Source organism: Pholcus phalangioides, unplaced genomic scaffold (genome assembly GCF_987345545.1).
Source record: "Pholcus phalangioides strain wild (caught in Gottingen) unplaced genomic scaffold, Ppha-v1.0 ptg000024l_1, whole genome shotgun sequence".
Classification (NCBI taxonomy): Eukaryota; Metazoa; Arthropoda; class Arachnida; order Araneae; family Pholcidae; genus Pholcus; species Pholcus phalangioides.
The window spans coordinates 26,341,627-26,413,715 of record NW_028301616.1 but is presented as its reverse complement, the minus strand read 5'-3'; the positions used below and the strand labels follow the sequence as shown (position 1 = coordinate 26,413,715).

At 39.6% G+C, this 72,089-nt stretch overlaps 3 protein-coding genes across 3 annotated transcripts; all 3 read right to left on the bottom strand.

Annotated features, from left to right (window-relative positions):
• Nucleotides 1-7,760: 7,760 nt before the first annotated feature.
• LOC149069102 (uncharacterized) lies at nucleotides 7,761-19,617 on the bottom strand. The gene is made up of 5 exons (XM_089251152.1): nucleotides 19,551-19,617; nucleotides 13,659-13,770; nucleotides 12,479-12,679; nucleotides 10,721-10,849; nucleotides 7,761-8,619 (listed from the first exon to the last, which is right to left on the bottom strand). Exons 1-5 carry the CDS (start codon nucleotides 19,574-19,576, stop codon nucleotides 8,509-8,511), a joined length of 579 nt encoding a protein of 192 aa, XP_089107278.1. The 5' UTR covers nucleotides 19,577-19,617; the 3' UTR covers nucleotides 7,761-8,508.
• Nucleotides 15,214-19,564, bottom strand: LOC149069103 (DNA repair protein RAD50.L-like). Its single transcript, XM_089251151.1, has one exon. It carries the CDS (start codon nucleotides 19,283-19,285, stop codon nucleotides 15,344-15,346), a length of 3,942 nt encoding a protein of 1,313 aa, XP_089107277.1. The 5' UTR covers nucleotides 19,286-19,564; the 3' UTR covers nucleotides 15,214-15,343.
• Nucleotides 19,618-40,203: 20,586 nt separating the features above from the next.
• Nucleotides 40,204-71,855, bottom strand: LOC149069101 (MARVEL domain-containing protein 1-like). The gene is made up of 4 exons (XM_089251016.1): nucleotides 71,503-71,855; nucleotides 43,447-43,608; nucleotides 43,163-43,297; nucleotides 40,204-40,814 (listed from the first exon to the last, which is right to left on the bottom strand). Exons 1-4 carry the CDS (start codon nucleotides 71,674-71,676, stop codon nucleotides 40,698-40,700), a joined length of 588 nt encoding a protein of 195 aa, XP_089107142.1. The 5' UTR covers nucleotides 71,677-71,855; the 3' UTR covers nucleotides 40,204-40,697.
• Nucleotides 71,856-72,089: the final 234 nt, after the last annotated feature.

Here is a 72,089-nt window from a genome sequence, read left to right as displayed (position 1 = left end):
CTGTTTTAGCACATATTTTTTTCTCCCCCTCCCAAAAAAAAAAAGCCCAACACAAATTTATAAATCCACTTGTGTCCCATATTACGGGACATTCCTGTAATTTTGTTTGTTCACATTCGTCTTGTTTTTCCAGATTATTTAAATATTTGATGTCTATCAAAGTTGAGTGTGAAACAAAAGTATATCATTTCAGATGTCTGTCAAGTTCAGCGTTTTTGATCACAATTGCGATTTATTTTACCGTATAAGATCCCAGTTTACCATATTTTTCCTCAATGAAATGTGGTAATCTGAACATTTGAATGTTTGTTCACAAACATTTCTTTTTACTGGGATATCTTCAGGAGTAGGAACACTGCAGCATATATATGCTATATGCTTGTGTTGCTCAGCAACACCAATATCATTCAAATATAGCTCATTCCCCTTCCTCAGTTCAGGAGATTTACCAAAAACGGGACGTTTTTGTTGAATGTGTGATGTATGGTCTTCATACATATCCAGTGAACATTATGTTCATTACTCGAGCAATACCAAACATTTTTTACTTCTGGCATCCCTGTTCAGGAGGAATGGTGGCAAGTGGATCCAGTTCGATGTGTTGGAGAAGCAACTTATTATATAGGATTTGGAAGGCTGGGGGAACATGATGTCTGTTCATATGCATGCATATTTACATTAGATCAGCAGTTCTCAACCTTTTTTGACTCGCAGAGCCCTTTTTAGACATATAATTTCTATGGCAGAGCCCCGTAGACCTATTTTTTACTTATTCAGCAAAATTACTGATTTATTTTAATTTTAAAGTAATTATAATTATTTTCTTCAAATTACTGTTTTTTATTTTATTTTCCTCAAGCGGCCGCAGAGCCCCTGTGGAGCGCCCAAGGGCTCCGCGGTGCACCGGTTAAGAACCGCTGCATTAGATCATTCGGTTCCATCATTGATGCTGGGGATTTCTCCCATGGTCTCCTCCCTATCTTTGCCCATGGCAGGTGCATCGGACCATCACATATTTCATGGGACAGACAATTTTCCCTGTATATTCAGCTCTTGGTAGGGAGTGATGGTCCCCCACAGGATCTGCGCTTGGGGATCCTGCATCACAATTAATGCAGTAGCGTTCAAGTTTTTCCTGCCATTTTATAAAAAATGTGACACTACAATCACACCTCTTCACTCATTGTCAGTCTGGCAGCTTCTACAGTCAAGGAAAAAAATTCACGTATGGGGACTATTTGCTGCCAAATAAGGAAGGCACGGTCGTGTCTCCAGTGGTGTGGGTGGTACCATGCTTGCCTGGTATGCAAGATGGCCTGGGTTTGAGTCCCGGCAAAGACTAGATGACTTTTCTTGCTGAGTTCACCTTGACAGAATACAGTCGCCCCCCCGTATTCACGGGGGTTACCGCCAATATGGGAAATCTGCGAATAACCGAAACCATGGTATTCTTCTTGCATATCTCGTTTATTTAATATTATGGGAAAGAGTATGGCGATTGTTGGCGATGTTTTCTGAAAGAACATTGTGATTTCTGTTTGTCGTGTCTTCTTCATATCATCAAGTATGTTGTAATATGATGACAAGGACCTCTACCAATTTTTCTAAATGTGAAGAGCGTACCATATGGGGATCTATGCCATGAAAACAATCCATTGCTGATTTGAACGTGCGAAGCCTTTCCACTATGTTTTACTCATGGTGAACCTGTCTTCTACTTCTTTATATTGATCTTCATCTGGTACCGCTTCAGTTTCAGGAGCAGTCAACCTGCATTAATTCCTCCTCGGTCAACACCTCTGAATTGCTATTAATTTAGCTGTTCGACTTCCTCTATATCAATATCATTGAACCCTTCTCCACCCACCTGTTTCGCTAACGTGACAATGTCTTTTATAGTCTCTTCAGTTGGCTCTGTAGAAGTGGTTGTGCACATTGTGGTAAAAGGTTAATCCAATCCAAGAGGGCTGTTTCTCTCTTGGGGGCTGCCACGGCTCTGGTGATGACAGTAATGTCATTAGCGAGCCATTCTAAATATGCACAACTCAAATTTTGTAAACAAAACACATGAATGACGATTTCTGAGTGTTGAAAAAAAAACCACGAATACGGGGGACTGACTGTATCCAGAATATGTGTTTCCTTGACATCTTGGGCCGAGAAAAGAGCTGTCTGTTTATCCCCATGTATGCATTATCGTTTTTGCTCTATTACATAACAATGAATAGTTTCTTTTCAGCATCATTTATTCATCAAGATATACGAGAAAACAAATGTTATATTGTCAAAACAATACAAGAATTCTCAATCAATAAACATAACACACACATCTCTATTCGTTTATATATATATATACAGCTCTAAGTGCAAGGATATAGTTTTTTAAGTGATAAATCGTTACCAGTGCTCACTTTATATTATCACATGATGTTCAGAATGAACGTAACGGAGTCTTGATTGCCCAAATATAATCCATAATCGAGAGTCAATTTCACAAGTTTCAATAACGAGCAATTTATTACAGTCACCCAATCGTTGGATCACAATTTTTTGCAAAAATGCAGAATTCTATATCGAGACTGAAAAATAATTTTGTACTTGGAGATAAGTTTGTAAGAATATATTCGGCATAACATGATTGTTAAAGCATCATCAAAAGACATTTGCCAGTGTATGACACAACTCCCCATTGAAAACAATCAAATAAATGGAAACCTGCGGCCAGTTAATTTCATTTTCGTGAGTGAGAGACCTGGTCATACATGGAAAATAAATGAGGAAAAATGAAGCCGTGGATCACTCGCACTGGACTGCGGCCCAGCGGTTGAGAAGCACCAGTCTACATCATATGTACTCAAATGTAGCACACGGCCCCAAACCTAATTTTGTAAAAATTAACAGGCAGCACATATGCAAATAATTGAGTGACCTGGCACAGTTCCATATCATTTGAGCAGCTAGCGGTGCAGTTTCAATGCGTGGGTCACATTATAATTAGATTTGGTGCTGTTTTTCGAAAGAAAACTTTCTTTCAAACCAAGCACAACTTGGGTTCCAGCACAAGAAAGCATAGAAATTCATAAGCAGGTACTTTCAGCTGATCGGGGACCCAAGAATATCACTTTGCATGGGGGAGGGGGGCATGGTGCTAAGATGGCCCTGCTCGTAGCACAGTTCTACATCACTCAAGAGGCCCATGCCACAATTCTACATGCCTTAAGTGGTCTGCAGCACATTCCCAAATCATTTAAGTGGCTCACAACACATGTACAGATGACTTATGAAAGTAGTGATTACACATCACTTAAGTGACCAGTGGCATCTTAAGAGCATCCTAGACAAAGTGATTTTTCTGAAGCCCCCATTTGGTGAGGCATGCCTACTTTCGAAATTTTTTAACCAGATCTTATTTTCACAAGGTGCCTGGGTGGGCTCATGGGTTAAGATGGTACTGCCTGTGGCACAATTCTACATCACTCAAGCGGCCCACACCCCCCATTTCCACATGACTTAAGAGGCATGCTGCACATTCTCAGATCATGTAAGTGACCCGTGGCATATTCACAGATCACTTCCGTGGCCCACTCTCTCAAAGGTTGAGCACCCTTGGCATACATTATGTGCACTATGCATATGTTGTCTTTGAGCGATTCAAGGAACTTTTGATTGATGTATGTGGAATGCCTTCAGAGAGAGACGCAGCATACATCAAACAAACTGGAGGAAAAGATTGCAGGTATATATACATATTTTTGCTCGGTACATCAAAGATACCCAAGGGATAGGCATATACCCATACAATTATATTAACAAATACTGTATTTGGAGTATTTCAAACTAACATCACATATTGCATGCCGATTCAAAAAAAGTTTCAATTCACATATAATTCTAAAAATAAATCGGCTTTGCCTCTCTTCACAGTTGCGTCTTATTACAATTTTCTGTAGAAACTTGATTATCCTTCCATAAAATATCTTGAATAATATGATGAAACCATTATCGCTTCTGGCTACATTTTAGGATTCAAACATGCAAGGCAATAATTAATTCTTATGTACAATGTGCACAGTTTGTGCTCTGCAAGTGCATATCAGGAAGCACATGGAATAGCGAAATATTAAACACTGCACGCTACACGTGAAATCTATCAAAAGACTTCTGTCATTATTTAAGTACAGCGAAACCTGTCTATAAGATGGACACTGTATGAGACTGAAACCTGTCTTGACCTGAAACCCAAAATACAGGGTGTCCTGTAAGTGCTGATGTGGCCTTTATCTCATCAACCGTTTGTCGTGAAGTTATAGTTTCAATTAAAAGAAATGTTCCAAAGGCGTTCAAATGCAACCCTGTACCAGTTTAAAGAGTGAGAATACAGCGTGTAACAAAATAAAAAAATATATAAATTTTTATACAGTCCCATTGTCCTCTAATGTTGCCCTGTATCTCCAGAGGCCAACGGAAAAAATTGTATGTTTCTAAGCGCAATATTTGCTAAGTTATTTTAATTCAAAAATCGGAGAAAAGATAGGAAAGGACAGCATAAATGAGGGTGTCTATTAACTTTCATGGTCTTTTTCCCAACTTTTATCTGATTTTTAAAATTGAATATCTCAGCGAATATTGCAGTTAAAAACATGGGATTTCTTTTTTTGTTGGGCATGGCAACAACTTTCTAATTGGAAGTTAGAGGGCGGGGGGGGGGGGGACCGTATAAAAGTTCAGATTTTTTATTTTGTTACACACTGTATTTTCACTCTCAGCACATAGTAATTTTTGAACGCCTTTTGAGTATTTTTACATTGGACTCATACGACAGGTGGTTGATAAGATAAAGGCTGCATTAGAACTTACAGGAACTTACACTGTATAGTCTGTCCAATGGTTAGTGCTCTTATTTGCACCTTTATTAAACGGAAATCTGTCTAAAACAGAATATTATTTCAGTCTATTGACGATCCGTTTCATAAAGGTTTCACTGTAATTGTAGATGAATAAATAATTGTTAACAGATCAAGAATTCATAAATATTATCCGTGACATATTTAAATTCTCTACAAATATACCATGATGACTACAAATATACCTACACTTGCGCCTATTAATCAATATGTCATCCCGTTATGCTGAATAAGACTGTTCGTATGAATTCAATATACAATCTCACCTGGGATAAAAGAAGTGTTTGAGAAGTGTTTACATCAACCAAAGAGATTTTCTGGATATTAGTAATGAGATCAACTTCTGAAAGAAAAGTTATTTGTCTCCACTGCGAATCAAACCAGATTCCTCTTGCATATCGGTTAAGTGTGGCCCCTATACACCGGAGACACACAATTCTTATCGATTACAAGCACATAGTTACGTGATGTGCTGAGTGGGGCCTTCCTTTATCTTTAGCAAATAAGCAACAGATGGCGACAATAGAAAAAGATGTTATTTTTCCAGCTTACGACACATGCCAAAAAGAGGTTTTCCTTTCTTTGATATGTCGTAGGCTGGAAAAATATCACATTCGGGTAGAGGCGTACGCAGGATTGAGCTTTAGCGGGAAAAGCGCAATAATTTTCTTCCCGAGAATTCTGTTATAAATTGACAGAAAATGGTTTAAGATAGTGCATAAATGTATTTTCTTTTTTAATGTTTTAAGAATTTTACAAAGACATTCGAAAACATTTGAAATTTTTGATCATCTTGGAAAGGAGCACCTTCCCACGTATGCCTCTGCATCTGGAGTGTATTTGCTTTAGTTAAAAAGAGGCTGCAATGCCTCCATCCAGCGCATCATGCTACTATTCGTGTTTACTCAATAAGTAAAGTTGCCTTGTTGGTGGGAGAGGAGTGGGGCAATCAAGGATTCATAAATTATCACAGAATATTCTGGAATGTTGAAAGATATCTTCTTACCAATGTACAATTTAGAATTAATGAGAGTAAAAATCCGAGAATTGATAAAGATTCTAGAATCAAATTAGCTGACTCAAGACACCTTGTTTAGGCTATTACGAAAAAATTTACTTTTGATTTCTCAGCCACCTCGTTGGGCATTTTGCCTGTTGTGGCATTGTATTTGTATTTATATACAGGGTGATTCAAAACTCAACGTACAAACTTTTAGGGCAGGTAGAAAACACAAAAACAAAACAATCACATAGGAATGTATGACCGGAAACCCCAACCTGATCAGCTGGAGGATAAACAAAGATGCAGAAATTACAAGCCAATAATAAGTGGGAAAACTATTTAGCGATACTTTACATGAGGACAGCATGTGTACATGTTAAGTTTCACAACAACTGCTCAAAGTTCTTACTATTCACCGTTATGCACACTTCACAATGGCGATGCATTGATTGTTGAATCCTTTCAAAAATACCTGGCATTTTGCAGACATTTGCAGCTGCGACGGAGATTCTTATGATATGGATGGTAAGAACTTTGAGCACTTGTGAAACTTAACGCGTACACGTACTGTCCTCGTGTAAAGTATTGCTCAATAAAGTTTTTCTACCCATTATTGGCTCGTCATTTCTGCATGTTCGTTTATCCTCCAGCTGATCAGGTTGGGGTTTCCAGTCATACATTCCTATGTGATTCTGTTTTGTTTTTGTGTTTTCTACCTCCCATAAATGTTTGTACGTTGAATTTTGAATCACCCTGTATATGTATATTTTTTACTTCTATTACTGTGTGATCTCACCTGTTGCTCACCGCTACGAGCAGCTCTGATAGATAGCTCACTTGTCCGGTATGCAAGAGGATAGGATTTTATTCCCAGTGGAGACAAATTTTCTTTCTGAAGTTGATCTCGGCACTAATATCCAGAAAACCTCTTTCTTTGATATGACGTAGTCTGGAGAAAAATAACATCTTTCTTCTTGTTAATCTTGGTTTTTGGCAACAAATTTTGTTCATCTGTATCTGAAGTATCGGTGAAAAATCGGAAAAACTGATTTCCTTGTTTACATGATAGACATAAGAGGGAGGACGGAAATGAGTGCAGTATATTTCTCTTTTATAATTTTTTTGAGAAAAGAAATCACAGTCACGTGGGAAGAATAAATATTTACACAGCTTGACAAAGAAAAACAATAAAAGGGAAAAAAAAACAACTCCCACTTATAGGATTACAATGAAGTTTCATGATAATGAGAAAAGAGGTAAAGAAAAAATAGGGAGAGCTTGAATAAATTTCTTCCATTTGTGTTGGGTTAAGGAATCTCGTCCCTGATCGTTACAGGGTTGAATGAAAAGAAGTTATTGAAACATAGTTCTTACAACCATTGTTAGTACCACCACAGGAACATATTGAGCTGTTTGACCATCCTGGCGGGTTAATGAATTTAACATTTCGTATGAGTGACAAAAACTTTCATGAGTTTGCAAACATCTGATACAAAGTTGAGGACGAAGCCTGTATATTATGTGATTGTCTGGCTTGCCTGCAATACTTTGTTGCAATTAGTAAATAACTCACAAACTAGAGGTAATGAACAAAAGTATGGTAGTTGTGAGTAGCATTGGACACATATTTGAGAAAGTGGGGGCCCGGTTAATAATTTTATACAGCTATCCAGACTTTGAACATAACAATTATATCGAAATACATGTTCTGTAATTTTTTTCATATAATTCCATAAATATAATGCTACTTTAAGGAAAAAAATACCATTGTATAATTTGCATATAAAGCAGATATCATTCGCCAATAATGCTTTCTCAAAAAATTATAGGTGTTGTTGGTAATTTTTTTTTGTGGGGGGGGGGGGGGGGGGAGGCAATTTTTTCATGACTCGCATCTACAGGCCATAAATTAATCTCTTTAAAAACTAACTTTTTCTAAGTATTTTGTGTCCAACCTGGGGGGGGGGGGGAAGAGAAAAAGTTTTTCCCCATCCTTATGAAATTCTGATTTTTTTTGCACCATGCAATCTGCTGATTATACACAGGAAAATACTTATATAAAACGATTCCGATTTCTTTCCCTCTGAAGTCACGAAAACAAGGATTCTTACAAATTATACATTTTTTGCCCCCCAAAATCTTAAAACTTGAATTCTGAATGTGCAACCCTTGGAGGGTTTGTGAAGTATGCTACACGGTCAAATACCAAAAATTTCGGAAAATGATGCATAAAAATTTGATTAGCTTTTTCTTTTAAAACTGAACTTCATTTTGCAATGAATACTAATAAAATGCATATCAATATGATACACTACTCTACAATAATAATTTAGAGGACATCTAGCTGATTCTCATCAAGTAATGCCTATTTACGATCAGATTATATTGTACTAATTTCTCTTGGGGCTCCGGGACATGCCTTTAATCAACATTTGGGGGAAAAAAAAAGAGCAAACATTTTTGCCCGGTAAAAAAAATGACTAGAAACTATCCAGTGTTTCAAACAATGTGCCACACACACACACATCTGAGAGATAATTCCAAAAATCTTGGGAAAAAAAGGAGGAACACAATGGAATGTCTTATTCACGTGATGCACGCTCAATCGTAGTTCGCGGTGAGGGACGTAGAATTGATCCATTGGCTCCGGCATGTTCTGTATGCTTGAAGGAAACTGATGGCATACAGAAGGGCATTGAAAATTCCTAGTGCCTGGAAGAACAAAAATGCATAACATCAAGTAACTGAATCAAATAAATGTACTCAACACACATCAATAGATATGTAAAATTCTTAAAATATTCGCTGTAAAAAACAGGGGGAAAGTTTTAATTAAAAAAAAATAACTAGGAATTACCTGATAAAGGATGTTAACACATAATTTATCTAGACCATGGGTTCTCAACCAGGGATCCCCCCTCCCGGAAAATCAAATGATTTCAAGGAAGGGGGGGGGGGTCCTTGAGCTTGGATGAAAGACCAATGTTCTCATTAATTTGTATAATTGTATACTAAGTATTCTGTCGAAAATGGGACAGTGCCATAAAGGACTCGTGGAAAACAAAGGGTCAAGTATATACCCTTAATCTAGAAAAGTTTTCCAAATGCAGTTGATTTCGATGTAATCGATTGCTACACACAGATTCAATGTCAACATATGTCAACATATTCAATGTCTACTTGAAAGTGGGTCCCTCTCGAAAAAAAAAAAAGTTCGGTTCCCCCTCCCCCCCATCATTCACAGGTACCCCTGGGAAGCAAGCAAACAAATAATTAATTTCTAAAAGCATGTTCAATCGAAAGATTCCCTTACAAAAAAAAGTTCAATTTACTGGTATCAAAAGGTTTAGTTATGTTCATTGCTAACTACTCTACTGGTAGACAAAAGCTGCAAAGAAACCCATCAACACTGAGGAATTAAAAAATTAACCACAACTGTGGTTACACCATTAACCACTTCGCGTACAAGGTTTTGATTTGACACAGAATTTGGATTATCTGTATTTAACAAATCAGCGATGAATATGGAAACCTTGTTCTAACCTAGCCGCACCTTAGAAAGAGGAAGGGGAAAGAAAAAAATATAAAAGAAAAAGTATAACAGATAAGGTAGATAAGAGAATTTTTTTTAGAGTCCTGTTTTCACCCTCACTCCACATGATCTCTTTCACTCTCACATTTATATAGCAGAAAGCTACATTATAAAGAAAGGAGGGAAAGAAAGAGCAACTTTATGGGTTACTATAAAGCTTTACGATGGTGAAGAGAGAGGAAAAAAACACAAAATGCAGATAATGGTTTGTAAGAATTTCAGATTTTTTTAGTGTAAGATTTTTAAAAAAAAATAGTGATTTAACAATAGGAAATGGCACTGCGGGCGTAAAAGACTTGTATTGCCGTGAGAGGGAAAATAGAGTTTGCATATGGTTGCGTTCGTCTGTGATTTTATTCGTAAATGTTGTGTCTTCATTTTAATGTTGTGTTCCCATTTAATGTTGTGCTCATGTTAATAAATGTGATAGTTATGTGTAAATTGATGCCTCATAAATTTTTGTCATGCTACAAGGCAAATGTGAGGATTCTACACAGCAAAATAAGGCAGAAATCAGGGCTGAACAAATCTCCAAAAATTTACATGACATGACCATTGGGCACATATATGCTAAGACCTGGGGGGGGGGGACTAAGACTATTTCAGCCCCACCTCCCCCAATAAATTTTGTGAGAGGGCTGAGCCCCTCCAATAATTAATGAATATACAATGCAACACACCTTCCTCCCCCTTCTGTGTACGGCTCAAGTCCAGTGACATATGGGACAATTGGCCACTTTCAGCCCCCCCCCCCCAGGGGCGTAGCCAGAAATTTCGTTCGGGGGGGGGGGACCAAAGTGACAGAACAATAGATTTGGCCATCTTTTTCCCTTTTTTCAGTCATTTTCTCACATTTCGGGGAGGAGGGGGGACCAGACCCCCAAGTCCCCCCCCCCTGGCTACGCCCTTGCCCCCCCCCCCCCCCCCCCTCAATGTTTTCTACATGCTTGTGCCTCTGGTTGGGTAAATAACTTAGAATAATGTATGCCTGAATCAGTATTTCATAGTCAGTTCGGGCATGTCATGGAAAAAAAATTCATACCCGAAGGAAACTTTTACATACTTTAGGTATCCAGTCCATGTAGGAATTGTATCAAAATTAAACCCACCTGTGAGCGACGAATGTACAGCAATACTCTTTATTAGCTATATTTTGAAGGAATAATATAAGCTCTATTAGTAGAAAATCCTTAGATTAACAAGGATAAAAATGAAACTCACTGAAGAAGCAATTTTATTGTTGAATCCGGCGATTTGAAGTTCGGGGGGATGGGGATATGTTATTGATGTCAACAACAGAATGCTTGAGCACATGGAAAAGCTTGAACAGCAAACCCAAAATGCCACCACCTGAAAAAGAAAGAGATGTATCATGCAACATATGAACAATTCAACTTTATCATCAATTCATCGGCATGAAAAACTTCATGTGTGTGCAATTAAGAAACCCTTACAGTGTATATTCGCGCATAAGTCAACCCCGAAAATTAGACACATTTTAGAGAAAAATTATATTTTTATACGATATGAAAATTATACAATAAAAAATAATCAAAACTTTCGGAATTGTTTTTTTCCCCTCCCATTATTTGGCCAAAACTTTAATATACACTAGAACTAAATATACGCTAATCTGAACTAATTGGAGCAAGACCTGTTCAGATTAGCAAAAAATTTGGATTACCAGGATTTGTCTTTTAAACATGGCTTTTTTGAAACGCTAACAATAGTGAGTATCCCTACAAGTGAGTTACAGACCACATTAATCCATTTAACTATGACCAAAATAATTGTGGGGGAAATTAGTGATTTTTTTACCTTCTGATGTTACATCTTTGCCAATGCAACAAGGGGTGATAAAAAACATCAAACAGGTGTACAAAAAAAATTTGCTTTGATTATATCATTGAAGATGAGAACGAGTCTCTTTCCATTCTTCAAAAAATGGAGAAAAAGAAAACGTTAAAAAATATCATTTACTGGTCTTTTGGAGAATGGGGAAATGTGATGGAAATTTTGCTAAAGAAAATCTGGGAAAAGTTATGGTCAAGACTTGCTTTCGACCATAATCAAGAAACAACAAAGAAATCCAATGAGATCATCCAGCTTTTAGAATGGTGGTTCCCAACTACTTTGAGGTGCAAAAAAAAAAAAAAAAATTGGGCTGATTTCTCCATTAAAAAGTCTCACCACAGAGAGCAACAGGCCTACAATGATACAATTATTCAATCGTTAAACAATTATGCTTCGCTCATAGTTATTAAAAAACTGATGGCAGATGGGGGCAGTACTACGTATAACAAGCATTACACAGAAACAAGTTTCATGTCAGGTTCACAACATGTACACTCACATTCCAACAGGTACCTAATTTGTTAGAAGTGCTATAGAGGAATGAGGTGCATGTGTGTGGTTTAACAGTAGCCTTTAGGGCGGGATCACACTAAAAAAAAGTCTTGTAAAAGCTCTTTGATAAAACTTGAAAAATACAACCAATAAGCCAACCTATTGGTTACCAATAGGCTTATATATTGGTTGCATTCCTATGGCGGAGCCATGTAGGCCTTAATTTATTATCTACTTTACTAATTCATTTCATTTTCCTTAAGCAGCTGGGGAGGCCCCGGGAAGTGCACGAGCAGCCCCAAGGGCTCCACAGAGCACCGGTTGAGAGCCGCAGCCATAGAGGAATATGGACAGGGTGCATGTGTGGTTTAATAGTAGTAGTAGTAATTGAAGTAGAGAAATGCAAAATTAAGATGTTATGGTTATCATGAGCATTTGTAGCAACAAATTCCACTTTTATTTTTCTAACACTTCTCCATCGTTATTATTTTATCAATCAAGATCAAGTGGCTGTCAAACCACTTATTTGGGAACTTTTGTATTCTGAATTCCATCTAATTATTTGGAAGTCAAAAGTAATGCAACTGAGTACACACACTCATTAGCATAACATAAAAAAACATGAAAACTTACAACGATTGTTCGTCCCATGAGAAAATATGATGCCCGTGAAAGAATAAAGCAAAGCAGTAAGATCATCGTGATCATGAAGCATGCGTACGATGATACATAGAAATAAGTATCGTATTTGGTGCCCACAAATCCACCTGCGCTGGATGAATAAGCTGCTCTGCAAGCATCGTTCATCAGCACTACACTTGTGTAACAAATAACCTGAAAGAAATTTTAGAATGAGAACTAGTAAAAAGCATTAATATGATTTCTAGGTTGTTTCCAGGGCACCTACTAAACAATATATTTCAAATATTAGACAGTAAAGTGAAAGTTCTACATAACGATACCCTGTACATGATATTACTTTCTGGTTTTGATGCACTGTTCATAGTGTTAATATATTCTATCCATAACGATGAATCCTTTGGATGATGATTTTTGCTCTGCTAAGATGCATGGGAAATCAATAGGCTTTCTGGATATTATGCCGAGGCCAACAGGAAAAAAGTGGCGTTTCTCTCCACCGTCAATCGAACCCAGAACCTCTTGCATACCGGGCAATCACACTTATCTATATACCATAGAGAGAAAATCCTTTTTTTCTTTAAAACACGCACAGTAGCGTGATTTTTGCTGAGTAGAGACATTGCCGCCTCTTTTTAACTTCAGCCAATGGCCTTCAGGTGGGGGCAGTAGAGATGGATGATGATTTTTGGTCAACTAAAATACATGAAATCAATAGAGGCTGCAATGTCTCTACTCAGCAAAAATCATGCTACTGTGCGTGTTTTAAGGAAAAAAGGACAGACTCTCTATGATATAATAGTAAGTACACTTTCTCGGTGTGCAAGAGGCCCTAGGTTCGATTCCCAGTGGAGAGAAACACCACTTTTTTCCTGTTCACCTCGGGATAATATCCAGAAAGCCTATTGATTTCATGATGACTCCTATGTATTGGCACGTTTCTTAGGTCCCTTGAATATTATTATATAGGCGTTTCATTGTAAATAACCTTCAAGCTAACAATTATAATCTCGAAAACAAGCAATATAATGAGTGGTTACTGTATCAAATGGCAGTTAAATTGTGCTCAAGTTTAAGACAACACTAGAAAACACATGTATAGATTATAATTCTAAGAAAAAAGATATTCATAACCAGTTTTAATTTAGTGATAGAGAAGACTAAGTGAACTTACAATCTGTGATAAATTGAGGATCCCTTGAGAGGAAAATAGATAAGCATTATTGTATTTGAAAAGAGTCACAGGCATTTCGGTCTGGTGTTTTTTCAGCTCTGCAGCTGTCATCCTACAAAATAATAATAAGAACGTTAATATTTTTATTATATGTTCAAATAGTTCCCACAATTTTTTTGTTATGAAGAAGGAATGGATGTGGATAATACCTGTTCACGGTACATGTCCTTTGAAGTTGCTAAGGGGCCGTTCAAGTATTATGTCATCATCGATAGGGGGAGGGGGTTTCAGATTTGCTGACAAGGGGGGGGGGGGTTGGATAATGCTTACGTCATCAACCACCCTTTATGAAAATATGAGTTGGATTCAGAGGGGCAGAGCTTATGACGAAGTTTTGCTGACAGGGGGGGGGGGTCAAAAATGGCTAAAACTTTGCTTATGTAATACTTGAACAGCCCCTAACTTGCGCAACTGTGCACTTCACAAGCTTTTTTTCGTAGCACTGCTTTTTTTTCTTTTTAGAAATTGAGAAACGTTCCTTTCAAACATTACATTCTTTCAAAATATCCTTTTATTTCCTCAATCTAGAGGCAAATTTATGGTCTCGCCACCTCTGTGGGCTACACAAATTTTGCAGCCTTTCTCCCAATCTAGTCCAATTTTCTTGATAATTCATTCCTAGAATTTTCCGCCCAGTGCTATAACCCACTTGTACTCCTCTTCTGTAAATATGTCGTCTTCAAATCCCTGCTTTGGTCACCCACTCCACCTTGCACATCTCCGCCTATGTCTCTAGGTCGCTCTTTTGAACATTCATTCTTGCACACGCTCCGGGTAATTCTTTTGGTTGCTCACTGACCTACTCTCTAGGCCACTCTATTGGTCAGCCCCATGTGCACACACACTCCAGGTCACTCTTTTGGTTCTTCACATCCTATAGGTCACATTCTTGCTCACTCACGTGCTTCCACTCTCTTTTGATTACTCACATACTTGTAAACTATCATGGCATGGGTGGAGGGGCATCAATGATGGAGCAGACTGATTTAACCTTTTAGCTGCCACGGGCATATACAACTTATAGTCTATGCATTAACTGTCACAGGCGTATTTATACATCTTTACAGGATGCAAGTGAAAAAAGGTGGCACTGGGAAGTGGATCGGGTAAGATTTCATCGGCAGTTAATATATATACATATGCATGAATTGGCATCATCATCATGCATGTTCCCCCCTCCTACCTCTGCCTATGTATCTAGGTCACTTGTTCGGTCACTCAGTGACACAGTTCCCTGTTCTCTAGACAAAGATGTTTTTATGGTTTTACTACTTGTGGGCTATATAAATATTGCCGCTCTTCTTCCATTTCACTAATTTCCTTGACCATTTATTCCTCAAATTTGCTGTTTCCCCCAAACTTCCCAGCATGGGCTATGGCGCTCTCTCTCTCTCGCAGAGACCCCCCTTTAAATGTGTCACTGCCTACAATGCCACCCGATCAATAAAGTGGATTTTCACACAATAAAAACTAAATTTATTGACAGAAACTGCGCTTCCAAATAAAAAAAATTTACTTTTCGGAAACTTTCATGGTTACAAAAAAAAACGAAACGTAACATATACATTTTTTAAATGAAGTGTTATGTTGAAAGAACAGATTCATATTAACTAAACACAACAAATTCACATTTCTGAAATCAGACATTTCTGAAGACGCGAGCAACCCTGGTTATCTTTCGACACTTTATAGAAATAATCTACAGTTTCGGAACGTCCCAAAAGTTCTATAAAGTCCTCGTCATGAGTAATAATTATCAGCTGGAAGTTCCTTTGTTCCGCTCTTGCCTGGACAATTTCTATCAACGCTCGAGCGAGACTGCAGATGTTGTCTCTATCCAGATTAGTCGTCGGCTCATCTAACGCCAATATGCCACAGTTCAAACAGAAAACTTCAGCCAGCGCAAGACGTATGATCAGACACGCCAGGACTTTCTGTCCCGCGCTGCACCTACCCCTCATGTCAACAGCAGTATCGCCTTTGATCAAGACCACTCTGTAATTGTACACCCTCCTCTTTTGGATACCGGATTCAGTCTCATCCTCGTTCGAACGGATCTCGATGTAATCTATGTCATTCCCGGCATACGTTTTTATCCACAGCTCTCTGATAAGCTTGTTGATCTCGCCCATCTTCATCTGGTGATACTTGATGATAGCGCGGTCCAGAGCTATGTAATACTTGTTGAGATCCTCACAGGCTAGCTCAGTCGTCCGAAGCTGTATCACCATATCCCTGTGCTTCTTCTCAGCGTCCTTATACATCCTGTCTTGGAGTTGCTTTTTCAGTTCGGAAACTTGGTTCTTCAATTCCGATTGGCGTCCCTCGAGCTCATTACGCTCTTTTGTCAAGTGTTTCTCCTGCTCCTGCAGGCGCTTTTTCTCGCTGAGGAACGATCTTATCTCAAAATTATTCCACTGGGACTCCAACCTGCTGCACTCAGCCTTCTTGGTTCTGATCTCTTCCATCAGATTGAACAGCTGCATGTTGTCTCTATATTCCCGCATTTTGAGTTCTTGGTTGGCGATGGCTTTCTCGAGCTCTTTCTCCTCTTTCTGCAGCTTCTCTTTCTCCCTCGATTTTCTCTCCATGGACGAGGACACATCGGCTATGTTCTTCTCTTGGATGGTCAATTGCTCTGCCCGTTTCTCGTAGACATACCTATCAATCTCAACTGCCATGTTTCTGACCAACTCAATTTCTTTTTCTTCGATTTTGATAATGTTCCTTATCTTCTCGAGCTCCTGCTCCTTCTTTTTCAAAACTTCCCGCTTCTGTGAATGCAGATCTCTCACGGCTTCTTCAAGGGACAGCAGCTCCCCCCTGACGGTCTTTAGGAACTCGTTCAGCTCAGTGTTTTCCGAGTTCAGCGAGGCGATCTGTTCTTCCAAGGATGTCTTTTTCTGCAGTCTACCAGCGATCTGGACTTTCTCGGACATTAGGTCGTTTATCTGTCCCCTCAAGTGCTGCACTTGTTCATTGAAGTTGCTGATCCGCTGCTGGTTCTGTTCTATCGTGTCCCGGATTGTTTCTATCTTCTTCTGGTAGCTACTTATCTCCTCGCTGACGCTCTCAACGGTCCGGTTAATGTCGCTACTGCCCAGCTGGCACGACAATGTTGACAGCCTTCTCTCGATGCGTTCCCGGTCATGCTGGTACTGATCCAACTTCGCCAAGTCAGGCAGCATGTCCAAGCCGGCTTTCAAATCGCACTGCTTGCTCTCCAATGTGTCTTCGAGTTCGGAAATTTCGGCAACAGTTTTCTCGATAGTCGATGAAACATCACTTATTTTTTTCTGCAATGCTGGTATTTCGACTTCTGAAATGGTAACGAGATCCTGCTTAAAAGGTTTGATTTCCAGCATCTTGTCCAACCGCTTCCGATGTTCAGTGATCAGTTTTTCTTTCTTGCTTACTTGTCCAGGGACGAGCTGGAGTTTCTTTTGAAGATCTTGCTTGAGGGATTCCGCTTCATTCGGATTTTTAAACTCTCGGGTACATAGCGGGCAGCTTCTACGGGCATTCAGTTTTTCAATGTACTTGTTGAACAAATACAAACTGCCAGAGAGGGCGCCATGATCGTCCTGCAATTCCTTGATTGTCTTTTCCAGGGTGCTGTAACTCTCGTCAAAATTTTCGCTACCGCAGACGTCAAAGATCTTACTCTTATAAGCCGATAGTTGCTCTTCTTTCTTCTTCACCTCGTTCCGGTGGAAATCCTTGGTCGTTTTCAAGGACGAGACCAGCGATTTCTTGTCATTGATGCTTCTAGTTAAATTTTGGATCTCGTTACTGATGGTATTAGTGTATGATGTTACACAATCTTGGACGTTCCTTTCTGGCATTTTACCAACCAAGTGGACTACGGTATCTTTGTGCTTCTGCGCTAATCTATTGAACGCATCCAATTTAGAGGCCTTGTCGTTTTTAACAAGGTCAATTTCGGTACGTAATTTGTTCTCCTTTTGTAATTGGTTCATTTCTTCGTTCAACTGACTCAATTTCAGCTCGACTTCCCGCTTCCGGTTTTTACACTCCAATATTCTCGTCCGCAGGGAATTGACGTCAATGCTTGCTTGTAGAGCAGAAAGCTCTTTCTCTGCTTCTTCCAAGTCCTCCTTTATATTATCTTGCCTTGCCGCCAAAGAACTAGCCTGGCTAAGTTCCGTCTCAATGTTGCTGATGGTCGTTTTGTTCTTCACTATCTTCTCAGATGAGCTCTTTTGCTCTTGAGCTTTGCGGGACTTCTGGTCCTGCTTTTCATCCAATGCAGCCTGAAGCTTATTCTCTTTAACTTCGAAACTACTCTTCGTCTGGTTGAGTTTCTGTTCAGATGCTCCGATTTTCTGCTTCCACTGCCTCATTATGGCCTGGACCTGATAATCTCTGAGGGGCTCATCGGCTTCCGGGACCTCCTCGCGAAGACCGAGCTCCTCGTTTATGTCTTTCAACCTCTTATCGCGGTCTTTGACAAGATTCTGATGATGCTTGTTCTCTGCTTTGAGTTTTCCGAGTTCTTCAACAAGCTTTGATCTGACCTTCGCTGCCTTCTCATATTCTCTCTCGACACCTGATACCTGACTTTTCACTTTCCTCTGTTGCTGCTTCTTCTGTTCAGTGATGGTGTTGAAATTCTTCATCTCGGTCGCCAATTCCTCTTTTGTACCCTCGAACAAATCGGTGATAGAACTCCTTTTCTCCTGCTCGTCTTTCTCATACTTTTCAAGCAACTTCTTATTACCTTCGAGCTCTGCCTGCAACTTTCCCATCTTGTGCTCCTGGATCTGGAACTCCTCGAGTTTATCGGTGATGGGTTTCAGCTTTTCCTGCAGGCCATCTATGGAATCTTTACACCGACAGAGACGAGTCTCAGTCGTTTGAAGTTTCGCCGTGAACTCTTCCGCTTTCCTCTTGTTTTCTTTAAGACTCTCCACCTGCTGTTTGAACAACTTGATATCATTACATTTCGAAAGCCGAACTTTCCTGATTTCCTCACAAGCCTTTATGTAACGCATAGATGCAAATATCTCATCAAACTTAGTCTTCAGCGCTTTTCCCTCACTCAGTGCCCAGTTGGCTTCCTCCTGGTGGCAGAATATAACATTATTGAGTATCGGCTTCGAGACACCAAGTGCTGTTATCATTTCCTTATCGATCTCTGCACACTTCGAACTCAGGCTGGACTTCTCCCCGCTGGCACCGATACGAGTTACGACACCTTCCATTGTCTTCATCTGGACTTTCTTCTGTTTCTGGGTGGCAACAAGGTTCCTGGTGACGATGACTTTCTGTCCGAGGACATCTTTCAGCTGGAGTTTGACTTGACCCTTCACTTCAGTCTCTCCAGCCATCTTCGGATCGTGGACAAAGGACGCTCCACGATCACTGTTCGGAGGCATGTCGCCGGTGGTCATGTACCGCAGGCATTCAATGATGGTGGTTTTGCCAGACCCGTTGGGGCCCAGGATCAATGTTAGAGGCTTGAAGAATTCTATCAGCTGCTTGTTTTGGTCATCCGGGCCGAAGCTACGGATTCCCATGACAGCCAGCTTCTCAATCACTGACATTTTTTCTTAAAATGAGAAATAATTCAGTGATTCAACAAAGAAACAGGTTGCTGGTGAGAACCATGAATTCATTAATTATAATTATAACAATAACTAAGAGATGATGAAAATACTTGATTATCTATCAACATTCAAGGACGTTATGGAAATGGTTGATAACAATAACACCTGGGAACCAAACAAAATCTAATTTTAGGTCAACACGGCTATAACTAATATCTATTTACCGCCAATATCGAGGCAATAACAACTTGTGATCACTTACCTAGTAGTGATGGGCGATCCGCTCATGAACCGTCTAGAAGAGCGGCTCTTTTCAAAGAGTGAGTGAGCCACGGTTCTTGAAAAAAGAACCGCGGCTCTTACACTTCCATCGCATACAAGAAACTACCAAGAACAAGCAGGCTTTTGAAAACGTTATGAAAAGAACCGTGACGGCAGACGGCTCATATTGCCGACTCCTATTGGCTACAAACGAACCGTGACAAGCCGAGAGCCGCAGAAATGAAAGTGAACCGTTTCCCGTTGAAACGCTTCTTGTAATTGGTCAGAAATGACCCGTGAATCGCTTCTTTTTTCGTTTGTGTTGCCTGCTCCTATTGGCTACAAATGAACCGTGAAGAGCCGTGAGCCGCAGAAATGAAAGTGAACCGTTGCCCGTTAAAACGCCTCCTGTAATTGGTTTAAAATGAGCCGTGAATCGCTTCTTTTTTCGCTTGTGTTGCCTGCTCCTATTGGCTACAAATGAACCGTGGAAATTCAAATGAGCTGTATCTTGTTAAAAGGCCTTCTGTGATTGTTAGAACTGGTTTCTTTCCATGTCCCACACCTTCCCCTCTAAGAAGTAAGAACGCGTTGGCCACTCTTTCTCCCCCTCCCCTTTTGCTTGTTACATATATTTTTATCTTTTTACGTTTTTCTTTTTTTGCTCTTTCACCTCGGACTGGGTGCACCTGTTGGAGAGGGGACGGAATTATTTTCCTTATTATTATTGTTATTTTAATTGTTAACCAGTGCAGTCTTATGAGGCGATCCCCGGAGGATCTCAGATGTAGAGGCCTCGTGAGAATGAGATAATAAAATTTGCAAAAGTTTTGCGGAATTTTTAGCCCGATAGACCCGGGCCGCAACTAGGGGGGGGGGGGGGAGTAGGTGGGTCTGGTGCCCGGACGCTGGACTAGTAAGGGAGTCGGATGCACCCTTTTAACTGCTCCTTCTACATTACACGGGGGCGCAGAAATGCGAGCTTGACCCGGCTCAAAAAGTTCTAATTGCGTCCCTGGATTGGGGGGGGGGGGGTGGGTCCCAGGATTGCTGTCAATACGGCCCTGCTGTTCACCTCGGATTTGTTACCCTTCTTGGGCTGATGGAAATCATTTTACCCAATTTTTCTTCCTTTTGATCGATATTAATTTTTTTTAGCTCTTCCACCTCGGTTTTGTCTCCCCCCCCACCTCCCCTTACAGCGGACAGCAATCATTTCCCAAATTTTTTGCGTCGTTCTTTAAAATTGCACCCTTGCTCCTCGGATTTGGTGCCCCTCCTAAGCGAACAGAAACAATTTTCCCTAATTTTTTTTGCAGTCAATAAACTTTTTTTTGCTCTTTCTTCACGATTTCGGCGCCCCTCCTAGAGTGGACAGAGATCATTTTCTTCTTTTTTGTTTTTTTTTAAATATTCCCTCTTTCACCTTGGATATGGTGCGCCTTTTGGAGGGGACACGAAATCTTTTTCCTTATTATTATTTGCCTATTCACCAGTGCAGTCTTACGCACGGGCCTACCCGGGAACGTCCCCGGGGGGGGGGGGGTGTTCGTGAGGTCCCTCAGAGGAAGTCTCATGAAAATTAGATGTTACATTTTTTAATAGTAGGCGTAGGCAAGAGGTAGGCCTAAATTTTTAGCCAGATGGAGAAGGGCCGCAACAAAGGGGAGGGGGAGTAGGCGGGTGCGGTACCCGGGTGCTAGATTAGTGGGGAAGTCGAATCCACCTTTTAACTGCTCCTTCCACATTACACGGAGGCACAGAAATGTCAGCTTGTCCCGGCTCAAAAGGTATCTAGTTACTGCTCTGCATTGGGGTGGGAGTACCAAGATGCTCTCAAAACGGCCCTGCTCTTCACCTCGGATTTATTGCCCCTCTTAGAGAGCTGACAGAAATCGTTTTCCCTAATTTTTCTCTTGATCAATATAAATATTTTTCGCTCTCTCACCTCTGATTTGGCGTCCTCTTAGAGCGGCGCCTCCTGTGGTCGTACGGTTGTGCAACCCAGCGGCCCTTGCATAATTTTTAATTGAAATTTTAATCGTGATTTTTTAATTGAAATTTTAATCGTGATTTTTTAATTGAAATTTTAATCGTGATTTTTTAATTAAAATTTTAATCGTGATTTTTTAATTGAAATTTTAATCGTGATTTTTTTTATTGAAATTTCACATGCATATATATATATAATTTGTATTATAATTTCATACTCATAATTTTTTTAGTCACAATTCCACATATAATTTTCATTGAAATTTCTGTCGTCTTCAAGTTTCATGCTTAATTATACTTATATTTCACTCACAATTTTTAAAATTACAGTTTTACACAATATCCCATTTCACCCCTAGAATATCTCACATATTTGTTTTTTTCTATTGAAATTTCCCTCATAACTTGAATTTTACTCCATTTTACAAGTCGTCAAATCATTCAGAATTTGTTTTTACAGTGGATCCCGCTTATAACGTTTTTCAAAAAATTGTTATGAGAAAACGTTGTAAGTGAAGAAACGCTTTAAACAGGAAAAATCTTCACGAGAATTACTTAATGTTGATACCACGAAAATAAGTCGTACGAAGCGGTAGAAAATTGTAAGTTGGAATGTTATAAGCGGGATCGACTGCATTTTTTTATTCAGGAATTTTTCCGCAATAAAATGCCAACAAAAATAAGAATTTTATTCTTATTTTTGTTGGCATTTTTGACCAGTTTCTCCATGAGTGGGTGATATCCCCTTCCCATGAAATGACGGGGGGTGGGGTGGGGGGTTCATAGCTACGTATACAATATAGCAGTATTTCTCAACCTCTGGTCCGCGACGATGGCATAAGTGGTCAGCATGGATACTCGATAAAATTATTCACCCTTTGAAATAGACGTTAATAATTACAATACGGCTTGCAATCATGAACACGAGATATCACTACATTTAGTCGAAAGTCGCAATTCATTGCTTCAAGTGTAATTTGCTAATTACTGCTAAAATTGCTGAATGGTGTGGAAATAAAGGGCTACTGCAAATCACAGTAAACAAAAATGTATTTCACGAAAAAAATATTCAAATATGACCTGATGATCATATTTCATTGAGAAAAATAAAATTCGGTATAAACTGGCATCTTAAATAATAATCTGTATAAAACGGGACATCATCAATTGTTTTATGTCGGCATTACACTATAAACGTTTTGTAAAAGTGCTTGTATAAAACTCGAAAAATACAACGAATAAGCTGATCGATTACATTCGAGCAAATGCAATCGATCAGTTTATTGGTCGCATTTTTCAAGTTTTATACAAGCACTTTGACAAAACTTTTATAGTGTAATACTGGCCTTTTATGTATAAACCTGACAAATATGCCAGATAAATATTTACAAGTTTTTTCCATAATTATCGTAATGTAGTGTAATATAATGAAAACACTGTGTGTGTGTAATACGGGACACAATTGGTCCGTAAATTTGTTTCGGACATTTTACTGGTCCTTGTTTTCAGGAAGGTTGAAAAAAACTGCGATGGAGAATATTTTCTGTGGGGTCGTTCCAAACGTTTCAGACCTAACCAGAATGAAATTTTGCCTCCTGGTACTGGCCCTTACGGGTCAACTGTGGGCTTACAAATTGTAGCCTCGTGGAGACTACGTGTGAGGAGAAAGGCAAGTGAGTATTTGCGTGTGTGTGTGTATTATGTGAGTGCGGTTGTGTAAAAGAGAAAGATTTTGTCAAATCCGGGTAACTGTCTGGTACTGTCACTTTTTAACACAATTTTGCAGATAAAACGCTCCCCAACCTTCTATTAAAAATGTTTACACTTGGAAGAGAATAGAGAAAAAAAGGTGTCGAAAAGACAATTGGAGAAAGTTTCCATCATGTACTGACTAATGCGAGCTTCGACAAGTTTTTTTTTCTGGTCATTTTCAGGAAATAGAAGAAAAAGTGGGAGGTGGGTGAATATATAGGAGGAAAATTTGGTTAGTTATTGTTAGTGGGGGAAGATGATGTCAAGGGAGGGGATGAAAATTTTGCCAGTGACAAATCAAACGTAACAAAAAATTATGCGCTTTTGCTTCAAAAATATTTAATGAAGTAGCAATTTATGATATCATGGTTCAATGATGTCGGCCTTTTGGGGCAATATTGTTGTTGACACAATAAAAAATTTTATATACATGTTGAGCAAAGTTCAACAAATTCCTGGGTAAAATAATTTCAAACTTGATTAAGCATATATTTACAATAAGAGAGAACTCTTTCTCATTCTGCAGGGCCCTCTGACGCGGAAGAGTGCTTGAATTGTTGGTCTCGGTGGGAGAGCCATCCACGGATGACAACATCACAACTTAAGCCTTTTTACTTAAGCCTTTTTTGGTGCATCGAGGGAAAGCCATCGATACTATTGTTGTACTGTAAACTAAATAATGTTGTATTGTAAACTAATAATAATAAATTTGTCTCTGCGATCCGATCATCCGCGCCCTTTGTTGAGGAAGAATTCATGGGCGATGATCCGCTGACAACGAGCGAAGTGCTATTCTCCTGTTGTCAGCAAGTGCGTTACTTTTTTGTTATTATTATTTCTTTTAAATGGATTTTTTTTTTCAAAAATTTCGTACCTTCAGTTGGGGCTTTTTATATGTAGACAGCTGTTTTTGTTGGCCACCCTCTTTTTGTTAGAGCAGCGTTTCTCAACCGGTGCTCCGCGGTGACTCAAAGAAAATAAAATAAATCAGTAAATTAGATTGATACATGAAAAAAAGAGGCATAAAGGGTCCGCCATAAAAAATTATATATAAATCTGGCTCCTCAAGTCATACAGGGCTCCGCAATAAAAATTACATATAAATCTGGCTCCTCAAGTCATACAAGGCTCCGCAAAAAAATTTATATACTGAGAAGGGCGCCGCAAGTCAAAAAAGGCTGAGAACTCCTGTGTTAGAGGGTTGGCGATTAAAAGAATTGTTTTTGTTTGATTAAAAATGTATTTCTTGATTGAACACATTTATTTGCAATTTTGTGTTCAGTGGAACTGAATTAGAGTTCGTTCCAAGGGAGGTCCAAAATTTGTTTGGGCCTTCGAAATTTCCAAATCTCATCATGTCGTAGTCCCCAACGTCTCTTATATGTTGGTGTTGTGAGTTGCCCATTCTGTCAAATTGATTGAGGTTTAATTCTTGTACGGATGACCAAATATGGGAGAGTTGAAGGTCCGTTCATATGTTGATGTAACGAAGGAACCAGTGCTTTTGTTAGCTGTCGAAGGATTTTATTTTGTCTCACTTGCAGGGTTTTTATATTTAGTTTGCGTTCGTGGGCGAACACCGATGAGACGTAAAGCATTGTGGGTCGAAAAAATGGATTTGTATAGAATTATTTTTTCTAATAGTGAATTTCGCTCTGTGAGGAGTTTCAGGATCAGTGAGGAAAGTTTTCTCTCTGAGACGAGGGCGGTAAAAGAAAAAACGTGGGGAGACTATGCTGAAGCAATTGACAATCGTACCAACTTACCACGGAAGGAAGTGTAATGTGCGTCACTTATTTTTGATTTTTCAGGTGACTAAAAGAAAAACGAATCATTTGCTTAAGGTAGTGGTTCTCAAAGTGGGCGCCGCGGAAAGCTGGTGTGCTATTGATGTGTACTTGTTAAGTGCTTCGAAGCGATTCTCAGACTGCTTTGAGAAGTCGCGGATAGACACTGAGTCGGAGTCGAAGGCGAAAAAAAGCTTTAGAGAACCACTGGCTTAAGAGTTTTATATAGACGTTGCTTGGATCGCAAAAAGAAATTCTTCAGAAGTTTTCTTTACTGCTTAATTCCACCTCCCCCCACAAAAATTTCATTGGTGACTCCCTTTTAGTCCCCCGTTCCCGGTCTTCTTTGCCTCCTGCTAAAATCTACTTCGAAATGAACAGTGACTCAATTGGCACTGCTGCCTACTAGTTTCTTAATATTTTGATTATTTCTAAGTATGCGTGTACTGAGTACACTGTATTGATTGTTGTTGATGTAGAATTCTAATATATTCCATCCGTGCTAAATAGGAACGTTTAAAGTTAAAATATTACAGTATGTATGTGTTACGGTGAATGTGATAAATTCGGAATACATGTTTGAACGAAATTTATCAAACTCATCAAAATGGTCGGCGATTATGCATAATCAACGCATAGATGAAATTTACCCTAACAGACACTGCATATTGGTTTAATGTATTTTTTTACTTAGGGACAGATGAGCTTAAATTTCTGATCAAGACGTTTATATTTTGGGAGTTCTCTCGAGACAAGTTAATCGACGAAACCCCTTGGGGAACCGACCAGCAGACTCCAACTCGAAGCCTTTTAAAAATCAAAAACTGGCTTCAAAGGAGGAAAGAGCATAGGAATGGTCCCGGGTACGGAGCCATTGTAAATATTTGCTTTTGTGTCCTACCTTCAGTAGTTCTTTATCCTATCGAGGTTTTAACATGGGGTGCTTGTGTGGATGCCGACTGAGGGACGCTAGTCCCTGAAGTTCCCTAGTTGAAGAATGAAAGGTTCCCAGGGATTTGTTAACTATTGTGATGAGATACTTGACACAGTATATTTAACTACTTATGTGGGGACGAAGAAAATGACATGAAAGCTCTCCGGCTTATTGTGGGAATATGACGACGCAAAGAAGATGCATATTCATATGGCGAATGAGTGCACAAAAACACGGGTGGCAGGCACAAAAGAGCGGTTTTTTTTTTCTTTTTTGACACCTTTCCGTTTCCATGCGTTTAGTTTTGTGTCCGAGAAATACCACAATCACATATCCCGCGGTAAAGATGTAGTGAACAAACAACATCGTTCGTGTATTTCGGACAATTAAAACTGTTGTTAAGCACTGAATGGTTCTGTTGTGAGTAAAGTTGTCGTGGTGAACTGCAAAAAACTTAACAAAAAACATAAAGGCCTGCAAACAAAAAGCTACTCTTTCTTTCTACACTCTATAAGCTACACAAAAGAACTAGTTAAGCACTTTTTGTGCGCATGTTATTATATAAAGCAGCGTTTCTCTTTCCTTTTTTTTTGCCCGTCGCCCCCTTCGAATATTTTTTTTCTCGTGGCGCCCCTGAGTCTTCGACCCTCATCTAGAAGCAAGATCGTTTATACGTATTGATTTGATTTTTTCAGTGAATTTATACTGAATGAAAATTTTTGCAAATAAAATTGGCCTCCAGACCACTGGCTTAGAATTTATTGAGCTGCCCACTAATCCGAATTCTATTCAGGACCGTATCAACATCATGGGCCCCTCAGGCAAAGTGATGCTATGGTAGTCCTATACTTAGCAGGAAATAAACAGCCTACATATTTCCTACTTATTTTAAAAATTTATTGCACTATACAAAATATCATAAGGTGGAGTCACTTGTGTACATGAGACCCCCGGGCATGAACCCTCACAAGAGTGGGACTGACAGAGCTGCATCCCAGGGCCTGATATGGTTTTCATCATTTTTTGTTTTTCCCACTAAATTTAATATAGAGAGGGGGGTCTGTGAAAAATGTAGCCGGAGGCCTGTGAAAAACCCCATCCTAGGGAACCTGCTGCAAAGTGTGGGGGGGGGGGGGGTGAGGCCCGGGTGAGTCCATGCCCTAAGACGGCCCTGGTTTCGTTGGATTCTGCAAGTGTATAGTCAATATAAAAGCATTATTTCTTCACACCTTAATTTTTCTTCTCAGCTCTCTGCAGCAGTCCAAACCACCTGTCACGGCCCCTTTCTAAATTTATTGCATCTCCGTGATTCCTAAATTTCTACACAAATATTGAGTTTTGAACACCCCTCCCCAACCACTATTTACTGCTCCCGACATTTCCTATTATTTTACGCCTATGATGATGTCGTACTGACTTAAATTCTTCACGGTTGTAATCGCAACAAAATGTATAATGCATAACATGATTCTATTCCGAACACATTATTCGACCTCACTTGGTAATGCATAATTTATCAAATTATAATGTTTTGTTTCGAAATTCATGGGTACATTTTTTTCAAGTGAGCCAGATTAGTTCGCAAGCAGGGGTTTGTTCCTCCATGTATTTCATTTCATTTTTATGTATTTTTTATTTATGAATTATGTGAAAAAAGTTTGCCGATTGCCCACAACTTCTGTAAATAAATGTATAGAAAAAAAAGGCTATGGAGTGTGTGTGTGTGTGTTGTGTTTTCGTTGGTGTTCACATTTTTCTAATGATTGACTAATTTTTCATGTACCAAAACAAGACTCAACTTGAAAGATAGAATTGCCGAAAATGTCAAAAAAGTAATAATAATAATGCAGCATAGTATGCAAGGGCGAAGCGAGAGGGGACTTGGGGGTCTGGTCCCCCCCCCCCCCCGAAATGTGAGAAAATGACCGAAAAAAGGGAAAAAGATGGCCAAATCCATTGTTCTGTCACTTTGGTCCCCCCCCCCCGGAATGAAAGTAGTCCCCCACGAACGAAATTTCTGGCTACGCCCCTGATAGTATGCTTATTATATTGGTTTTAACAATGGCTTTCCGCACATTTTATGTCAGTTACATGGTTTTCACATGGTCGTCGCGTTATTGATTTTAAAATTATTATTATTATATATTATAAAAATGATAGCATGATATATTAGGAATTATAAAGGCGTGGTTCATTAAAAACTTTGGCTATTCTAACTTTCCAGGATGCCTGTACTCGTTAACAGGGCCGGCCGTCTTAAGAGCTTCATGGGACCCTGGGCCAAGTGGTTTTTCTGAGGCCCAACATAATTAAGGGGCTCTGGGCAAACCCTCTCGTCAATGCAGAAATCGGCCCAGACCAAAAGAAGTTTCAGACACGAATTATACATTATACGCAGTGGCGTCGGAGCCGGGGGTGCTGTGGGTGCTCGAGCACCCACGGAAGTTTGTAGAACGGGTTCGAGCACCCACAGAATTGATTCAAAAATCGAAATTTCCTACATGAATCTCAAGACGGGCACCCACAGGTTCGAAACACTTCCGACGTCCCTGATTATACGTATTCATCAAATGGGCTTCAAAATGGGAGATTGGAAGTATGAAAAGATTGGGGAAAAAAGGGTGTCAAAACCATAAATCTGTCTATCATCCTGACCCCCCCCCCCATCCTGTAGCAGCCCCCCGACCGGGACTTTTCAAGGCCCCTCTATAGTTAATTTATAGTGTTAGAAAGTAGAAAACTAAGAATCAGGGCCGTAACTAGGATTTATGCCGTCCGGGGCAAACATCATTTTCGGTGCCAGACAACGATTTATAATGATAAAATTCGACTATCTTGTAATGGTGTTCTTTGTACCCCCGCCTCAAGGGCGTAGTGAGGGGAGGGGACTTGGGGGTCTGGTCCCCCCCGAAATGTGAGAAAATGACCGAAAAAAGGGAAAAAGATGGCCAAATCCATTGTTCTGTCACTTTGGTTCCCCCCCCCCCCGAAATGAAAGTGGTTCCCCCCCGAACGAAATTTCTGGCTACGCCCCTGCCCCGCCTAAAACTACTGCCCCCTAAATTCTGCCGCCCGGGGACCGTCACCCTCCACCCTGCCCCCCTCTAGTTACGGTCCGGGTAAGAATAACTGCGAACTCAGCCCTTTCCCAGTGGGGGAGTGGCGGAATACGAACTTTTCGCTCATATTGCAGGCTCCTTTCAGCTACAAATGAACTGTGACAAGCCGAGAGCCGCAGAATGAAAGTGAACCGTTGCCTGTTAAAACGCCTCCTGTAATTGGTCGAAAATGAGCCGTGAATCGCTTCTTTTTTCGCTTGTGTTGCCTGCTCCTGTTGGCTACAAATGAACCGTGAAGAGCCGTGAGCCGCAGAAATGAAAGTGAACCGTTGCCTGTTAAAACGCCTCCTGTAATTGGTCGAAAATGAGCCGTGAATCGCTTCTTTTTTCGCTTGTGTTGCCTGCTCCTATTGGCTACAAATGAACCGTGACGAGCCGCGAGCCGCAGAAATTCAAATGAGCCGTGTCCTTTTAAAAGGCCTCCGGGAGCCGCTTCGCTTGCCACTGTTCTGCAGAACTTAACAACTAGTCTCTTCCCAAGTCCCCACCCTCCCTTCTAAGAAGACGTTGGCCACGCTTTCTTTTTCCCCTTTTGCAAGGTTTTTTTTGCACAAAAGGCTTTTACAATCCCCTTTCGCTGCGTTCTTTTTTATTTACTATTATTTTTTGCTCTTTTACCTCGGATTGAATGCATCTCTTGAAGGGGAAGGGAATCGCAATTCTCGTTGTTATTATTATTGTTATTTGGTCTACTCACCAGTGCACGTCCGCGGGGAGGAGAGGTGTAGAAGAGGCAGATCTCCTGAAAATAAGATGTTCAAATTTCCAAGATTCGGAGTACTTTGAATTGATCGGCAGTAATTTTTAGCCAGATAGAGAAGAGCCACAACTAGGGGGGGGGGGGGTCTGGGGCTCGGGCGCTGGACTAGTGGGGGAGAGGAATGCACCTCTTTTAACTGCTCCTTCTACATTATACGGGGCACAGAAATGCAAGTTTGTTCCGGCTTAAAAGTATCTAGGTGCGTATCCCTGGATTGGTGGGGGGGGGGGGGGGGTGCTACTCCTAGAGATGACAGAAATCGTTTTCCTGATTTTTCTTTTCTTGACCAGTATAAATTTTTTTTAGCTCTTCAACGTCGGATTTGGCTTCCAGCAAAAATCATTTTCCCCAATTGTTTTTTTGGTCAATAAATTTTTTCTGCCCTATCGTGACAAATTTGCCCAACCCCTTCCTACAGTGGACGGAAATCATGTCCCCTAATTTTTTTTCGACTTTTCACTTCAGATTTGATGTCTTTCCTACGAGCAGACAAATCATTTACCCTAATTTTTTTTTGGTCAATAATATTTGTTTTTGCCCTTTCATCATGGATTTAGCACCCCACCTAGAGCGGACAGACACCATTTCTCTAATTTTTTTGGGTGCATAAGATTTTTTTTTTTTTGCTTTTTAATCTCTCTAACTGCGATATCCCATGTGAACGTACGGATCACGCGGCTGAACAGTCGCCCCTGCATTCATAATTTTCAACCGCAATGTAATTTGTTGTTTCAGTTTGTGATTTTTTCAATTAAAATTTCGTATGTAATTTCAGTCGTTATTATAATGAATAAAAGAAAGGGGGGGACGATTGTCGACCTCTTCCTTTGCGACTATACCAGTGATTCCCAACGTGGGCGATGGAATGTTCCGGGGGCGGTAGAAGCTACGGGTATAACATAGGATCCTATGGCTTAGATTGCGTTGGGGGGGGGATGGGAGACTCCCCAGCGCGACCCAACCCGCAAGGGTAAAAGGCTTATATCCCGGGAGGGACAGAGCCTGGGTCGTGACTGGTCTGTCGGGGGATGGGAGAACAAAATTTCTGAAGAAGGGGCCGTTGGGACAAAAAAGGGTGGGAACAATGGCCTATACCAATACATTTTTTTTGTGAACTGGAGGGGGAGTTGTTATCACTCAAGTTTATCAACGTAACCCCTTGTGAACCCAACCCGCACTCTCGAAGTATTTTTTCCTAATGTGTCGTAGTCTAAACCTTTATACCTAGCTAGGTATAAAGGCTGTATTCCGTACGAGAACCTTCCGCGACTCCTTACAAAATGACTTTTGTGCGAGAGAAAAAAACGGTGATTGCTTATTTTTATGTGAGATGTCTCGAAAATCTACATCAAAAGCTGTCCGGCGTATTAAAAAAGACGACCATAGGCAAAGATAGACTTGGAAGTCTGGAGGGGGGAGGGCGGCACGATGATGATGATGTCAATTCACATATACATTTATACATTAGATCAGTCGACTCTATCTTTGACGGGGAAAAGCAATGCCCCTCCCCCCACGCCTCCCGTATCTCCGCCCATGAAGACGACACAGGAGATGAATACAAATCGTTTATCGATTGTTACGTAAATGAGAACATGGATGTTCATGCAAATACAGTAATATGGAGATTTTTTTCTCACCATCTTCAGGGCTGTCTTAAGAGCAACATGGGCCCCCGGGCCAAATGACTTTTCTGAGGCTTTTTTTCTCCTGAGACCCCCGGGTGGGCCCATGCCTTGAGACGGCACTGACCATCTTACGTGTCTGGTTTAGTGCACGAAACCATCTTCTATAAGGGGCCATTCAAGTATTACGTAAGCAGATTTTTAGCCATTTTTGACTCCCCCCCCCCCCACCATTTGTCAGCAAAAGTCGCAAAACACTGACCCACCCCCATATCTTCAGAAACGGGTGGTTGATGACGTAAGTAACCTTCAAACCCCCCTCCCCCTTGTCATCAAAAGTCAGCAAATCCGAAACCCTCCCTCTCGATGCTGACGTAATACTTGAATGACCCCTAAGGGAAAAAGTTTATTATTATTATTTTTGGAATGAGAGAGAGAACAAAAGCTTGACTTTATGCATATTTCTCTGGTTGATTTTTTAATTGAAACGCAACGCGTGTCCAACTGCAGCGTAAACGCAGTGTGCTGTAATTGAAAAAAAAAATCTAGTATATTGTTTGCGGGGGGGGGGGGGAGAAGGAGGGTAAATCACAAGGAGTTTATAAAATCCTTCGCTAGATGGCGCTCTTGATCAACTCTTCAAAGAGCGTGTAAGAGCTGCGGTTCATTTTGGTGAGTGAGCGGTTCAGAGCCGCTCACGGAAAAGAACCGTTTTGCCCATCACTATTACCTAGTAAAAAAATAATAATTTCCATCTAACTGAACTGAACTTTAAATAACAAGGAGAAATGACGGGAAAATTCATTACCAAAACCGTCACTAGATGTCACTAACAGCAGTCATAGTCTCTAATTTTTTTGATGGCAGCTGAAAGTTTTGATTGAATGATTCATAGTTTGATAATATGATCTGTATTTTACCGGATCACGAGTGCTTCATTTTCCCCATTTGGAAATTTTTTAGCAATTTCTGTCATAATTAGTGGTTCTGATAATCTTTTAGCGTCATTTCTGGTGAGAATTCACCCACATTTGAGAATACCTTATGTTTGCTAAACAAATATGGTCAGCCACATATACAGTTTTGAGTCCATGTGCAAATGTTACTGCTCTTACTGCCATCTATCCACAGATGTGAGAACCTCATTAAAGAGTCAGAAACATGAGAAATAGGACTATATACTATTTAGGAAAAGAACGAAAAACTATCAACTGGTACTATTTCTAAACCATAGATGGAAGCATATTCATGGTAGAGGGAATCATTTTTGATACTGATCAAAGCGTTCGAACCGGTATATGTCAACAAACATGGCAGCTCGCATGTTGTATTTGCAGCCAGACTCTGACCATCTTGACAATACTGCGGATGATACAGGCAACCATTAATTTAACCAACTCTCCCTTAACAGCATTAGTTGGGGAAAAAAATACTAATAATCGCCAAGTCTGCGCAAGTACATAATAATCCATACAGATTAACGTCCTCTATGCCCGTAATCCATATCTATACACTGTACCAATGTAAATATGGTCGGTATTGACTTACTGTACTCTTTCTGAACAGCTTTAACCTAAGACGCCTTCATATACACAGTATATTATTATACACAGTGTATTAAGGAGTTCTACTTTAACCTATACAATTTTTAATAGCGTGAAAAATGTCTTTGATGATGGGTTCATTGCCATCTAGATTTCAAGAATGATACTACAGATGAGAGTTTTATTTTCCTTTTCATAAATATCAGGTGGCAGCAGCTGTTCTGTTATCAGTTTTATTTTTGCGAATATGTTTCCAGTCAGTCGATAGATGGAATCAAAGATAAAAATATTTAGCCTAAGTATCTAAATATGAAATTAATGACCAAGAACTCAGTGAAAAGAAACTGGTGCAAGTCACTCATAATTTAGTATGAATTAAAATTTAAATTGTATATATTCAAGGGTGGCTAACCAAAATCTTGAACTTTATAGTTAGTTGAAAGAGAATAAATTAGGAATGATTTCGGAACAAATGGGAAAAAACTCAGAATAAATATGAAAAAGATTTCACAGAATAAATGAGAAATAATTTGGCAATAATTGCAAGAAATATTTCCAAAATTGATGAAGATTGATAGTTAATGAAAAATAATTTCAGAATTTAGGGGCCATTCAAGTAATACGCAAGCAGATTTTCAGCCATTTTTGATCCCTCCCCCCCCCCCCCCCCGTCAGCAGCTTTGACTATTTCATATCTTCAAAAAGGGGTGGTTAATGACGTAAGCAATTCAAACCCCTCCTCCCTCTTGTCATCAAAAGTCAGCAAATCCGAAACCCCTCCCACCACCCTCGATGCTGACGTCATACTTGAATGACCCCTTATGGAAAAATTTCAGACTTATTGAAAACTCAGATTAGTTGAGAAGTCATTTCAGAATTCTCACAGAAATTCCTATTTGATTGAAAAATAGTTTCAGAATCAACGAAGAAATAATTTCAGAATTTTATAAAATTTCTATTTAGTGCAAATAATCTCAGAATATATATGTAAATAAAATTCTCTAATATTACAGGACTTCCTGTACGATGAAGAGCCCGTCGGGCCCTCCGTTAAGACGCCGCTGTATGAATCTACATATCGCAGTAGGCTTATATGGCTTGCTTGGCCCTCAGGGTTCATGGACATTTTTTTCTGGCCCGGAATGTGTGAAAGGTCGAAAACCTCTGTCTAGGGTTTCTTGAATTCAGGTTTTTATTTTATGGAGTTTTCTTAAGGGTCCTTATTAAGACGACTATGATTTCACTAGAGTTTTCAATTTTTTGGCTATTTCGACTAGGGTTACTAGGTTTCGAAACTTAGAAATGAGGATACGTGAGCGAAAACTCTTCGCAACGTCACTTGTGCATGTTTAAAATAGATGGCGCCAATTTCCCAGCAACGATTATTTTCCTACCCAAACAGAAAAGTTTTAATATGTTCCAGGGTGCTAGAGGGCGTCTTTTTAACGATGGATATTAACTAAGGAATCAGGCACTGAGTAATGGTGTTTCACCCATTTTGTATATTTTGAATGGAAGAAGTAAAAGAGGTAACTAGGCTGACCATATTTTTTCGAGAAAATTACGAGACATTGGTATCCCAAATATGGGTTAGTGCAATTCTACCAAAAAGAACAAAAAATGATGCCGAAAGTGTAGGAAAAAAATGCCAGTTATCACTCATATTACCGAGAAACCGCTAATAATGGGAAATGAAATCTCATTACCAATCGCGAGAAATTAAAACAACCAAAAAGAAAAAAAAAATTTACCAAAAAGAAAAAAAAAAGATTTTCTTCACAAATACTGTAAAAGTGGGATAATCATCCACATTTTTGGTCGTGATCATAATTTACTGAACCGTAATTTAATTATTACGGGGGTTGGTGCACGCACATTAAAAAAAAACCACCACACACATTTTCTCCAATTCTTCAATGATTACATACTATGAAATTTCCTGCGTCTAACTGTGTTAAAGCTTTTGTTCTACCCCCCCCCCCCGCACTAGAAATATTTTTAAAATATTTTAATATATACTCTGCTGGCTGTCATTACACATACTAATGTCTTTCGCTAAAATGTTTTTTTCTCAAAACTAAGTTTTTTGTTAGATAAGGAACATTTTTTGAGCACCACTCATTCGAATGTCTTGAAACTTTGTGAATCTCTCAACACTATGGTAGTATACACTTTAACTTGAGTTTCCAGGATTTTAATTGTTGGCTATTCTTTTCTTGAATTTTAACTTTAACAACACGCAACTTTTCCAAAAATTACCAAAAATTATCCATATTTTATTCCATGAAATTTTTTAATAAAAAATACTCGTGCTAAAGTACCGTATATACTCGTGTATAAGCCGAGTTATTTTGTGGAAAAATTCGTTCCTCAAGTGGGGGGGGGGGGGGTGCCGGCTTATACTTGGGTCAGTTTTTGATGAGAGAATTTCGACCCCACAATCAGTAGTCAATTTTTGTATCATTGTTCGAGAAACTGGCATTATTGGTATGGGATATGTTCAAAACCCCGATAATGTCAAAGACGAGGCAAAGAAATCGAAACATCATTGTCTTTGATACCAAGTGGGGGGCTAACGTTGATTGCATAGCCTTTAGATGTGAGCATCAACAAGTCTTTCAAAGACTGAAGAATTTGTCTATCAAATGGATGAGTTCCGATGATAAAGAAACTACAAAAAAAGTGGTGCGTTGAAGAAACCTGACACTGGCATAGTGTGCCAATGGGTACATGGGGCGTGGAATTCTGTTTCCACCAAAATTATCATCCGATCCTTCAAAAAGTGTTGCATCAGCAATGCGATGGACGGAAATGAAGATGATATCCTCGTTGAAAATGGCGATGGTAGCCCAGATGAAGATAAAAACGAACATGCCGCACTCCCTATCATGATCTGATGGATTACGATGAGCTTGGAGGCTCAGAAGAAACGGATTAAAAAGTTTGAATCGTTTTCTATTGTAAATTTCCGTAAAAACTATTAATTTTGTATGAAAATACAAGATTTTTTTTTCTCTGAAATGCATGGATTTTTTGGGGTCGGCTTATACACGGGTTTTCAATTTATTGCGTTTGGTGGTCCTGAAGTGGGGGGGGGGGGGGTGTGAGAGGTTGGCTTATATACGAGCCGGCTTATACACGAGTATATACGGTATGTAACACCATAGTGTTGCGAGACACGCAAAGTTCCCAGACATTTGAATGAGTGGTGAAAAAATTTTCCTTATCTAACGCAAAACTTGGTTTTGAGAAACAAAAAGCATTTTAGTGAAAAACAATTAGCATGTGTAATGCCTGCCAGCAGTTTATATTAAAATATTTTAAAAATATTTTTAAATACCTATATATATTTAAAATATTTTTATATATAGTATACTCAGGGGAAGGGGAACCAAACATTTTAGGGGCAACGAAATTGCCAAAATGACCATTGTCCCACTATTATTTTCGCAAGGAGTGCCGCATCTTGTAAGGACGGTCCTATAGAAAATAAGTCCCGTTATGATTTCGTTTGAACAATGTCGTAAAAAATATTCAAAGGACGGATACAGCGTGATTTCATAATTCCCCCTTGTCGCATCTTACTGATGAACCGTTGATTCTAGAGGCAAACTTCCGAATAGAAAAAAAAGAGTATCCAAATAACGTATAGAACTCAGACACGTCATTCATGTTGCAAGGGGTTGTAAAAATATAGAATTAAAAAAGTTGACTTTTCATACGGAAATCCTGTTCTCAAAAACCCAACTAAATAGTTATTGCTGTGTCTCTCCTGAAGTCCCTCTTCCTACTCCTAACCAGACCATGACCCACCGCTCTGTCTCAATGGAGAGATTTTAGCAGATGGTCGAAGAAGACCTGGACCATGCTGGAAGCTGTGAGTAGGTGTGTTGTGAAGCTGACGTGAAGTTTGTTTATGTGTAATGTCTGTTGTAGTGCTGCCATCTGCCATCAATGTTTTGAATTATGAGTGAAGTGTAATGATTGAATAATTGTATCGACGTAGGTCTGTTGCTGTCTGTGGCCAGACGGGGAAATCGGTTCGCATTCGTGACTTAAATCTCTCCTGAGACGACAAAATAAATTACAATTTCTTAAATACAATATTCGCTAAGATATTTGAATTCAAAAAAAGGGATGGGAAAGAATAACGTAAACTAACTGACAATACTTATTTCATCCGTTTATGGTGTTCTTTCTCGACTTTTCTCCGCTTTTTGAATTCAAATATCTCTACACACTTAGAAACGTGATCTTTTTATTTGTTGGCATCAAGAGAGACAGGACATCAACTCTCTAATTGGATTTTCGAGAACAGAATGCCCATATGGAAAAGTTAATTTTTATATTTTGGCAACTATATATATATATATATCTCCTTGCAACATGAATGACGTATCTGAGTTCTACACGTTATTTGAATACTTTTTCCAATTGGAAGAATGCCTCTAGGATCAACGGTTCGCCAGTAAGATGCGGCAAGGGGAATTTTATGAACCCTGTTTATACCCTCAAGTGTAGAACTTCAGACTTAGGTGTCATTCAAGTATTACGTAAGCAGATTTTCAGCCATTTTTGACCCCATCCCCCCCCCCCGGGGCAGCAAAAGTCAGCAGAAGTCAGCAAAACACTGACCCCCCTCCCCCCCCCCCCCCCGTCAACAAAATTTCGTCAGCAGCTTAGAATATTTCATATCTTCAAAAAGGGGTGGTTGATGACGTAAGCAACCTTCAAACCCCCTCTCTCCCCTGTCATCAAAAGTCAGCAAATCCGAACCCCCCCCCCCCCCCCCGATGCTGACGCAATACTTGAATGACCCCTTACTGGCAAGACTAAAATCCGGGATGCTGTAGAGATCACCGTTATCACGAGACGTCCAGCCACCTGCAGATGTAATGATAACCATCCACCAAAAATACAGAAAAAAGAAATTAAAAACAAACAGAGCCAGAAACTAGTTTAAGAGATTAAGGAATGTTTTTTTTGTAACTATAGATGAGAAGCTGGATCATTGCCAAAAAGGAGTGGTTGAGAAATATACGTATATAAATACACAGATTCCATGCTTACCTATATTCATGTATAATAATGCAGATACGAGATTCAGGTGATGCGATAACAAAAGTTACGCAATCGGCCAAAGTAAAAAAAGGCAAGAGATGGATGATAAAAGACAGGGATGTAATTATTATTTCCACGAAGGCATGCACTTACTTACATAGAGATCAGTAGCAGAGGTGTATTCAATGAGGGGTTTAAAGAGGTATAGAGCCCAGGACGGCGAGTTCGGGGGGGGGGGCGGAAAATTTGGGGTATTTCTTATACAGAAAGATTGGTCTTATCTTACACAGAAAGATACGAAATTAGTAGAGACAACGTCTCAAATGGCAGAAGAGTGGCAAAATTTGTACAGCCCACAGGCGATAAAACAATGAATTCGCCTAGGCCTAGGTCAGGCGATGGATTTGATCAGTGAGTGACCCAGAGCGTTTGCAATCATATGAATGACTAAAAGGGTGGCCTAGAGAGCGAGGGACTAGGCCAGTGAGGGATCAAAAGAGTGACCTAGAGAGTTGCTCATTTTGACTATTTTTGTCGCACCACGATCGTTTTCTGCACGCGAGAGCTAATTAGACCGGGACCTGGAAGTTATTGCCGATTCTGAACGGAAACTGCCACTTTCGTTTTATTTTTCATACTTGCTAACCCATCGGTGTGGAACTCCCTGCGGTAGCAATCTTTTTCCGTGGTCACGTTGCCCGTTTCTGTTGTATCCCCGCGTAAGAAAAGTTTCTGACAAGGATGAACCGGGTATCGAACTCGCGACACCTCTAAACTACCTTATCGACCTCGGCTACCGCAGCAATTTTGTGAGTGAGATACCAGCTAGGACAATGAGCGATGAAAAGAGTACCCTAGAGATTTTGTGAGCATGGGGTGACCAACAGAATGATCCAGCGACCAATTTTTTGGTCAGTGAGTGAAGATTGATCTAGAGTGAGTGCGAGTAAGTGGATGAGCAAAAGAGGGATCAAAAAAGCGAAATGACCAGGTCAGTGAGCAATGAAAGGAGTGGTCTATAGCGTGTTCAAGCTTAGGAATGAACAAAAAAGTGACCTAGATAGCAAGAGACCGGGTCAGTTAGCCACAAAAAGAGTGACCAAAAAAGTGTGCAAGCATGTTAGAAATTAAAAGAAGGGTCTAGTGAGCGTGGGACCAGGTCCGTGAAATGAGTGGAGAAGAGCGGCAAAGTGTGTGACCAAATGAGTGACATACAGAGTGTGTAAGTATAGGAGTGTTCCAGACAGTTAGGGACCAGGTCAGTGAATGACCAAGAAAGTGTGCAAGCATCAGTGGCGTCGGAGCCGGTGGTGCAGTGGGTGCTCAAGCACCCACAGTAATTTGTGACATGGATCTGAGCACCCCCAGAATTGATACAGGAATTAAAATTTCCGATATAAAACTGAAGACGAGCACCCACAGTTTCGAAACATTTCCGACGCCCCTGGCAAGCATGAAAATGACCAGAAAACTTACTTACATAAAAGAGGCATATTCATAAGGCGCGGGGGCTAAGCTGGATTAAACCCGGGACCGCAAATTTGAGGAATCAGTGGTCAAGAAAATTAGAATAGAATGGGAGAAAGGCGATAAAAACATGAAACTGCCTCTGATTCAGTAGAAGCTCATGAAAATATAACCCTGTTTATAGGTTCATTGTCTGTCCGAAAAATAATGACACAAAATAACAATAAAATATAATTGACATTCTCGTTATTTTAAAAGACGTGTTAATCAAGTCTTATTATTTTAAAGAAAGCTAATTTTACTAAGATCGTTGTCGCTTAATAAATAGCCATTGCACGGTGTAACCCGGGTATATCAACACCCGGAGCACTGATCTAAAATCACCAACTACAGTCGACGCTCGTTATAGAGACCCTCATCGTTCCATCGAAAACAGACATTGGGTGATCGAAAGGTAAACATATTGGAAAGCATTTGGGAATTATCCTACCGGTCGTTGCAATGGAATGATTGTTATAACGGGCGTCAACTGTATTTCGGTTTGTAACTGGAAAATTCCGTTAGTCTCTCTGGGGCGGGTGTTTCTGTAATAATAAATGAATCGATCTTCAAGTACGATGTTAGAAAATAAAAGTTTATTCCACGGAAAATCAAAATAACTTTACAAATAGTAATAATAAGTAGAGCTTTTTTTCCTCAAGAATCCTGAAAACATTTATACAAAAAAAAAAACACTTATTCCATTGAAGAAGCCACACCTTCAACGAGACGGACATTAAAATTTTGGATGCGGACAACAAGCAGGAGCACGCCTCCCTTCATCTGAATGCGCACAGAGAGATTTCTGCGCATTTTGTTTTCCTGGGATTACAAACAACAACGTTGATTAAATTGTGAATTAATTAGTGATATTCTCCAAATATATAACTCTCTTATGACTCTCAACGCGGTCTGATTGGTTGTCACAGCCATAGCAGTCATTATACGTGATCCTGTGATTCCCCATTTTCGGGATTATGAAGGAAGAATATGACTATATGATGGTCCACCAGACCTTCCTCTTTGTCCATATCTCACATGAGGGAATTTACTCAAGTGAGCTCTAGATTATGCATTGCCGTTCACACCTGAAGTGGCGGTAGCAATGGTTTTAGAACTTTTCCATTCCACAAATAAGAAGAATGCTCCGGCACCGTACAGAAGAGTATTGATGAGGCCGAACACCTAAGTTTAAAGAAAAAAGTTGTAGTTAGTTGAATGATGCAACTTGGAGTAATCTAAATCTATACGTGTATGGAAGAGTAGATGACTTTGCCTAATAATAATAGAGTATACGTGTATGATAAGTTCGAAAACAGGTGTCTTCAACCTGGTGCACAATGAAGCACCCAAGACAGCGCTATGCTTCTTCCCAGGGCCGCAACTGGGGGGGGGGGAGCAGGCAGGTTTCGTGCATCGGGCGCTAGACCAGAGGGGGCTCCAAAATGCGCACTTGCCCCGGGTGACCTAGTTGCAGCCCTGCTTCTGCCTGAAATCTTGCTCACCTTGTCTTGATCGACTCCGCAAAATGGATTACCTTATTTTAACGTGTATAAAGCAGTGGTGCGCAAACGTTTTAGAGGGCGACCCCCTTTTGACCAAAACAAAAATTTATCGGCGACCCCTGCATAATCTGACCATATGTCCCAGTTTTCCGGGACATACCGATTTTTCGCTAGTAAATGTGCCGTCCCGAAAGCACTTTTCGAAACGGTTGTTTCGATTTTAATTAGGCGATATTGTGACTTCCAAAGAGATATTCATTTTTCCTTTTAATATCATATAAATACTTACTTTGTTTTTTGATGTAGGCCTACTTGGTGTCTCTTATGCAAGATGGAAGTGTAGCGAAGTCCTTGATCTTCGTATACAGGGTGATTAAGAAAGAATCATCCGATTTCCAAAATCGATCACTTGAAATCGAATCATTAATAAAAATTGTTCATAAAACGTCGAAACTAAAAAAGTGAATATACGGGGGGATGTTTCGACGTTATATGAACAATTTTTATTAATGGTCGATTTCAAGTGATCGATTTTGAAATCGGATGATTCTTTCTTAACATGGGTAAAGTAAACATTCAAACTCCATTTTACCCACGTTTTTTTTTTTTTTTTTTGCAAAGACATTGCACATTCGTGATTCTGGAACGGTGGAGCCGATATATTGATTATTGTGCATGTAGAATTTGATAAAATCACATTGTATGATGATACATGGTAATCAGCTCAGATGAATAAAGGCATTCTTTAGTTTTGAACATATTTTCAAATACAAATGAATTTCTTATTTGGAAGTTTTCATTTTGGAGAATCTCTCGTGATTTCTCTGGTTTGCGCACCACTTATATAAGGAGCCCCCTTTTTGTCAAAAATTGGATCTTAAAAATAGGAGGGGTTTCTTATACATGGATAGTATTATAGATATATCTTTTCAACTTTTTTCCCCTCCAAATTTTTAGCTCAAAAAATCAGGGGGGGGGGGGTTCCTTATACACATTAAAATGCGGTAATTTTGGGAAGCCGGAAAAAAAAATTCACCAACACCAATTCATCAACAAAGAATTTACACTATACTGGATTAGGCACATGTAATTTTTTTGAAATTCACAGACGATAATTACATAGAAATAGAATTCTTTGTCAGGATATTTGACAAAGTAATAATAATCTCCCGTTAGGATAATTAATTAAAAAAACAGAGAAATAAAAAAAAGAGGGAATTCATTGTCGGGATGATTCATCGACAGTAAATTGCCGACAATAGTCCACAGACAAACTGTTCAAAACAGTTTTGTCGCAGCTAATGCATCGAAAAAAAAGAATCACCGACAGCAATTGAACGTAATGAATTCACTAACAGCAATTGAACGTAATGAATTCACTAACAGCAATTCATCAACGGAAATTTACCGGTAACAGCTCATCACCGATGCATTCAATGCAAAATTTACCGATAATAGCTTGCCAAATCCATCGGAAAGAAAATTCACTAATGTCGAGTACTTCGACAACTGTTCACCATCCGGGCATTTCATCGCTTAGTATTATGTATGTGTGGGTGATCACTGATTCTTATTATATGAATTTTCTGGAATATTATTATTGAAATAATTTGTATTTACATTTTATTTTTTTTTTCATTCACGATTGAACAATCGAAAGAAAAGCAAACGAACAGTTGTCGGTGAATTTACTGGAAACGGAACTAGAGCATACGCGAGAGCATGGGCGGAGATACGGGGGGTGGGTGAGGAGGCATTCCCCCCAGCGTCAAAGGTGGAGTCCACTAATCTAATGTATATATGTATATATGAATTGACATCATCATCATCATCGTGCCCCCCCCCCCCCAGACTTCCAAGTCTATCTCCGCCTATGTGCAAGACTTGCCGTATATCGCTACCAATTTCAGCGATGCTCGGTAGAAACGGTACAACGAAATGAGCCCATTGCGGGTAAACTTCAAAATGTTTTGTCAAAAAAATCATTTGTTGGTTGGTTCGGAATTAGAATATGCCGCCAATCCTTACCCCAGCAGCGATGTACGGCGAGTAGTATCCATGGTAACTGAGAGCGTAGTGGTAGTCACGCCTGCTAGTCATCGAAAGCATGATGATTGAGGCCAGAAGGTATAGCACCGCTCCACTTCCAGTTGCCAAAAGCTCCTGAAACACACCAAGTCGAGTAAACACCGAGTAAGAAAACACAGTTATTGCATCACGGATATGTACTTATTATTCCGCAGGTATCGAAACGAAAATTTTATCTTTAAAAGTATATGAGTACGGAGTGTTTATGCAAAACCGAAACGTACCATGAGAAGCCAAGGCAATTTGCTGAGCAACTTCTTGAGGCAGAAGTAGATGAAACAAAGCAGGAGAGTGACGATGAAGAACAGGGCGACGACGAACATGAAGAACCGGGCATAGTCCGTGATGGCCTTAGTACCGCAGCCCATGCATATTATAGCCACAAGCTGTAAAAAAATATACATAGTATGTTTACATTGAACAAAATAATTTCTTCATGCATTTTTAACTGAGAAAGTAAAAACTAGCTCTCTGCAACATCACAAAAATATACTAACGGATGCAGTGGAAAATTATATAGGGTGCATAGCTCTAACACCTTGCACCAGAAATTATTGGTGAACCGTTTGTCCAAGAGGCATACTTCCAATTAGAGAAAAAGGATCCAGGTAATGCGAAGATTTCCGATACTCCACTCATATTACAAGGGATTGTATAGTTTATTGAAATTGTTGTATAGTTATTGTTGCCCTGTCTCTCCTGGGGAAGGTGGGGTTCACGTTTCCAAGTGCAGTATTGGCTGAAATATTTGAATTTAAAAAATTGGAGAACAGTTGGGGAAAAAACATGAATTGGGGGAGGGGCATTTTCCGTTAGTTTATGCTGGTTTTTTTTTTTTTTTTACCAACTTTTCTCTGATTTTGGAATTCAAATATTTCAGCGAATACTGCACTTGGAAATGTGAAATTTCTTTTTGTGTTGACCTTTGGAAAGACAGGGTATTAAATTTCTAATCGGTTTTTTGAGCACAGGGTATCGTTTATGTTTATGTATATTAATCGTATATATTTTAATAACTATACAACCCCTTGCAATATGAATGGGAAATATTCGGTCCACACGTTACCTGGATACGTTTTATAAATGAAAGCGCGCTTCTATGTTCACTAATGGTTCATCACTAATTTGCGGTGCAAGGTATTATCTATGCACCCTGCATATGAGAATTGATTTCTGATTTTTGTTTGTTTGTCCAAAACTAAGATTTTGTTATCGGTAATTACATACTCTGTTTCACCCTAAAAGACACTTCTTACAGAATTCTGAATTGGAAGGGGGCAGAGTCTCGAGCACTTTCCCAATTACGGCTAAAATGGTCATGAAAAGCTCATAAAAATTCGAAAATTTCATTAAAAAGTCTCTCAACAGAGAGCAATCGGCCCTGTAAAATTTAAAAAAAATTCATGCATAATAAATACAACGGTCAAAATAACCTGCCGAGTTGTTTGGTTCCGAATTTGGAAGACAGATGGCAGCACTCCCTTCAACATATATTAGCATTCCAAAAAAACCCCTAACTTAATGTTAGGTACGCAACTCGAGATGCATTCTGACATCCACCAATTCGTTAGAAGTGCCTCAGAAGGATATTTACGAGAATAGACTTGGATACGTCACATCACGTGAAATCGTATGATTCTGTATTAACTTTTAGGTAAAGCGGTCTTAGGGGAGGGGGAACCAATGACTTCTCATCAAGTCTTCCTTGTTTGGCGTCGAGAGCTTTTTTTTTTGACGATTGGTACAGCCGGAGCAGTACGATAATTAGGACACGGCCCGAACGACTTGGCGACAAGGAACTGATCTGCGTCAAGACTATGCACTATTACTGTACCACACATGCGCCTCGTCCATATTCCTCTGCGGAACTTTAAACGAATTGGTGCATGTTGGAATGTGTGTGTATGTGTAGTGAACCTGACGTGAAGTTTGTTTTTGTGTAATGCTTGTTATGCGTAGTGCTTCCGTCTGCCATAACATTTTCTAACTATGAGTGAAGTGCAATGATTGAATAATTGTATTGTTGTAGGCCTGTTGCTCAAGACTGCGCCTAACAAGTATGGAAAATTCTTCCATACTTGGAAGTTTCTTCTCACAACAAAATAGATGATTATATCCATAGGGTGTTCCGAAGTCCAGTATAGCTGTTGGAGAACTATGCAGATTATCCTTTTGATAACCATAGCTCCTTATACAAATAATTATTGTACAAATCCGTGGACCCCACATCCGGCAGCAGCCCCAACCCAGGCAAGGGTCTATGGTGGACCTCTCCTTCCCATGCCTGACTTTTCACCGACCTCTCTATAGTGAATTTATAGTGTGAAAAAGAAATGAGAATCGTCTCTGGCCTCACAGGCTGGAGCCCTGTTAGCCCTACCGTCGGGAGGGGATGTATAAATCAAGCGAAAACTTCAGCTCTTTTAAAGTATACATTTTACGTAACTTGCCGCAACGTGACGTTTTGGTGAAGTTAGGCGATGGCTCCGGGGGGGGGGTGGGTGGGCGAGACATCTACTTTGAGAGCCACTGTTGTCTGTTATTTTAGCCGTATCTGGGGTATATTTATGAACATCTCTGAAGACCTTTTATCCCTGTCTATTTATGTTACATATCGGAACATTTCTTACGCAACCGAATGATCGCATTCGCATCATGATGATCCGTTTAACCTTGAAAGAGAAGAAAAAAGCATGAATCTCACCTGAAGTTTGAAAAGAAACGACGGGAAAAAAAAACCCCACAATTCTTGCGTTTACGAGATTTTTTTTTCCGCCAAATATTGTTTTCATCGTGTTGTTTGGATCTAGAAATATGTCGTGCGTTGAGAACTTTTAGCACTGAAGCTGGTTTCCGCTGATATCCCAGAAACACGCAAATCTCCGCACATGATGGCATTTCGGAGGTCGGATAGGATAGATGGGAATAATAATAAACGTGTGTGTGTGTGCGTGTACGTGCGCATAAAGACGCTCGTCATGAAGAATTTCATGGACTATTATGCTCTATACCAGCCATGATACTGGCATAGCACAGCATCGGGAAAAAAATGACAGAAACTATAGAGACTATAGGTACGTTCATGAAAAAGAAAATTAGCTTCAGCTGATCATTTAGGAATGTTAGAAAATGTAGATCAAGAGCGTCACCAACCTATGGTAAGCGTAACCTGGGAAGAGAATATCGAAAAACAAGTAAACGAATAAAAATGCAAACGTCAGATACGATGAACCTATAGGTAAGCAAGTCACATACGCATTTTGAAGGGGTAACATAAGAAACATACGTTTTCAAAGTGCCCACAAGTCACGTACGTATTTCTGAGAAGAAAGTCCTACTGAAAATACGCATTTCTAGCGAGTACGGGAGTCGCATGCGCATGCTTAACACTTTAAGCGGTTTTTAAAATTTTCCTATCTGCATTATAACGACCACATTTGAAATGGTTTAAACCTTCCCAAATTGCCACCTATTTTCAAGAATTTGTTTCTTCGATTGCGAGCTGATAACTACTTCGCACCCCCCCCCTCCCCCACCCAGTAAGGAAATTTTCCACCCATTGCTTTTATTTCTCTCACTACGATACATCAAAAACACCTCAAATGACGTGTGTGACTTTCTTGGAAGAGAAATACTTATTTTTTTTGGAAAAAATCTTTTTGTATTATTGCGTATACATTTCTTTGGAGTGCTGAAAGCAAGGGGGTAAAACACATGCAGTCTTTTTTTTCCCGCTCGTTCTCTTATCTTAAAGAGACTCTTTGAACAAGAGCTGATTTCGCGCACTGGCAGTTGATTGATTGGGGGAGGAAGAATGGAAAACAAGTTTTACTGTAAAAACAACTTTAATGCGTTCTTAGAAACCGAGATTTCTTTTTGGCTGAAATAAAGCAGATCAAGTTAGACGAGATATCTCGGGATTGCCGCTTAAAGGGTTAAGGTGGTTACGCGAGGCATACGAGCATTTCTTTGAGGTACTCGAAGCATGGAATGCTGTTGGAAACCATTGCAGAAAAAAAGAGAGTCGGTCTGTTGGAGCCCCAAAGACCCGGATTTTTCGGTGACCCCCCTTCCCCCCTTTCCGAGCAGATTTTTCATGCCTCCACCTCGTTTTGTTCATTTCTAGTGCAAAAAAAGGGATAAGAATCGTTCCAGCTAGAACTCTGTCTCCCCCCCCCCCCAGGGGGGGGGGGTTGTGCCATGGGTCGGGTACCTGACGTAATCGGCTGATAAGCCTAGTGTAAAAAGGCAGCGCCATGTCACCAAAATTGATTAAATTTTAATGCATCACGTTGTACTCGACACAAATAAAAATCAAATGGTTTCCACTCATAAGTTGTGTTAAGGGCAATTCCAACAATACTTTGCTCACGAGAATGCGTCTCCGCGTTTGGGTACCAGAACAGTTTCACTGTATGGTCACGAAAAGGTCTTATTTTAAATGCGTACAAAATCCTCTGACATGTACTGAATTAAGATTCAGTACATGTCAGAGGTTTCAGAAAAAGATATCCACATTTATAGATATTGTCCAGAGAAAGCCCAATGGAATCCCACAAAATATCTTCGAGAGTTTGGGTACCAGAGCAGGGACGTAGCCAGAAATTTCGTTCGGGGGGGGACCACTTTCATTTCGGGGGGGAGGGACCAAAGTGATAGAACAATAAATTTGACCATCTTTTTCCCTTTTTCGGTCATTTTCTCGCAATTCGGGGATGGGGGCGCCGCTACGCCCTTATACCAGGGCGATTGACAGTCATCGTGTACTGTAGCAAAAATATACAGTGCTGATAGAAGTTAGTGGTATCTACGGACAACAAATACCGTCAAGAAAAATCTTCGCGTTCGTTTTGGTACCATGCTAGCCGTTTTGCACCGCAAACGCGATGTAAAGGACATATTCACACTCAAACTTGTGACCGTGTCGATGACACAGCCCATCCGATTTTATACCAGGGGTGCAAAACCTTTTCAATTCTGTTGACCTACAATTCAGACCTTTTCAAACTGTTCAATTCTGCGGGCATATAAAAAGGTCACTTTTTATATGCATATAAAATAGTCATATACCGCACGTATTTTACGGGATATTCCCGTTTAATTTTGACTGTCTAATCTTTTTTCTATGAAAAATGTCCCGTTTTTTTCCCGTATTTTCAAAGAGGCTTAATTGAATTTTTGAAATCAAGAATTAAGATTATTTTCATGGCTTATAAATTGTATTATGATAATGAATACTCTAATATCACAATCGATCATAGTCACACAAATAATATTCATATCATATTTGACTAACAAATCCTTTTTTTTTTTGGCAAAACACATTTTGACATGCAGTACCCCATAATATTCCGTGATTAGCGACTTTTCAGCAATTTCGGCGGTGTTCGGCAACTTTACTTGCCTCTGATTCATTTTTCGGTGTGATATCCTGCATTTTTAGGAAAGAAATATAATCAGCTTAGGTATTTATCGTGTTTTAGGTCTTGCTATTTTCCTAAAGGAAAATTTTTCGCGGGCAGGATGAAACCCCTTTGCGGGCAACATTTGGCCTGTGGGACAGAGGTTGTGCACCTTTTATTTCTACCGTATCCCATGACGCTTGTTTAGGTAATATGGATGAGAAGAGAAAGACCAAGAGCTGTGACACCAGGGAAAACGCACGCCGCCTCTGCACTGAAGATCGCAATGCTTCGTGGGCGATGACATCCTATGTAAAACGAGGCAATGATCGATGTAGAAAAAAAAAAAGAAAAAAGAAATAAATAATAATCCGCGTGGTTTTTTCGGTATTTTCATTTCGATATTACGCCATCTATCATACCATCGTTTTCGAGTGGGTGATATACAGCCAGACTGGAACTAATCTTTGTAGCTGCCACCAACACTATTCCGACCAGTAATATTAGAAAGTAATAGTATGCGTGAGAGAGAAAGAGCAACGTCTTCTCTCCACGGCATTAATTCCACACAGGTCGGTCGAGCTATAATATATTATTCCTCCATCTCGCAAAATCTTTTCCGGTCGGCTTGTCCCGAGTCAGGCCCGAACAACAGAGGAAAAATTTCATTTCTTGTCATAATAATCATCATCGTAGTGTGCAGAGGTAAAAACAAGCGCATTGATATCTTCAAGAGAAATCTCGGGTGACTTTTCCTACACGGATTAATAACACGAATTGCACGCTAACATCTCACGCGAGTGACTGAAAAGTAGGATTTTGTATAACTCACGTGATATTCGAACTTCGAACGTGTATATCGAATTGAGAAAGCTTTCATTTATCCGCTACTGACACAAAAAACTAGCAGTTGGTTTGAACTCTCATTGGTTTCATCTTCTGAAGGATACAGATTTTCTTCTGTGGAAATCAAAAGTTAAAGCATTGGGCTCATTTATATCCTTTGAATCCATGATCAGAGCAGAACATGTCTTGAAAGCATCTTCTGGGGCGAGAAGTCCTCACCGTTCAAGGAACCCACACAAAGTCCAATCCTTGGCCTCTCGTGGATCTGGGGAAACTCACCCCCACTTTACTGAGAAACAAACTATTCTGCACTACGTGGAATTGATATCCTTCCTTTCAATAGATGAAAGAGTAAATGGCTGCCTTTTCCAAAGGGGAAAAACCAAATAATTCGGGTCCCATGCGTCTAGAGCAGGATCTCTTAACCAAGACATGGAACCGGAGTACTTGAGCCAGGCGCGGATTCACAGTGGGGCAATAGCCTGTCTCAAGAGACAAATAAAATTGAAAAAATTGGTTTGCGACCATGAAACAGGAGACGATCCAACGAATCTCCACAATTAATTCATCCCTCCCGACATACTGCCCTGGATTCACGTCTGCTTTAGGGGGTCCTTGAGGAGGTTTCGAGGCTGACTCGCAACCCCCCCCCCCTCCCATAGAAAAATGATATGGGAACGAGGAAAGTGATATTCATACCACTGCTCTCTGCAATGTCCAAAGCAATTCCCTGTTCTTCTAATTGAGTGTCTCCTGCAGACACCATGTCTTCTTCCTCACGGAGAATAATTAGGAATCAGAGTTGAGGGAATATCTTTTCTTTAATGCTGAATCCCTGAAGACGTATTATATTTTTTTGAATTTCATCAAACAGGTAAAACAAAATTTCCGTGATGGACAAGAATCAGGGAATGGTAGGTAGAAAACACACTCAAGACATTGTGATTTGGAAAGACCATAGATAATTGTAAAACATCATAGCGTGAAATCTCCATTGCTATACAGAAAAGTGAGTAAAACCGGTATGGAACAAAATCTTCCCTTTGAATATAAAACGAAACACATGGTGATTTTTTGGGGACATTATTACCCACGAAAACGAACAAAATTGACTAATTTTGGGTCCAAAGGAGATTCAGTTTTTTTACATTTCAGAACTTTTAGAGTGGCCTATGTGTATACAGTACTAACATTTGTTGCAGTTTTTAACTGTTTCATAATCAATGACTCCAGTTCTGACTGTACCTAATTGCGCGTATGTTTTCATCACGTCTTTTGAAATGCAGGGCTAACTATTACGCGTGGGAATTATGACCTGGCGGTTGATCCCGAGTGGGCGACGCTTTTGGAACACTGGTTAGGCATACATACATACACACACATATGGGAATAATGATAATAATAACAATAATAGTGAAAAGTAAAAAAAAAAAAAGCATAATATGACGTTATTGCTAGACATTGTGTCGAGAATCTCATTGAAGAGGAAGAAAACAAAGATGGTGGGTGTTTATCGATTGAGATGATGTGGTTTCCAGTTCTATTTTTCAAAGGAGAAACCTCTCCTACAACTACTGCTACCGAGTCTCATACTTATATGGCATTGGAAATAGAATGGCTTTTGTGCAGCCCAAGTAACAGTCTGAAAACCTACACGTTAAACTTCGGATTTGATAGGTTTTTAATCTCCAGTCTGGTAAACTGAACCTGACGTTTCACTTTTCACTCTCTTGAATAGATTTTGAGAATTATAATTGTTGATTGCGTGGGTTTTCACAGTCAGGGGTTCAAGCAAAATCTGCTCGATCACTTCCCTGACTTTTTTCAGACCAAAATCCAAAAATTCCCTTGACTTTTCCCTCGACAAAAACTAAACCATTCCCCCGACCTTTTCTGACCAAAAGTAAAAAATTTCCCTGAACAAATGTAGAGAATTTCCATGACTTTTCCAGACCTGAGCTTCTAAACGAAGAAATATAATTGAAAATCGTAACTTCCCAAATGTTTTTCGAAATTTAGTTTTCTACTTTTATAGAATTTTCCCATGACTTTTACAGAATTTTCCCATGACTTTTACAGAATTTTCCCATGACTTTTACAGAATTTTCCCATGACTTTTACAGAATTTTCCCCTGACTTTTATCGAATGTTTTCGTATTGTCCTTACTTTTGCTAAATATTTTACAGTTTTTCATTTTCCCGTGACTTTCCAGGTCGCCAAGACCCCAAGTGGTTTGAGTTGATCACTTATTTTGATATAATCATAACCCTTCAATATGTGTAGTCTTGACGTAGAGCTTCCGGGAACCACAGGATTTATGTGGCTTGTCAATATACCAATGTCGCGGACCAATCTTAAGTACTTATTCCAGGATAATATCGCCCTCTCTTTAAAAAATTTGATGCTTGTCTGAATGCTTGCGATGACTTATTGCAATTAACACAAGAAGTACATTGTAAGGCAGCGTCTTATTATATTCCAGCCTTCACCTTGTCACCAGTGCTTCACCTTGACTAAAAACTCCTGGAAAACCCAGGCTGGCTCCTTCACCGTATATGTATGAAGTGCGACGTCAGTATTATCGCTACCGTCAATAACTGTTCCCCTATGCCGATTTTTTTTAACGATCAGATGTCACTTTGAACAAAATACTGATTTTGCCGCTCTATCATGACAGACGACGATTCTGCTCGGTATATTGTAGGCGCCTCTTCTCTCGACACTTTATTTGCCTACTATCTGTGACGTCAAACCTGTTTAAGAGATCTTTTGTTGTTTCTACTCAGGGTATTACCTGTATGACCCAAAAATTCAAATCAAATCAATTACTTCACACAATCAACTTCACAACAGCATTGATTGTCGAACCCTTTCAAAAATACCCGGCATTTCGCAGAAGTTTGCAGCTGCGACGAGGTCGGTGTCAGCCAACGGCCTACTCTCGAAACTTGACGGGTACACGTAATGTTCTCGTGTAATAAAAGTATCGCTAAATAAACAGTTTTTCCACCCATTATTGGCTTGTCATTTCTGCATCTTCGTTTATCCTCCGTTGGGTTTTCCGGTCCTTTTTGATTCTGTTTTGTTTTTGTGCTTTCTCCCCCCTACCCTAAAAGTTTGTACGTTGACTTTTGAATCACCCTGTATATGTACAGTCGAATCCCGTTTTAACAAATACCGTTATAGCAAAAAATCTCGTTTTAACGAACGATTTTCTAATCCCCCAGATATGTTTACGTAGGAAGAATGCAAAAAGTAGGAATTCTTTTATAACGAAATTTCGACACAACGAAGTGATATCTCCGGTCTCTTGGAGTTCGTTATAACGGGATTCGACTGTATTACTGCATAAATTAAAAAAAAAAGGTAATATTTATATTTTTAGTTTAAAAACGAATGTTTAAGTCGAAATAGTGACTCGTCATTATTTTTGATGCCGCCCAGATGCAATAAAGCGGACAAACGAGAAACGATAAATACTTAGAATAGGAGGATATCGCCTTTTCCGTTTGCCGCGTATTTCCCATTTTTATATCCGCTTTCGTTTTATACGACGTTTATCAACGCATCTGTTCCGAAGAAGGAAAAGTGCGTTTAATGATTAAAAAGAAAAGACGTTTTTGACGTAATAAAGACTATATAATAAAGTTCCTGATAACACAACAAAACCCACAAAGCTATAAAAGAGGAAATGGAAGAGAAAGGAAAACCCTCCACCTTCGCGGGAAATGCAATAAAATGACATTATTTGCAATAATGAATATTTTTCTCATTTGGTATTCAATATCAATAAAACAAAAGGGGAATTTCTCGTTTTCGGTTTCATAAGGGGACGGTCAAATATTCAGCTATTTTTGACCCTCGCGCCCCCTTCCCTCCCTTGTGAGTAGAATTTCGTCAGCTCTGCTCCCTACCTCCTAACGAATATTGGGATCAGAGACGTACGCGGGGAAGAGGAGGGGCATGGGGGAGGGCTCGTGCCACACACACACAAATTTGCTGCAAAAAATATTAAAAAAATTAATTTCCGAAGAAAATACCTTTATATGTTATTATAATCAATTTTTCCGTTAATTTCAATGACATTTGAATGCTAAGAACTCAAAATCTCTTTTTTAAAAAGTTCATTGCGTCCCACCCTCTAAGTCATATATGCCAAACCCATTACCCGCGGACCAAATGTGGCCCTCGGGGATATCTGATGCGGCCCGCCACCTCAAACCTAATTTTGTAAAAATCAACTAAGTAGAATATTTATAGATCGCTCAAGTGTTCTGTGGCACAATTCCACAACCTTTAAGTGGCCCGTGGCACATTTTCCCCCAGATCATTTAAGTGGCCCGTGACACATTTTCCATATCATTTAAGTGGCCCGTGACACATTTTCCATATCATTTAAGTGGCCCGTGACACATTTTCCATATAATTTAAGTGACCCGCGAAACAGTTCTAGAATAATTAAGTGGTCCGTGGCATATTAGAGATCCCTTGAGTGAGTGACATGTGGCACGGTTTTAGAGCACTTTAGCGATCCCCAGAGCAGTTGCACATCACTCAAGTTACACGCGGCACATTCCCAGATAACTTAAGTGATCCTCGGCATAACTACGGATCACTTGAAGGATACATTTTTAGAGCACTTGAAGGATACATTTTTAGAGCACTTGAAGGATACATTTTTAGAGCACTTCAAGGATACGCGGAAAATTTAGAGGTCACTAAAGTGGCATATCGGGTAATCGATTTGTCCGGCTTGCCCACGGTCTAGGTCACTCTTTTGGTCATTCCCATTGTGCTCACTCGTGCTCCAGATCACTATTTTGGTTACTTACTGACCTGGTCCCTCGCTCTCTGGACAGATAAGGATGTATGGTTTTTAATGCCTGCGGACCACACAAATTTTGCCTCCCATTGCCAATTCTACACATTTCCTTTTGACCACTCATTCCTCAAATTTGCAGACCCTTCGGACTTACAGCCTTTTAACCAACCAAGCCCCCCCCGCCCTCTCAATACGCCACCGTACTTTTAGCCGGTCTCTTCCTCGAATCAAAACTAACAAGTTTGTCTCCGTCCTTAGTACACCCGGCGAATTTCAACGAAATGAAATTCACAGAAACGAAATTTCCGAGTAAGGAAAAAAAAAAAAAAAAAGGAAGAAAAATCCTAAGAAAAGTAAGCATATACATGGCGACTCGCTTCCTTAATACTGTATCATCATCAATAATAATAATGAAAACTGTCCATGCATTTATACATATCAAATGAACGCATCTCAATGCCTGGTTACCCCTCAAGGATAATGAGCGTCCCGAAGGCATAATTGACCTTAAAAAAAAACATAGTAGTAGTAGTTGTAGTAATAAATAATACAGTGAAGATAAAAAAGAACAAGAAAGATTTTTTCATATATAGGAAAAAAAGGTAGAACGAGGTGCCGCATTCCTCACTTTGGCGAATGGAAGGCAAAGGAAAATTACACATTCCTGTCTCCTCTATCCTTCATTACCTTCAAGAGGCCGTGAGATTTTGATTTTCAAGAACCGGAACCGGTTTATGTCCCGTGTGTTCCGTAATATCTGGTTAACTATGATAGAAACAAAAAGAACCGCTTTTCTTTTCGTAATATAAGAAAAGACCTCTCTTGTATTTTTCAATGTTTTCTTTACTAAGAATATAATGAATAGAGGAAGTTCTTTATCTTTTTTTTTTTTCAAGCCTGGTGCCATTCTCTGTCTGTCTGCACCTGTATATCTCGGGGGGAGGGGGGGGTGAATGAATGCACCTCACGGACTCGCTTAACGAGGATGTTCATGGAAAAATAACGGTTGAGTTTGTGTGTTTGTCAATATGTATGGGTGGGGTGTACGTGTTCGTTGGTTATTTGATGGTGTTATGGCCACTCTATCGTTTCCGCAAACAAAAGGTTGGGGGAGAGTATTGGCTGTGTTGCAGATGTAATCGGTGAGCTTGAGCATTGTGGCTGGTACGTATAGTCCCTTCAAGAACGGGAATGGTTAGATACGTCAAATAACTTTGAATGATTCTATGCTATTTTTTTTTTAAATATATATATTGGCAAAGCGACCTTAAGAAACGGTTTTTAGCAATAAATGTTGCACTAAAAGCAGATTTTTTTTTTTATCGTTTGGTGTTTTCCGTGCTATTCGGGCATTTAACGTTTTTCGTCTTCCACGCTATTCAGGACTTAACGTTTGGCGTCTTCCGCACCATTCAGGCATCTAAAGTTTGTTGTCTTCCGCGCTATCCATGCATTCGACGTTTGTCATCTTTCGAGCTATTCAGGCACTTAACGTTTGTCTCCCTTTTGAGCTATTCAGACATTTAACGTTTGTCCTCTTCCGTGCTATTCAGGTATTTAACGTTTGCAGGGGCGTAGCCAAAAATTTCGTTCGGGGGTGGGGGGACCACTTTAATTTCGGGGGGGGGGACCAAAGTGACAGAACAATGGATTTGGCCATCTTTTTCCCTTTTTTCGGTCATTTTCTCACATTTCGGGGGGGGGGGGGGCCAGACCCCCAAGTCCCCCCCCCCCCCTGGCTACGCCCTTGAACGTTTGTCTCCCTTTTGAGCTATTCAGACATTTAACGTTTGTACTCTTCCGTGCTATTCAGGGATTTAACTTTTGTCCTCCTCCGCGCTATTCACGCATTCTATAAAATTGGCTTCTGATGACGCGAAGGCAGAACGAAACTGAAAATCTGGCAATTCCGGATAATTGTACTGTTTCAACAATGATAAAGGTTCTTTTCCCTTGGGAGAGATGTTCCGACTAGTTGTTGGAGGAATACTATACTCCGAAAAGAAAATACGAAGCACTCCGGGACTTTTGTTCTTCAGACATTTGCTCGTTGTCTATTAAGAGGCTTGATGAATAGGAAAAAAAATTTGGCGCTAGGCGAATTTCATAGGTGTCAAGTATTCTTTTGCGCCAAGAAAAACGGTGCAAAAATATTGTATTTTTATTTTTCTAGGAATTAGGGACCCACTTCCATGCTAGTTGATACACCTAACACAATATTCGATCATTTTCTGTCCTCAGATTCCAATTCATTCATGATACACGGGGGAAAAAGTAGGTGCTATTGCCAATTTTTCAGTCACCCTAACGATCTGGTGCCTGCCTGGGATTTATCAAGCCCAGTCCTACTCCGTTCATTCATTCGTTTGGCCGATATACTGATTTTGGACACGGATCTCAAAACTATTGAGTGAATCGACTTTATCACCTTGAGGTATTGTAACCCGTTGATGATACGTGACGAGAAGAGGGCGGACCTATTACAGTGACCTATTATTTTAGGACCTGTTACCTCACATAACAAATACTCCCCGTTAACGGACACCTCCCGTTAACGTAAACTTTTCTAATCCCCGGTTCCGTGGAATAGGGATATAATGTATTTCACTTCCCGTTATCCCGTTAGCGAACAAATGTTTTGGTCCCATGGGTATCCGTTATCGAGAGGTTCAACTGTAGTATCCAAGCCAAATGAGTCTCAGCAACATTCAGACTATCCTCCTACTGACAACACGAAGCCACACTTCATATTCTCTTCGATACAACATCAAGGAAAATAGCCAATTCACATGTATGCATGCTCTACAATACGGAAGGAGGGCTCCAGACTCGGTGGGCCGGGATTAATGTCTCTGATTATTTTCATTCTTTACATTATAAACTTACAAGAGAGAAGCCCCCCGACTGCCCCGGCCTGGAGCATACTGAAGATCTCGGTCCATCGCTATACTATGTAGTGTGAGGTATATACTACTGTATGAAGTATAAATTGCAATATTTTTGAAAAACTATTCAAAGTAATTAACCGCGAAACATTGAAAAAAAAAGCTCTCAATCATAATTCCATACATGACATAAAACATTATAATTAATTTTTCTTATAAGGAATCATTCAAATATTACGTCAGCATCGAGGGAGGGAGGGAGAGGGGGTTTCGGATTTTCTGACTTTGGATGACGGGGGGGGGGGGTTTGAAGGTTGCTTACGTCATCAACCACCCCTTTTTGAAGATATGAAATATTCTAAGCTGCTGACGAAATTTTGCTGACAGACGGTTGAGGAGGGGGGGGGGGGGTTAATGTTTTGCTGACTTTTGTTGACAAGGGGGGGGGGTCAAAAATCTGCTTACGTATTACTTGAATGGCCCCTAAGATAGTTTGAAACCACTAGACTACAGAGGCAACGAATCTCTCAACCTTTACTTGGAGCTCGTGTGCACTGGAAGGGACCGTTCATGGACGGCCGGACCTGACTCAGGCGAAGCTCACAACAGCTAACGCTGTCACAAGATAGCGACTTATGAAAGGATGACGTCTCTTCGGCCGTCCATGCACGGTCCCTTTCAGTGCACACGAGCTCCAAGGAAAGACTGAGAGATTCGTTACCTTTGTAGTCTGGTGGTCTAGGGCGTTTACCCGGGAAGTGAAAGGACGTGGGTTCGATTTCCCCCAAAAAGGCAGTTGAATTTCCTCTCTTTCCAAAAACTCATTTTCGCAACAGCTAGTTGTTAAAACTACCCCTTCACATCCCTATATATGTTTCACTAAATTATCGATATTCAGATTCCTTTGATCGCGAGCGCGCGTTTGTGTTGCCATAGCTGACCATAAAAATTAGGGTTAGCTATGGTTAATTATAAATGGCTATAAATCCAAAAAAAAAAAATCATCAATGCGGTGATGACCCCGAATCATATATAAGGGCCGGCGGAATCCCGAATTTCGGACATTGTCCTGGTCAACTGGGCTGGCCACTTCGCAAAATTGGGCAACTTCGGGCTTTGCAGTAACATGTATATATTTACACTTCTACAAATATATTTTCTACTACCGTACGTGTGGGATCGGGTGTAACCACAACTGTTGCACAGCCCTAAAGGCGGCTCTGTTGAAATTTAAAACAAAATTAATTGAATATTTTGTATTTTTTTTATCGAAGATTGAATGTCACACACATTTTCAATTTTAAGTCCATAGCAAATTGATAAAATCCTTATTCCCACTTCCGAAAACAAACCGCAAGGACGTGTGTTAATTTCATGGGAAAGGATCGATTCACGTCATTAGCAAACGCCCAGGGCATCAGCAATTAATGAACTAGCACTTGGACCAGTGACCTTCTTCTAAAGAGCTAGGAATAGGGTCGCTTCGGGTTTATTAGCATAGAGTCTTTCTTTCTCAGACACACACACACACGTGTTTAGATGAAGAATATCTCATTCACATACATTAACATAGACGGAAATCATTCGGAATTCCTAAATTTATCACGACAACATCAAGCATAATTAGTGTCTGTCGTCGCGATGTATCAGGAAGAGAGATCCATTGTGTGGGGGCGAGGTTACGCCTCCCATTTTTACGGGATGGAGGCATTTTCTCACTCTCCCGTTTTGCTAAGCGTAGCATGAAAAAGCTCATCTTATCGAGTTTTTTTTGTCTGGATAGCTGATTAATATTACATACAAATGCGTATTGCTCAATCCTGGGCAGTCTTACTGAGTTGCCACTGTGGTAGTCGAGTGGTCATAATGACGGACTCGAGGACCCCGGGTTCGAACCCCCACCGTTGCCCCAGTGGTGGTCGGCCGAAGTTGTTTTTTCTGTGGTTCCGACTTCGGGGCGTGAATGTGAGCCGATATCCTCTTTAAAAAGTTTCGCTAAAGAGAGCAACAGGCTTACAAACGGTACAAATAATCAGTCATTACACTTCACTTCTGAAATATAGATGGCAGCACTGAGAAATCAAACACACTCACTCGGACTGTAAGGTACCACACCTACACTTACAGCACAACTCATTAGGTAGTAAATTGAATTGGGGGGGGGGTAACTGAGGACCCCCATTGGTGGATAACCTTCCTGGGATATCGAAAGCCGTGAACACAGTAGAAGCATTGGACAATCAATGATTAATCACTTATTCAATTTCTGTTGCATGAGCCGGTAACTCACCATCGATGTGCTTGGACATATGCAGCTGAACCTGGGGGGGGGGGCTGAAGTTATTTGACCTCCCTATAATAAATGAATATATGCAATGAAATGCACCCCCTCTCCTTGCGAAAGTGTCAGTTTTCCTGTATTACACTCATTACAGCTGCAATATACAAGGAATATAGCTACCAGCACCAATGGATCCCCCCCCCCCTATTTATCCTTTTTTTAACTTTTCACCGTTTTTCGAATTCGATATCTAAGTGAATATTGCACTTAGAAACATGGATTTGTTTTTTGTTGACATCAGGAGAGACGGGGAAAGGAACTTTGCAATTGGGTTTTGAACACAAGGTGTCCGTATGAAAAGTTAATTATTATTATTATTAATTACTATGCAATCCCTTGCAACATCAATGACATATCTGAGGTCCCCTACGTTATTTCGATACTTCTTCTACTTGGAATTACGCCTCCAGGATCAACGGGTTCGCCAGTAAAATGCTGAGGGTGCTTTTAGCTATGCACCCTGTACACAACCCTTAGTAACATAAGACATATCTTATGAAATGGGTATTATTTGAGTACTTTTTCCTAATTAAAATTATGTTTCTAAATAAGCAGGGGGGGGGGGGGTCACGAGTTTTTGAAGTTGAAACGGACTTTTCAGCTTGTATAAAAGAATGAGCAGCCCAAAACACCAGCCGCCACGTGCCCGTCCACGAATGTCCTTCAACCCAATTTTCTCTATTTTTCTAGCATCGCTGAAAGCGCACTCGAATGAATGAATCCTATAGAGAATTCATAGAAACAGTCCTTGTAATCGTTTGTTATCCTCATACGGAGCTGACACAAAGAGAAAAAAAACAAAAGCCTAAATTTCCAACTATAATATCGGAAGTCATCAATCATACCCTCTATAAGGAAAGCGAATAAAGCAGAAAACCAACACACACACATAAGAGGCCGAATATTTTCTTTCATTCGCCTCCCCACTCTTCTCTAACTTCGTATAATATTCTTACTGGCGGCCTCGTTTACCACGGGGAGAGGAAAGAATGTGTGTGTGTGTGATGTGTGCAAAGCAGTAGAATAAACAAAGCCCCCGAGTCCTGGATAAATATTTACGCCTACGCCTAAGAAAAACACACACACAAATATATATTCATATCCTAAAAACAGAAACGGCGAACGTGCCCCGAAAACGATGCCTTTGGAAGCGAAATAAAACACACAATACTGGTAAGAAAACGTGCGTACGCAGTTTATGCTATAAGTGTGTATCCCAATGCAAGTCCGTTTCCTTTCTTTGAGAATACGTCACGATCATTACCTGAATATGAATTTCCCATAAAAAAAATAAAAAAGACTCTCGACCTCAGGATCTGAGAAACCGAGAAGTATGGATGTTGAAACGTGTCCTAATGGTGGCATTTCTGAAGTTAGTATATGGCATCCGTCCTTTTGATACTGTATATGGCGCCTTTTTTCACGAAAGAAATGGTAGCTTCATCTAAAGTCTGAGTGACCCGCGGTTTGAAAGAAATGTCCCATTGTGCACAAAGAAAAAATTGGTTGTAAAAAGTCAGTTATTCAGTGAAAATATCAGTAATACAGAGTGAACGCTCGTTATAACGACCAGGGCCATCTTAAGAGAATAATGGGCCCCCCGGGCCAAGTGATTTTTCTGACGTCCTAATTGGCGAATTCTCGAAAATTTGAACCGGTTCTCATTTTTGTGAGGGGCCCCTCTTTTCTTGAGGCCCTCGGGCCGTCCCCGGGTGGGCCAATGCGTTAAGACGGTACTGATAACGACCCCACCTCCATCCAAAACGGATGTTATATCGAAGCGAAACATAAGATGGCCGTTGTATGAAAACATTTAGGACGTTTATCCTAACCAGCCGTTGTATTGGAATGTTGCAACGTGGATTCGTTAAAACGAACGCCAAGTATTTGCCCAAGGGTTGTCGATAAATAGCGTTTCCCGACACCGTGTGCCTGCCCCGAACCGTGACCCTTGCATTAAAACGCCTCTGAATTGTGGTCGTAAATAAGTAATATTTAGCAAAAATTAGCAACATTTCAAAGTAGGTACCTCGATAGACTGTGTTAGGCTTGTCGTTTTGTCTCATGAAGTCTGGTTATCCTAAGCTTCTATGACAATTATGGTGCATGATGATGGGAAGGGTGACCAAATTCATCAAGAAAAATACGGGGCGATCGGCTCGCATTCGCGCCTCGAAGTTGGGAAAAAGAGAAAACTAACTTCAGCTGACCACCACTGTGGCGGCGGTGGAGTGGACTGTAATTAACTACTAATATGTTATTTATGTCGTGAAAATAATCTTAATTCTTAATTTCGAAACTTCAACTAATCCTCTTTGAAAATAGTGTAGAAAACGGGACATTCTATGAAAAGTTGGGACGGTCAAAATTGAGGAAATACTCCGATTTCTCGCCCGCGAGCGACAGAAATATCGCATATCAGGTCCGCGGACTGAAAAAGCTCTTGTGCACCCCTGATTAATCATCATATAATGCAATTATTAAATTATACAAAGTTTTCAAGCCCTAACTTTTTTTTCCGCCAATCAATGAGGCATCGAAAAAAATGAAACACAATAAATAGCGTCTCTCCGTTTCCATATAGAAATCAGTAGGTGGAGCCATCTTAAGTTCGAGGCCAAACTTCCATTTTTTATTCGAATAAAATGACTTTGAATCTACGGTGTGTGACCCTGACCTTAACGAAGTGTTAAAAATACACTCGCGTAATAAAATGACCGATTGGGAGGGGAAAAAAATATAGCCTGGTGGGCCATCACCCTGTAAGACACGGTCCACTATTGGAGAAAAGAAGATCTGCATCTGGGTCAGTTAGATTCTGTTTCTTACCTTCTCTCATTTCAAGGATGAACTGTTTTCTACTATAATAACATAAAAGAGATAATTATACGCCACTGTGCATTCCTAAGGAATGAAAAAAAACATCAGAGCGATAGCGGAGCCAGAACAAACAATCTTAATTTATTACAAATGTGGAACAACGATGGACAAGAATCCAGTGAAGAGGATGCACACAATATTATCTGATGACCACTATGCGCTCATTGTGATGTACATGAAAGCAAATTATAAATGTAGTGTATCTTTCATTGGATAAGATAGGAAATACCGACCAAGGATTGGGATCACAAGCTCTTCATCATGAAAAACTGTATTGCTAAGAGCAATTTAACCCCACCCCCTCCCCACAACTTTGATAATAATCCAAGACGGAAAAGAAAAAGCCAATGGCCAACAAGCTCATCTTTCAAATTCTCCAATTAGATCAATTAGGTTTTAGATCAGAATCCTCAAAATTTCACTCGACTAAGGGAGCATCGCTAGAAAGATGTACCATCTAATCCTGATAATTCACTGAATATGTACCACCTAATCCTGATAATTCACTGAAGATGTACCACCTAATCCTGATAATTCACTGAAGATGTTCTACCTAATCATGACACCAACCATGCTCCCTGCTTCGTGCTTTTACCCAATCATGACAGATAGCGCCCCCCACCCCTGAATCTTGACGGATAAATCTCTCTTCACTCGACGTAAGGTACGTAACGTCGCTTTGTCGTGACAGATGCGTCTGTAGAAGATGTGCCACCTAGTCCTTTCTGCAGGAGATTTATCACTTAGTCCTGACTACAATAGATTCGTCACACAGACCCAGCAGATGGCGTCTACAAAAGATGCGTCATCTAATGATGATAATATACTGAATATATGTCACCTAATCTTGACAAATCATTGTGATGCATCACCCTATCCGGACTGATCAAAAATTCGTCATCTAATTCTGATACTCCCTAAGATGCGTCACCTAATCCCGATAACTCCCTAAAAATGTGTTACCTAATCATGACACCAGCGCCAACCATAACTCTGTGTTTTCAAATAATCATGACATATAATCCAATGCATCTTGGCCGATAAATCTGCCGAATTTCAACGCTTGGCTCGACTTAAGGTGCGTCTCGTCTCAGTACTGACAGTGAGGACGCTGAATTTGTGTCACCTAATCTTGATAATCCACCTAAGAAAAGTCACTTGATCCTGACAGATAATCCACTGAAGATGCTTCCCTCCCCTGAACCAGGGCCGTCTTAAAAGCATCATGGGTCTAGTGATTTTTCTGAGATCCTACCTGACAAATTCTCGAAAAATTCAACCACTTCTTATTTTCTGAGGCCCCTCTTCTCTTGAGGTCCCCGGGCCATGCCCGGGTGGGCCCATGCGTTAAGACGCCACTGCCCTGGACTTGCAGATAACCCATTGAAGATGCGTCACTTTGTTCTTGACAGATATATAATCCACTGAAGACGTCCGACATAATCCTGACAGATAATCTATTGGCCTTATATCCTCAAAATCTATCAATGATTTCACCACCTAATCCTTACTTACAAATACTATTCCCAGGGCGCTGATCACGAGGGTCAGCTGAACATCTTTCAACTCTGAACCACAAGACGTATTCCAAAACATCTCCGGAATAAACTACAGTAGACTCTCTTTATAATGCATTTTTTCGAAAAACGCTCAGCTCCAATCTCAAGAATTTCTCAGTGAAACAGAAACAAAGGTGACGAAAAATTTGCCGTTATATCAGAGATGGTTGCTTTTCATCAACGTTATAAGCAAGATTCATTAACACTATTCTCTGTGAGAATTATCCCGGACCGCCAATTATTGCCGTTATAGAATAAGTGTCGTTAAAACCGAGTTTGACCCCATCTTCATACTTATTTCAAACGGGTTTGGTCCAGCTCCCAATAAGGACAAGAAACATCAATGATAATATTCTGTCGGATGCGGACATCTCCCACAAACAAATTGGTGGCAACTCCAAGCTATTCAGTTGACATGTTCACTGTAGCATGGAGAAAATATTTTATGTTAACGGAAAACCGAATATATTTCATTCCTTTTTGTTTTATTCTATATTTTCTCACATAAACAAAAATAGCAAAATAACAAGGAAGAAAAAGAGAAGAAACAGAGAAGCGAGAAAAGAAAATGGCATGCCATGAGATGACGATAGCATTTCCATATACATACCCTCTTTTCTTGAAAAGATGTATTACACAGAGCCAAAGAGAGATATATTACTGATTTCCGCATAGGAAAGTGTGGCATGTAAACACGGCCTGGATTCTCTCCGCGGTCCCCAAACTTAATACAATTTATTATTGTGCTGACAAATTATCATTTTCGACTGTGCTGACTAATTCTTATTTTTGACTGTGCTGAAAAATTATCATTTTGGACTATGAAAATTAATAATAATTTTTGACTGTGCTGACCAATTATAATCTTTGTCTGTGCTGACAAATTATAATCTTTGACTGTGCTGCCCAATTATAATCTTTGACTGTGCTGACTAATTCTTATTTTTGACTGCGCTGACTAATTCTTATTTTTGAATGCGCTGACTAATTCTTATTTTTGAATGTGCTGACTAATTCTTATTTTTGACTGCGCTGACTAATTCTTATTTTTGACTGTGCTGACTAATTATAATTCTTGGCTATGATGATTCATTATTATTTTTGACTGTGCTGAAAAATTATCGTTTTGGACTATGAAAATTAATAATAATTTTTGACTGTGCTGACCAATTATAATCTTTGACTCTGTGCTGACTAATTCTTATTTTTGACTGTGCTGACTAATTATAATTCTTGGCTATGTTGATTCATTATCATTTTTAACTGTGCTTTCACCAATTATCATTTTTGACTGCGCTGACTAATTTTTATTTTTGACTCCATATAAATTATAATTTTTGATAGTTTTCACTAATTATTATTTTTGATTTTGCTGAAAGATTATTACTTTGGATTATGGTAATTAACTATAATTTTGAACTGCGCTGACTAATTATCATTTTTGACTGTGCTTACTAATTATAATTTTTGACTGTGCTTACTAATTATAATTTTTGACTGTGCTTACTAATTATAATTTTTGACTGTGCTTACTAATTATAATTTTTGACTGCTGACTAATTATCATTTTCGCTTCTGCTGACCATATGGCATCGAGAAAAAATATGGAACATTGCCAATTGCTGTCAAAGATGAAATTGCTGAGAAATCCCAATAAGTAGAGGATTATACCGGGCAGTGATGAATTTTCTTCCTTGTAATCTTCATCTCCACCAATAACCAGTCTTTCGATGAATCTTGTTTCGACAAGTGGAGAGGACGTTTCTATATGCAAGTAGAGGATTACTACAAAGTGCAGTGCGTTAAAATGATTTTCACGAAAAAAACAAAGTGTGATGAATATGTCATATCTAGAGCCCGGAAGTTCAGGCGAAATGCCATGAAGGCTTCTTTTTGCCTATTTTCAATTTTTTTTTGAATTTTTCCTGCTGTAAATGCCTATTTTGATATTGTTTAATGACTATTCTCGTGAATTTTAGAGGCCTTATTCTGTAAAAATTAGATATTTTTAGCAGTGAAAACTTCAAAAGAATTTATATGTTTAAAATCACCAACCCTTATAGTACGAATTGATTAAATGTGTTCGGTCAATTGCTAACAAAATGGAAGGGTTTCGATTTTAGTTCCAAGGGTTTAGATTTCAGTGGTTCTAAAACTTTTGTCACCCGCTACTCCCTTGCCCGATTCGTAGCTCATCGGTGGTTCTCCAGAATATAATTTAGTAGATATTTTTACTTATAAAAGAACCACTCGAAGAGTAAATAGGCATACAAATCACTATCTCCGGCTCGTCGCGACACTCCTAGGAGCCATGACGCACACTTTGAGAAACACTGTTGTAGGTGATGACGGAAAGGAAGGGGGGGGGGGTTGAAATTTCTCAAACGCCATTTCAGCTATTGTATGTAAAAATTATGTGCGATTTTCTTAAGAAATTGGAAGAGCACAATCAATGTGGTGGTATCTGCGCGAAAAGGAACGCTTTTACTAGCGTCCTCTGTTGTTGACTTGAAACACTAATTTCTGAAATGATGCATACTATAAAAGAATGTTTTTTTATTTCCCCATTTTTGGAAAAAAATTTGTTACAACTTATTAAATCGACAAAATTTATAGTGTTGGACTCAATTATAGCGAAATCTGATGCAGTCAAATATCGGTTAATTTATTTTTATCTTATTTCATTGTTCTGAACAAATATATTACCTCTCCAAGCAGTTTAAGTTTCGACTTCGTGCGAGTCAAAATAAATTAGCCGTCTTTTTTAGCGTCATCTATCTTTGACTTTTAATATCATTTTCTAATTTTACACATTGTAATTTTGGTCACATTTTTTCATTTTCTTTCATCCAAGAAATCAATCTTTCAATAATTTATAAAATAATTAATTATTTTGGTAAGTTGTGCCCACCTATAAAATAATCGGGTGCAGTGAAATATCGGTTAATGCGATGTTTCTTCTGCCTTAATGTACCAGAACTATCAAGAAGTGTGCTATCATAACAGTAGATTCAATTTTTCAATCAACATAGCGGCCCATTTTTATCCAGTTTTCGGACCTTTATTATCGTATAGCTTTTAGTTAATCTTTCTTTTTTCCATTAATAAATGCCCTTTTTTAATGCCTATCCTAAGGCATTTTTAGTGAATTTTTGTAATGCCTATTCTCTAGGCATTTTTATTCAATTTTTTGTAGTGTCTCTTCCAGGCATTTTTAGTGTTCGAACTTCCGGGCTCTAATAATATCGTAGGCAGAGATAGACGTGAAAGGTTGGGAAATGGACAGGATGTGATGTCAAAATTCATATAGATACATACTTATACATATATATTATATCAGTCGGCTCCACCTGCCATGCCCCTTCCCGTATCCCCACCCATGGAGATAAAAATTTATATTAATAGTAATAATTATAATCATAATTACCAAAAGGAAATTTTGAAGGTTATTGAAAATTATCTTCATCAATGATAAGAAATTCAAATAAGCTTCCTTGAACAAAAAACAACGGAACATTTTAAAGAGAATGTCGTGACAGCCAAAAAATATAGTAATGTCCACTTAACCGAGGGTCATATGGCCAGTCTATCTTCGACCTCACTTGCATGGGACCTCAGGAACCCCTTAAGTCAAGTCAGCTCCGATAATTACGTTGCATCAAGTCAGTCCATCATTTACTTGTCAGAGCACTTATATCCGAAAGTTTAGTAACAGAAGATTGCGGAGACGCTTTTTACAATTGTCCGTCATTCATTGTGATATTTAGATCAAGTATTCTGACATACGATGAATGATGAATGTACCAGTTTCCTCTAACGTTGCCACAAACATGTTGCTCTAGGAATGATAATAATGACAAAAGGGACACTTGAACTACATTCTTGACACAGAACCGTTTGGCTGAATGGACGGCTCTTCAAGCTCGTGACCATGGCTCGAGATCTTTCCAAAAACACTCGACTTGGTAAAAGAAAAAAAAAAGTAGAGCAAATCTATGACTTTTTCTCAAGGATGATCACGTTTCGTACATAATTTGAACACGTTCCGATGTTAATGGAAGTCTTGAGACGTGATATGAAACCCTTCAAGAAGTGGGAATGTATGAATTAGTTATTATACGGGCTTGGATCCCTTTAGAAACAGATTTCATCATTAATGTTATTCATACAGTCGTATCTCGTACCTCGCGAAATTCGGCGAAGTTCTGGTCATACACCGTCGGCCCCGCTAAATCGGATATCATCGATTCCAGCACACAATATCTGCTTAAGCGGGGTTATCCGATTAAGCGGGGAATAATTAAATTGCCATTTTATAACGTTAGTATAATTTGCATATTGAAAACTGATGAACGATCAATATTAATAAAGCTTCTCGAATAAATCAGACAAAAAAACCAAATTAAAATTATACATATTTAATTAAAATGGTCACAATATACCTAAGGTTTTTTATTCGTTATTAGGAAAATTAGCGTCCTCTATCGGCTTGACAGCGAACAAAAATAAAGTAATCAAATGTACGTATTGAAGACAACTTGAATACTCAGAGATATGCCAATACCTATTCTAAAATGTACATTTATCTTATAACTCAAAACATATTTTCCATTAATTCCAAATGTTTCATTAAATAAAAACATTATGTGTATAGTGCTTGATATGTATTAACAGTTGACACGTGAAGCTAATCAGGGCCGTCGTAAGAGCATCATGGGCCCCCGGCCAAGCGGTTTTTTTAGTCAGTACCAAGTAAATTCTAGAAAATTTCAACCAAATCTCATTTTTGTGATGCCCTTTTTCTCTTGATGCCCCGGGCCGTGCCCGAGTGAGCCCATGCGTTAAGACGGCGCTGAAGCTGATATTCGATTATGCGGGGGGAAAGTCGTTGACAATATCATATTAAGAGGGGAACTTTAACATTGCCTCTATGGGAAAAATTTTCGTACTGGAGGACTTTATCCGTGTAAGCGGGGCCGACTGTATGTGTATATATGGAACGAGGCTAAGATACTCGGTCAGCTGGACCAATCGTGTATTTCCCGGTTCGGGGGGTCGTAATCGAAATTTCTTTTTAAGGGAGGGGGGGGGGGAAGCAAACTGATAATACAACAGTATCAGTTTATCCGTTATCCGATTAAGCGAGGCCATTATTAACCGTTTCCCTTACAAGGGTGAGATATCTCCTCCTAACGTAGCCGGAAGAAATACATTTTAGAGAGAGTTCTCTCTCTCTATTTTCCCCTCTCATCATCAGAATGTTGCATTGATAACCTTCAATCTCCTTTTTTTTACCTCAGTATTATTTTTTCCCCTTTTCCGCCATCAATCTATTGTTCTCTGGCTTTAGCAATACATATCAATCACTTTTATGAATGGAAGATTTTGTGAGAAGGTCAAGGATATAGTTTGACGATTGACGAGTGAAAAAAAAACCCTATTAAGAGCCGGGTAGGGAAAGGAGATGGATGTGGTTGACGAGTAGGTTGACCATATTTCCTCGAAAGAAATATGGGAAATCGTGATTCCAAATACGCGACATCACCAATTATTGCCAAAAATGATGCCAAAAGTCTCAGAATTTTGCTGAAATCACGGCAAAATCACAACGGCGGGAAGTAAAGCATTACTGCAAGTTGCCGCGGATTAAAATGAATTACTCGAAATAAAACGTTCACCAAGACAAATATGTGAGATCACAATATTCTTATTTTTAGTTGTAATTATCATAATATAATTTATGAGTTGAAAAATAATTTCAATATTTGACTTCAATAAAGAATAAAAACTAAGTAGGCTTTGTGCAAAAAAACGGGAAAAACCGGAGTATTTTTTGTAAAAAATGTCGGAACGGCCAAAAAAAAAAGAAAAGAAAATCGGGACTGTCCCGGGAAATACGGGATGTATGATCACCCTATTGATAAGGAAGTTCAACTCGTCTTTTTTTTTCACTTCTTTGTTTCGTAAATATTAATGAAGATACCGGTTTCAGAGGTTTATCACTGCCACGTGCTTCAAAAGATACATCGTCAAGATTAGTGCCGCCCTTAGGGGCAGGTGCGGCTGCACCGAAACTGAGCTGCCCGCACTAGAAATGGAAAATCAATATTATTTCTTATAGGTGGGGGGATGAGAGCCGATCCTTTAAAAAGTCTCGCCACAGAGAGCAACAGGTCTATAACGGTGCGATTATCCAAGCATTGCTCTTCACCCATAGTTGGAAAAATTGATGACAAATGGCCACACTCTCTACATATAACAAGCATTACAAAGTAACAAACTCAACGTTAGGTTCACAACACTTACACGCTCATTCCAACGTGTACTGATTCGTTAGAAATTCCGCATGTGTGGTTTAGTAGTATTAGTAGTAGTAGTAATGTTGCTCTTAAAAGTATAACATGGTTTTCTTATATTTTCCAAGTAACGGTATTTTGTATTTTGAGCTCATTTCGGCATTGATGCTTCTGAGCGACTTCTAAACATTCGATTTTTACTTGTGAGCTAGTCATAAAGTTCAGCAGAAGTGCTCAAAGTTACACATGTTTCCTGTTTTTTGACAAGCCAAGCAAGAAGGATTTTTTTGCGTTTCGGAGGGAAATAACCATGTGCGGAAAAGAGACATATTGCATAGACATTCTTCAGCAATGATAGAAAAGTAAGTCGACAAACATTAAATGACATTTTTAAACTATTCAAATACACGTAAATCATTTAAATATAGTGTGTTCCCCTGAAGTGCAACATTCCATATTTTTTTAAATGTTAACAATAATTTTCTTTTTGTCACGAAGTAGTATTCAGGGTACCTCATTTGCTTACTATAACCCCTCAAAATTTTTCTCTTCTAAATACTTCAATGCTTGTCAATTAAAGGGTTAAAAGGCCCTTGAGACCATTGAAAAATAAACGTATTCATGTGAAATACAGTGGGGGAAAGTGCGACTACTTCTAGAATCTGGGGATCAACATAAATAAACCGAGATATCAGTTTATTAGGAAGACTCTCTCTCCTAGATGTGGGAACCTGGCGAAAACAGTTGAGAAGAGCTAACGCAGTACATCTTCAACTTCTGTGAGCCCCTCCTAAAATGAGTAAATCTGATTTCTCACCGGGACGCAAAATTATCAAGTCCAGCAAAATTAAAAAGTCATTTAGGGCAGTGTTTCTCAATCTACGTTCGGCGTAACACCATGGTCGAAAAAGGTCCCTGAGATATTTCTAGATCGTAGAAACAATAATGACAGAATAACAGTTGTGAACAGTTCTGTTAATGCTCTAGGATACCTATTCAGCTGGAGTTCCCCTAAAACATGAATATTTCAAGGGTCCCATAAGACTAAAAAATGTAGAAATACTCTAATCCGGCTACTTTTTAATACTTCGAGAGAGAACCCATCCACACCTACGACAAACACACCATACCTTATAAGGAACTGCCATGAAAATGAAAAGCCGAAAAGCCACTAAACACGAAGAAAGTAACGAGACCTTGACGGGGAAGAAAAGGCTTCCCAAAGAACCAAAATAAAACTTCACTTACCAGTTGCAAAAGTTTCAATATCCCAGGAACAGTCTTGAAATGTTCGGGGTTCAATTCCAATCCCTCACCGATCGGCGTAACCTCAGTCTTGGTCGTAACGTTCACTCCAACAGATGTACCGCTTTTCTGTGTGGTACGGGTGCTGGTTTCGGATTGAGTATCCTGTTTGGACATTTCTTCTCTTTTGTACGGTATATCTTCTCACGAAAATCACGCACAGTGGGGGAAAAAAAGGACTTTCTACAGAACAATCATCCAGAAAAAAATTGTGATAATATCCAGAGAGAATGGTTTATCCGAACGTCGCGTCCACACTTCTCGCGGCAACATCCACTAGTGATGAGTGACTGAGTGAGTAGCAAATAAGCGCGAGGGGGAAATACGGCTCTCGTATACTATCAAAAACACAAGGTCGACCGACCTCTGGGGAAAAAAGAATAAAAACTTGATGGTGATGGTGGATCTTTTTTTCCCTATGGTTTCAGGATTATGTGTGTTACAATGCCGCGACTGCAACAACACACCACTTGTCAACACTGATTTATTATGAATGCCACGTTTTTCCATCCCTTTGTTTTGTTTCTTTT

Bases quoted from the DNA above. Each gene is read 5' to 3' on its own strand.
- LOC149069103 (XM_089251151.1), bottom strand. From the start codon at position 19,285: ATGTCAGTGATTGAGAAGCTGGCTGTCATGGGAATCCGTAGCTTCGGC.
- LOC149069102 (XM_089251152.1), bottom strand. From the start codon at position 19,576: ATGAGCGGATCGCCCATCACTACTAG. The intron at 13,771-19,550 runs GTAAGTGATCAC...ATTATTTTGTAG, and splicing joins GGATCGCCCATCACTACTAG to GATGACAGCTGCAGAGCTGA. The intron at 12,680-13,658 runs GTAAGTTCACTT...AATTTCTTTCAG, and splicing joins TCCTCAATTTATCACAGATT to GTTATTTGTTACACAAGTGT.
- LOC149069101 (XM_089251016.1), bottom strand. From the start codon at position 71,676: ATGTCCAAACAGGATACTCAATCCGAAACCAGCACCCGTACCACACAG. The intron at 43,609-71,502 runs GTAAGTGAAGTT...ATTTTTTTACAG, and splicing joins TATTGAAACTTTTGCAACTG to CTTGTGGCTATAATATGCAT. The intron at 40,815-43,162 runs GTAAGGATTGGC...CTTTAAACTTAG, and splicing joins CGCCGTACATCGCTGCTGGG to GTGTTCGGCCTCATCAATAC.